At 43.2% G+C, this 72,089-nt stretch overlaps 2 protein-coding genes across 2 annotated transcripts; both read left to right on the top strand.

Annotated features, from left to right (window-relative positions):
* Window positions 1–27,039: 27,039 nt before the first annotated feature.
* On the top strand, window positions 27,040–28,882 carry LOC123151635 (aspartyl protease family protein At5g10770). The gene is made up of 2 exons (XM_044571315.1): window positions 27,040–27,246; window positions 27,354–28,882. The coding sequence occupies exons 1-2, from the start codon at window positions 27,111–27,113 to the stop codon at window positions 28,637–28,639; spliced, it is 1,422 nt and encodes a 473-aa protein (XP_044427250.1). The 5' UTR covers window positions 27,040–27,110; the 3' UTR covers window positions 28,640–28,882.
* An 11,345-nt stretch (window positions 28,883–40,227) lies between these two features.
* On the top strand, window positions 40,228–41,825 carry LOC123147543 (flavonol synthase/flavanone 3-hydroxylase-like). Its single transcript, XM_044566813.1, has 4 exons — window positions 40,228–40,461; window positions 40,557–40,816; window positions 40,916–41,246; window positions 41,583–41,825. The coding sequence occupies exons 1-4, from the start codon at window positions 40,228–40,230 to the stop codon at window positions 41,823–41,825; spliced, it is 1,068 nt and encodes a 355-aa protein (XP_044422748.1).
* Window positions 41,826–72,089: the final 30,264 nt, after the last annotated feature.

Here is a 72,089-nt window from a genome sequence, read left to right on the forward strand (position 1 = left end):
ACAGAAGAGAGTCATCGGGCCCGACGCATTGGGTATGACTCCTAGGTCGGTAATGAACTCCTTCACCCAGACTGCTTCTTGTGCTGCCTCCGAGGCTGCCATGTACTCCGCTTCACATGTAGATCCCGCCACAACGCTTTGCTTGCAACTGCACCAGCTTACTGCCCCACCATTCAAAATATACACGTATCCGGTTTGTGACTTAGAGTCATCCAGATCTGTGTTGAAGCTAGCATCGACGTAACCCTTTACGACGAGCTCTTCATCACCTCCATAAACGAGAAACATATCCTTAGTCCTTTTCCGGTATTTCAGGATATTCTTGACCGCTGTCCAGTGTTCCATCCCGGGATTACTTTGGTACCTTCCTACCAAACTTACGGCAAGGTTTACATCAGGTCTGGTACACAATAGCATACATGATAGACCCTATGGCCGAGGCATAGGGGACGACACTCATCTTTTCTCTATCTTCTGCCGTGGTCGGGCATTGAGCCGTGCTCAATCTCGTACTTGCAATACAGGCAAGAACCCCTTCTTTGACTGATCCATTTTGAACTTCTTCAATATCTTGTCAAGGTACATACTCTGTGAAAGACCAATGAGGCGTCTCGATCTATCTCTATAGATCTTGATGCCTAATATATAAGCAGCTTCTCCAAGGTCCTTCATTGAAAAACACTTGTTCAAGTAGGCCTTTATGCTTTCCAAGAATTCTATATCATTTCCCATCAACAGTATGTCATCCACATACAATATGAGAAATGCTATAGAGCTCCCACTCACTTTCTTGTAAATGCAGGCTTCTCCATAAGTCTGCATAAACCCAAATGCTTTGATCATCTCATCAAAACGAATGTTCCAACTCTGAGATGCTTGCACCAGCCCATAAATCGAGCGTTGGAGCTTGCACACCTTGTCAGCATTCTTAGGATCGACAAAACCTTCCGGCTGCATCATATACAATTCTTCCTTAAGGAAACCATTAAGGAATGCCGTTTTGGCGTCCATTTGCCATATCTCATAGTCATAGAATGCGGCAATTGCTAACATGATTCGGACGGACTTCAGCTTCGCTACGGGTGAGAAAGTCTCATCGTAGTCAACCCCTTGAACTTGTCGATAACCCTTAGCGACAAGCCGAGCTTTATAGATGGTTACGTTACCATCCGCGTCTGTCTTCTTCTTAAAGATCCATTTATTTTCTATGGCTCTCCGATCAACGGGCAAGTTAGTCAAAGTCCATACTTCGTTTTCATACATGGATCCTATCTCGGATTTCATGGCTTCCAGCCATTTGTCGGAATCCGGGCCCGCCATCGCTTCTTCATAGTTCGAAGGTTCACCATTGTCTAACAACATGATTTCCAAGACAGGGTTGCCGTACCACTCTGGTGCGGAACGTGTCCTTGTGGACCTACGAAGTTCAGTAGCAACTTGATCTGAAGTTTCATGATCATCATCATTAACTTCCTCTCTAGTCGGTGCAGGCACCTCAGGAACATTTTCTTGAGCTGCGCTACCTACCGGTTCAAGACGTAATACTTCATCAAGTTCTACTTTCCTCCCACTTATTTCTTTCGAGAGAAACTCTTTCTCTAGAAAGGACCCATTCTTGGCAACAAAGAACTTGCCTTCAGATCTAAGGTAGAAGGTATACCCAATAGTTTCTTTAGGGTATCCTATGAAGACACATTTTTCCGATTTGGGTTCGAGCTTTTCAGGTTGAAGTTTCTTGACATAAGCATCGCATCCCCAAACTTTTAGAAACGACGGCTTAGGTTTCTTCCCAAACCATAATTCATACGGTGTCGTCTCAACGGATTTCGACGGAGCCCTATTTAAAGTGAATACGGCAGTCTCTAAAGCATAGCCCCAAAATGACAGCGGTAAATCGGTAAGAGACATCATAGATCGTACCATATCCAATAGAGTGCGATTACGATGTTCGGACACACCATTACGCTGAGGTGTTCTAGGCGGCGTGAGTTGTGAAACTATTCCACATTTTCTTAAGTGTGTGCCAAATTCGTGACTCAAGTATTCTCCCCCACGATCTGATCGCAAGAACTTGATTTTCCTGTCATGTTGATTCTCAACCTCACTCTGAAATTCCTTGAACTTTTCAAAGGTCTCAGACTTATGTTTCATTAAGTAGACATACCCATATCTACTCAAGTCATCAGCGAGGGTGAGAACATAACGATAGCCACCGCGAGCCTCAACACTCATTGGACCGCACACATCAGTATGTATGATTTCCAATAAGTTGGTTGCTCGCTCCATTGTTCCTGAGAACGCAGTCTTGGTCATTTTACCCATGAGGCATGGTTTGCACGTGTCAAATGATTCGTAATCAAGAGACTCCAAAAGCCCATCTGCATGGAGCTTCTTCATGCGTTTGACACCTATGTGACCAAGGCGGCAGTGCCACAAGTATGTGGGACTGTCATTATCAACCTTACATCTTTTGTGTTGGGGAACGTAGCAGAAATTCAAAATTTTCTACGCATCACCAAGATCAATCTATGGAGTAATCTAGCAACGAGGGGAAGGAGAGTGCATCTACATACCCTTGTAGATCGCTAAGCGGAAGCGTTCAAGTGAACGGGGTTGATGGAGTCGTACTCATCGTGATCCAAATCACCGATGATCCTAGTGCCGAACGGACGGCACCTCTGTGTTCAACACACGTACAGCCCGGTGACGTCTCCTACGCCTTGATCCAGCAAGGGGAGAAGGAGAGGTTGGGGAAGACTCCATCCAGCAGCAGCACGACGGCGTGGTGGTGGTGGAGGAGCGCGGGAGTCCAGCAGGGCTTCGCCATGCACTATGAGAGACGAGGAGGGAGAGGGGTAGGGCTGCGCCAACAGGGAGAGCAAGTCACGTGTGTTGGGCAGCCCCCATACCTCAAGTATATATAGGGGGAGGGGAGGGGCTGCGCCCCCACCTAGGGTTCCCTCCCTAGGGGTGGCGGCAGCCCCTAGATCCCATCTAGGAGGCGGCCACAAGGGGTAGAGGGGGAGGCGCACCTGGGGTGGGCCTTAGGGCCCATCTGCCCTAGGGTTTGCCCCCTTCCCCTCTTGGAGGCGCCTTGGGCCTTGGTGGGAGGCGCCCCAGCCCACCTAGGGGCTGGTCCCTTCCCACTATTGGCCCATGTAGGCCTCCGGGGCTGGTGGCCCCACCTGGTGGACCCCATGACCCCTCCGGTGGTCCCGGTACACTACCGGTGATGCCCGGAACACTTCCAGTGGCCAAAACCATACTTCCTATATATTAATCTTTACCTCCGGACCATTACGGAACTCCTCGTGACGTCCGGGATCTCATCCAGGACTCCGAACAACATTCGGTAACTGTGTACATACTTTCCCTATAACCCTAGCGTCATCGAACCTTAAGTGTGTAGACCCTACGGGTTCGGAAGTCATGCAGACATGGCCGAGACAACTCTCCGGTCAATAACCAACAGCGGGATATGGATACCCATGTTGGATCCCACATGCTCCACGATGATCTCATCGGATGAACCACGATGTCAAGGACTTAATCAATCCCGTATACAATTCCCTTTGTCTAGCGGTACGATACTTGCCCGAGATTCGATCGTCGGTATCCCGATACCTTGTTCAATCTCGTTACCGGCAAGTCTCTTTACTCATTCCGTAACACATCATCCCATGATCAACTCCTTGATCACATTGTGCACATTATGATGATGTCCTACCGAGTGGGTCCAAAGATACCTCTCCGTTTACACGGAGTGACAAATCCCAGTCTCGATTCGTGCCAACCCAACAGACACTTTTGGAGATACCTGTAGTGTACCTTTATAGCCACCCAGTTACGTTGTGACGTTTGGCACACCCAAAGCACTCCTACGGTATCCGGGAGTTGCACAATCTCATGGTCTAAGGAAATGATACTTGACATTAGAAAAGCTTTAGCATACGAACTACATGATCTTGTGCTAGGCTTAGGATTGGGTCTTGTCCATCACATCATTCTCCTAATGATGTGATCCCGTTATCAACGACATCCAATGTCCATGGTCAGGAAACCGTAACCATCTATTGATCAACGAGCTAGTCAACTAGAGGCTTACTAGGGACATGGTGTTGTCTATGTATCCACACATGTATCTGAGTTTCCTATCAATACAATTCTAGCATGGATAATAAACGATTATCATGAACAAGGAAATATAATAATAACCAATTTATCATTGCCTCTAGGGCATATTTCCAACAGTCTCCCACTTGCACTAGAGTCAATAATCCAGTTCACATCGATATGTGATTAACACTCAAGGTCACATCCTCATGTGACTAACACCCAAAGAGTTCTGGGTTTGATCATGTTATGCTTGTGAGAGAGGTTTCAGTCAACGGGTCTCCAACATTCTGATCCGTATGTACTTCGCAAATTTCTATGTCATCTTGTAGATGCAACTACTACGCTACATTTGGAGCCATTTCAAATAACTGTTCTACTTGGAGCTATTCTAAATTGTTGCTCCATTATACGTATCCGGTATCTCTACTCAGAGCTATCCGGATAGGTGTTAAGCTTGCATCGACGTAACTCTTTACGTCGAACTCTTTATCACCTCCATAACCGAGAAACATATCCTTATTCCTCTAAGGATAATTTAAACCACTATCTGGTGATGTACTCCTAGATTACCTTTGTACCCTCTTGCCAGATATGTGGCAAGGCACACATCAGGTGCGGTACTCAGCATGGCATACCGTATAGAGCCTATGACAAAAGCATAGGGGACGACCTTCGTCCTTCCTCTTTCTTCTGCCGTGGTCGAGCTTTAAGTCTTAACTTCATACCTTACAACTCAGGCAAGAACTCCTTCTTTGACTGATCCATCTTGAACACCTTCAAGATCATGTCAAGGTATGTGCTCATTTGAAAGTACCATTAAGCGTTTTGATCTATCCTTATAGATCTTGATGCTCAATGTTCAAGTAGCTTAATCCAGGCTTTCCATTGAAAAACACTTTCCAAATAACCCTATATGCTTTCCAGAAATTCTACGTCATTTCTGATCAACAATATGTCAACAACATATATTCATCAGAAATTCTATAGTGCTCCCACTCACTTCTTTGGAAATACAAGTTTCTCATAAACTTTGTATACACCCAAAATCTTTGATCATCTCATCAAAGCATACATTCCAACTCCGAGATGCTTACTCCAGTCCTTAGAAGGATTGCTGGAGCTTTGCATACTTATTAGCATCTTTCAGGATTGACAAAACCTTCCGGTTGTATCACATACAACCTTTCCTCAAGAAAATCGTCGAGGAAACAATGTTTTGACATCCTATCTGCAAGATTTCATAAATAATGCAGTAATCGCTAATATAATTCCAACAGACTCTTAGCATCGCTACGAGTGAGAAAGTCTCATCGTAGTCAACTCCTTGAACTTGTCGGAAAACATCTTAACGACAAGTCGAGCTTTCTTAATGGTGATACTTACCATCATTGTCCGTCTTCCTTTTAAAATCCATATGTACCTAACAGCCTTACGACCATCAAGTAGTTCTTCCAAAGTCTACACTTTGTTTTCATATATGGATCCTCTCTCGGATTATATGGCCTCGAGCCATTTTGGAATCCAGGCCCACCATCGCTTCTCCATAGCTCGTAGGTTCATTGTTGTCTAGCAACATGACTTCCAAGACAGGATTACGTACCACTCTGAAGTAGTACGCATCCTTGTCATCCCACGAGGTTTGGTAGTGACTTGATCTGAAGTTTCATGATCACTATCATAAGCTTCCACTTCAATTGGTGTAGGTGCCACAGGAACAACTCCCTGTGCCCTGCCACACACTAGTTGAAGAGACGGTTCAATAACCTCATCAAGTCTCCACCATCCTCCCACTCAATTCTTTCGAGAGAAACTTTTCCTCGAGAAAGGACCCGATTCTAGAAACAATCCCTTATTGCTTTCGGATCTGAGACAGGAGGTATACCCAACTGTTTTGGGTGTCCTATGAAGATGCATTTATCCGCTTTGGGTTCGAGCTTATCAGCCTGAAACTTTTTCACATAAGCGTCGCAGCCCCAAACTTTTAAGAAATGACAGCTTAGGTTTCTCTAAACCATAGTTCATACGGTGTCATCTCATCGGAATTACGTGGTGCCCTATTTAAAGTGAATGTGGTTGTCTCTAATGCCTAACCCATAAACTATCGTGGTAATTCGATAAGAGACATCATGGTATGCATCATATCCAATAGGGTGCAGTTATGATGTTCGGACACACCATCACACTATGGTGTTCCAGGCTGTATTAGTTGTGAAACAATTTCCACAATGTCTTAATTCTGTGCCAAACTCGTAATTCAGATATTCATCTCTATGATCATATCATAGATATTTTATCCTCTTGTCACGACGATCTTTCAACTTCACCCTGAAATTACTTGAACCTTTCAATAATTCAGACTCGTGATTCATCAAGTAAATGTACTCAACATCTACTCAAATCATCTGTGAAGTAAGAACATAACGATATCCACTACACGCCTCAGCACTCATTGGACTGCACACATCAAAATGTATTACTTCCAACAAGTTGCTTTCTAGTTCCATTTTACTGAAAACGAGGCTTTCAGTCATCTTGCCCATGTGGTATGATTTGCATGTCTCAAGTGATTCAAAATCAAGTGAGTCCAAACGGTCCATTTGCATGGAGTTTCTTCATGCATATACACCAATAGACATGGTTCGCATGTCTCAAATTTTCAAAAACGAGTGAGCCCAAAGATCCATCAACATGGAGCTTCTTCATGCGTTTTATACCGATATGACTTACGTGGCAGTGCCACAAGTAGGTGGTACTATCATTACTATCTTATATCTTTTGGCATGAACATGTGTATCACTACGATCGAGATTCAATAAACCATTCATTTTAGGTGCAAGACCATTGAAGGTATTATTCAAATAAACAGAGTAACCATTATTCTCCTTAAATGAATAACCGTATTGCGATAGACATAATCCAATCATGTCTATGCTCAACGCAAACACCAATCTCGATGGTAGAGGGAGCGTGCGATGCTTGATCACATCAAGCTTGGAAAAACTTCCAACACATATTGCCAGCTCACCTTTAGCTAGTCTCCGTTTACTCCGCAGCCTTTTATTTCGAGTTTACTAACATTTAGCAACCGAACCGGTATCTAATACCATGGTGCTACTAGGAGTACTAGTAAAGTACACATTAACACAATGTATATCCAATATACTTCTATCGACCTTGCCAGCCTTCTCATCTACCAAGTATCTAGGGTAATTCTGCTCCAGTGGCTGTTCCCCTTATTACAGAAGCACTTAGTCTCGGGTTTGGGTTCAACCTTGGGTTTCTTCACTAGAGCAGCAGCTGATTTGCCGTTTCATGAAGTATCCCTTTTGCCCTTGCCCTTCTTGAAACTAGTGGTTTCACCAACCATCAACAATTGATGCTCCTTCTTGATTTCTACTTTTGTGGTGTCAAACATCGCGAATATCTCAAGGATCATCATATATGTCCCTGATATATTATAGTTCATCACGAAGCTCTAGCAGCTTGGTGGTAATGACTTCGGAGAAACATCACTATCTCATCTGGAAGATCAACTCCCACTCGATTCAAATGATTGTTGTACTCAGACAATCTGAGCACAAGCTCAACAATTGAGCTTTTCTCCCTTAGTTTGCAGGCTAAGAAAATTGTCGGAGGTCTTATACCTCTTGACGTGGGCACGAGCCTGAAATCCCAATTTCAGCCCTCGAAACATCTCATATGTTTCGCGACGTTTCAAAACGTCTTCGGTACCTCAACTCTAAACCGTTTAACTGAACTATCACGTAGTTATCAAAATGTGTATGTCAGATGTTCGCAACATCCACAGACGACATTCGAGGCTCAGCACACTGAGCGGTGCATTAAGGACATAAGCCTTCTATGAAGCAATGAGGACAATCCTCAGTTTACGGACCTAGTCCGCATAATTGCTACTATCAACTTTCAACTAAATTTTCTCTAGGAACATATCTAAACAGTAGAACTAAAGCGCGAGCCACTGACATAATTTGCGAAGACCTTTTGACTATGTTCAGGATAATTAAGTTCATCTTATGAACTCCCACTCAGATAGACATCCTCTAGTCATCTAAGTGATTACATGATCCGAGTCAACTAGGTCGTGTCCGATCATCACATGAGACAGACTAGTCATCATCGATGAACATCTTCATGTTGATCGTATCTACCATACGACTCATGCTCGACCTTTCGGTCCTCCGTGTTCCGAGGCCATGTCTGTACATGCTAGGCTCGTCAAGTCAACCTAAGTGTTCCGCATGTGTCCCGAGGCCATGTCTGTACATGCTAGGCTCGTCAACACCCGTTGTATTCGAACGTTAGAATCTATCACACCCGATCATCACGTGGTGCTTCGAAACAACGAACCTTTGCAATGGTGCACAGTTAGGGGGAACACTTTCTTGAAATTTTAATGAGGGATCATCTTATTTACTACCGTCGTTCTAAGCAAATAAGATGCAAAAACATGATAAACATCACATGCAATCAAAAAGTGACATGATATGGCCAATATCATTTTGCTCCTTTTGATCTCCATCTTCGGGGCTCCATGATCATCATTGTCACCGGCATGACACCATGATCTCCACCATCATGATCTCCATCATTGTGTCTTCATGAAGTTGTCTCGCCAACTATTACTTCTACTATTACAGCTAACGGTTAGCAATAAAGTAAAGTAATTACATGGCGTTTATATTGACATGCATGTCATAAATAAATTAAGACAACTCCTATGGCTCCTGCCGGTTGTCATACTCATCGACATGCAAGTCGTGATTCCTATTACAAGAACATGATCATCTCATACATCACATATATCATTCATCACATCCTTTGGCCATATCACATCACAAAACACTTGCTGCAAAAACAAGTTAGACATCCTCTAATTGTTGTTGCAAGTTTTTACGTGGCTGCTATAGGTTTCTAGCAAGAACGTTTCTTACCTACGCCAAAACCACAACGTGAATTGCCAATTTCTATTTACCCTTCATAAGGACCCTGTTCATCGAATCCTATCCGACTAAAGTGGGAGAGACAGACACCCGCCAGCCACCTTATGCAACTAGTGCATGTCAGTCGGTGGAACCGGTCTCACGTAAGCGTACGTGTAAGGTTGGTCCGGGCCGCTTCATCCCACGATGCCGCCGAATCAAGATAAGACTAGTAATGGCAAGATAATTGACAATATCGACGCCCACAACTACTTTGTGTTCTACTCGTGCATAGTAACTACGCATAAACCTGGCTCATGATGCCACTGTTGGGGAACGTAGCAGAAATTCAAAATTTTCTACGCATCACCAAGATCAATCTATGGAGTAATCTAGCAATGAGGGGAAGGAGGGTGCATCTACATACCCTTGTAGATCGCTAAGCGGAAGCGTTCAAGTGAACAGGGTTGATGGAGTCGTACTCGTCGTGATCCAAATCACCGATGATCCTAGTACCGAACGGACGGCACCTCCGTGTTCAACACACGTACAGCCCGGTGACGTCTCCTACGCCTTGATCCAGCAAGGGGAGAAGGAGAGGTTGGAGAAGACTCCATCCAGCAGCAGCACGACGGCGTGGTGGTGGTGGAGGAGCGTGGGAGTCCAGCAGGGCTTCGCCATGCACTACGAGAGACGAGGAGGGAGAGGGGTAGGGCTGCGCCAACAGGGAGAGCAAATCACGTATGTTGGGCAGCCCCCATACCTCAAGTATATATAGGGGGAGGGGAGGGGCTGCGCCCCCACCTAGGGTTCCCTCCCTAGGGGTGGCGGCAGCCCCTAGATCCCATCTGGGAGGCGGCCACAAGGGGAGAGGGGGAGGCGCACCTGGGATGGGCCTTAGGGCCCATCTGCCCTAGGGTTTGCCCCCTTCCCCTCTTGGAGGCGCCTTGGGCCTTGGTGGGAGGCGCCCCAGCCCACCTAGGGGCTGGTCCCTTCCCACTATTGGCCCTTGTAGGCCTCCGGGGCTGGTGGCCCCACCTGGTGGACCCCCGGACCCCTCCGGTGGTCCCGGTACACTACCAGTGATGCCCGGAACACTTCCGGTGGCCAAAACCATACTTCCTATATATCAATCTTTACCTCCGGACCATTCCGGAACTCCTCGTGACATCAGGGATCTCATCCGGGACTCCGAACAACATTTGGTAACCACGTACATACTTTCCCTATAACCCTAGCGTCATCGAACCTTAAGTGTGTAGACCCTACGGGTTCGGAAGTCATGCAGACATGGCCGAGACAACTCTCCGGTCAATAACCAACAGCGGGATCTGGATACCCATGTTGGCTCCCACATGCTCCATGATGATCTCATCGGATGAACCACGATGTCAAGGACTTAATCAATCCCGTATACAATTCCCTTTGTCTATCGGTACGATACTTGCCCGAGATTTGATCGTCGGTATCCCGATACCTTGTTCAATCTCGTTACCAGCAAGTCTCTTTACTCATTCCGTAAGACATCATCCCGTGATCAACTCCTTGATCACATTGTGCACATTATGATGATGTCCTACCGAGTGGGCCCAGAGATACCTCTCCGTTTACACGGAGTGACAAATCCCAGTCTTGATTCGTGCCAACCCAACAGACACTTTCGGAGATACCTGTAGGGTACCTTTATAGCCACCCAGTTACGTTGTGACGTTTGGCACACCCAAAGCACTCCTACGGTATCCGGGAGTTGCACAATCTCATGGTCTAAGGAAATGATATTTGACATTAGAAAAGCTTTAGCATACGAACTACATGATCTTGTGCTAGGCTTAGGATTGGGTCTTGTCCATCACATCATTCTCCTAATGATGTCCATGGTCAGGAAACCGTAACCATCTATTGATCAACGAGCTAGTCAACTAGAGGCTTACTAGGGACATGGTGTTGTCTATGTATCCACACATGTATCTGAGTTTCCTATCAATACAATTCTAGCATGGATAATAAACGATTATCATGAACGGGGAAATATAATAATAACCAATTTATTATTGCCTCTAGGGCATATTTCCAACATTTTGGTATTCACACTATGAATATGTGTAGCATTACACTCGAGATTCATTAAGAATAAACCACTCACCATCGGAGCATGGGCATAAAACATATCTCTCATATAAATAGAACAACCATTATTCTCGGATTTAAATGAGTAGCCATCTCGAATTAAATGAGATCCTGATACAATGTTCATGCTCAAAGCTGGCACTAAATAACAATTAGTAAGGTTTAAAACTAATCCCGTAGGTAAATGTAGAGGTAGCGTGCCGACGGCGATCACATCGACCTTGGAACCATTCCCGACGCGCATCGTCACCTCGTCCTTCGCCAGTCTCCGCTTATTCCGCAGCTCCTGCTTTGAGTTACAAGTGTGAGCAACCGCATCGGTATCAAATACCCAGGAGCTACTACGAGTACTGGTAAGGTACACATCAATTACATGTATATCACATATACCTTTCGTGTTGCCGTCCTTCTTATCCGCTAAGTATTTGGGGCAGTTCCGCTTCCAGTGACCACTTCACTTGTAATAAAAACACTCAGTCTCGGGCTTGGGTCCATTCTTTGGCTTCTTCCCGGCAGCTTGCTTACCGGGCGCGGCAACTCCCTTGCCGTCCTTCTCGAAGTTCTTCTTACCCTTGCCTTTCTTGAACTTAGTGGTTTTATTCACCATCAACACTTGATGTTACTTTTTGATTTCCACCTCTGCTGATTTCAGCATTGAATATACCTCAGGAATGGTCTTTTCCATCCCCTGCATATTGAAGTTCATCACAAAGCTATTGTAGCTCGGTGGAAGCGACTGAAGGATTCTGTCGATGACCGCGTCATCCGGGAGATTAACTCTTAGCTGAGTCAAGTGGTTATGCAACCCAAACATTTTGAGTATGTGCTTACTGAAAGAACTATTTTCCTCCATCTTACAACTGAAGAACTTGTCGGAGACTTCATATCTCTCGACCCGGGCATGAGCTTGGAAAACCATTTTCAGCTCTTCGAACATCTCATATGCTCCGTGTCTCTCAAAACGCATTTGGAGCCCCGGTTCTAAGCTGTAAAGCATGCTGCACTGAACGAGGGAGTAATCATCAGCACGTGACTGCCAAGCGTTCATAACGTCTTGGTTCTCTGGGATAGGTGCGTTACCTAGCGGTGCTTCTAGGACATAATCTTTCTTGGCAGCTATGAGGACGATCCTCAGGTTCCGGACCCAGTCCGTATAGTTGCTGCCATCATCTTTCAGCTTCGTTTTCTCTAGGAACGCATTGAAGTTGAGGACAACGTGGGCCATTTGATCTACAAGACATATTGTAAAGATTTTTGACTAAGTTCATGATAATTAAGTTCATCTAATCAAATTACTCAATGAACTCCCACTCAGATAGACATCCCTCCAGTCATCTAAGTGAAACATGATCTGAGTTAACTAGGCCGTGTCCGATCATCACGTGAGACGGACTAGCCAACATCGGTGAACATCTACATGTTGATCGTATCTTCTATACGACTCATGCTCGACCTTTTGGTCTTCCGTGTTCCGAGGCCATGTCTGTACATGCTAGGCTCGTCAAGTCAACCTAAGTGTATTGCATGTGTAAATCTGGCTTACACCCGTTGTATTCGAACGTTAGAATCTATCACACCCGATTATCACGTGGTGCTTCGAAACAACGAACCTTCGCAATGGTGCACAATTAGGGGGAACACTTTCTTGAAATTATTACGAGGGATCATCTTATTTAAGCTACCGTCGTTCTAAGCAAATAAGATGTAAAACATGATAAACATCACATGCAATCAAATAGTGACATGATATGGCCAATATCATTTGCTCCTTTTGATCTCCATCTTCGGGGCTCCATGATCATCGTTGTCACCGGCATGACACCATGATCTCCATCATTGTGTCTTCTTGAAGTTGTCTCGTCATCTATTACTTCTACTACTATGGCTAACGGTTTAGCAATAAAGTAAAGTAATTATATGACGTTATATGTTGACACGCAGGTCACAAATAAATTAAGACAACTCCTATGGCTCCTGCCGGTTGTCATACTCATCGACATGCAAGTCGTGATTCCTATTACAAGAACATGATCATCTCATACATCACATATATCATTCATCACATCCTTTGGCCATATCACATCACAAAACACTTGCTGCAAAAACAAGTTAGACGTCCTCTAATTGTTGTTGCAAGTTTTTACGTGGCTGCTATAGGATTCTAGCAAGAACGTTTCTTACCTACGCCAAAACCATAACGTGAATTGCCAATTTCTATTTACCCTTCATAAGGATCCTGTTCATCGAATCCGATCCGATTAAAGTGGGAGAGACAGACACCCGCCAGCCACCTTATGCAACTAGTGCATGTCAGTCGTTGGAACCAGTCTCACGTAAGCGTACGTGTAAGGTTGGTCCGGGCCGCTTCATCCCACAATGCCGCCGAATCAAGATAAGACTAGTAACGGCAAGATAATTGACAATATCGACGCCCACAACTACTTTGTGTTCTACTCGTGCATAGAAACTACGCATAGACCTAGCTCATGATGCCACTGTTGGGGAACGTAGCAGAATTTTAAAATTTTCTACGCATCACCAAGATCAATCTTTGGAGTCATCTAGCAACGAGGGAGAGAGGAGTGCATCTACCCCTTGTAGATCGCGTGCGGAAGCATTCAAGAGAACGGGGTTGATGGAGTCGTACTCGACGTGATCCAAATCACCAATGACCTTGTGCCGAACGGACGGCACCTCCGCGTTCAACACACGTACGGTTGGGAAGACGTCTCCTCCTTCTTGATCCAGCAAGGGGGGAGGAGAGGTTGATGAAGATCCAGCAGCACGATGGCGTGGTGGTGGATGCAGCAGGATCCCGGCAGGGCTTCGCCAAGCGCAAGCGGGGAGGAGAGGTGTTACGGAGGGAGAGGGAGGCGCCAAGAGCAAGGGGGTGCGGCTGCTCTCCCTCCCCCCTCTTTATATAGGGGCCTTGGGGGGGCACGGCCCTAGGAGATGGATCTCCAAGGGGGCGGCGGCCAAGGGGTGGCTTCCCCCCCAAGCCAAGTGGGGGACGCCCCCACCTCTAGGGTTTCCCAACCCTAGGCGCAGGGGAGGCCCAAGGGGGGCGCACCAGCCCACTAGGGGCTGGTTCCCCTCCCAATTCATCCCATGGGGCCCTCCGGGATAGGTGGCCCCACCCGGTGGACCCCCGGGACCCTTCCGGTGGTCCCGGTACAATACCGGCGACCCCCGAAACCTTCCCGATGGCCGAAACTGGACTTCTTATATATAAATCTTTACCTCCGGACCATTCCGGAACTCCTTGTGACGTCCGGGATCTCATCCGGGACTCCTAACAACTTTCCGGTTACTGCATACTAATATCTCTACAACCCTAGCGTCACCGAACCTTAAGTGTGTAGACCCTACGGGTTCGGGAGACATGCAGACATGACCGAGATGCCTCTCCGGTCAATAACCAACAGCGGGATCTGGATACCCATGTTGGCTCCCACATGCTCCACGATGATCTATCGGATGAACCACGATGTCGAGGATTCAATCAATCCGTATACAATTCCCTTTGTCAATTGGTACGTTACTTGCCCGAGACTCAATTGTCGGTATCCCAATACCTCGTTCAATCTCGTTACCGGCAAGTCACTTTACTCGTGTCGTAATGCATGATCCCGTGATCAACCACTTGGTCACATTGAGCTCATTATGATGATGCATTACCGAGTGGGCCCAGAGATACCTCTCCGTCACACGGAGTGACAAATCCCAGTCTCGATTCGTGCCAGCCCAACAGACACTTTCGGAGATACCTGTAGTGTGCCTTTATAGTCACCCAGTTACGTTGTGACGTTTGGCACACCCAAGGCACTCCTACGGTATCCGGGAGTTGCACAATCTCATGGTCTAAGGAAATGATACTTGACATTCGGAAAAGCTACAACAAATGAACTACACGATCTTTGAGCTATGCTTAGGATTGGGTCTTGTCCATCACAGCATTCTCCTAATGATGTGATCCCGTTATCAATGACATCCAATGTCCATAGTCAGGAAACCATGACTATCTTTTGGTCAACGAGCTAGTCAACTAGAGGCTCACTAGGGACGTGTTGTGGTCTATGTATTCACACATGTATTACGATTTCCGGATAACACAATTATAGCATGAACAATAGACAATTATCATGAACAAAGAAATATAATAATAACCATTTTATTATTGCCTCTAGGGCATATTTCCAACAAGATATTCATATAAACCAGATGAAATTCATTACAATTTTATATAAACCGAACATGCCGGATTCGTGATTGTGACCGCGGGGCCCGACCATGGCAGAGCTGGCGATGTCCTCCTCATCATCGCTCTTGCCCCTCACCTCACCTACCGCCTCGTCGAACTCCGTGTAGGCGGCCACCAATTCCGCCTGATACTGCCGGTGACGCCAGCGGTCACGGTGGATGTTGCCGGTGGAGTGGTAGGAGTCGAGCAGCGTCTCCTGCTCCGCCACATCGTTGTCCGACAGGATGTACGTGCCGGCGATGAGTTGCTCCTCCGCACGCGGGTGCTCCTCGAGGAGGCTGCGGTTGTAGGCCTGGTCGGCCTACACCTATCTGAACTGAGCCTGCTGCTTCTCCTGCAGCATGTCTGTGTAGTGCACACGGGCCTCGCCAGAGCCGATGGGCATGCCGCCGGCTCCGTCTGCCTGCCGACAACATTGGCGGTTATCTCCTTCTTCTACTCAGATGAGAGGTTGTCCCAAAGGGCTTTGGAGCGCGAGGAGGCCATGGAGGGCGTGGTGCGGAGAGGAGAAATGGACCTAAGGATGACTACAGCTATGGACAAGGCTGGAATTTATATAGTGGGGCAGATGGCAATGCGCCACGACGATGTGGTTAATGGAGGGCGGCAGACTGGCAGGCGACTAGCGTTGAAGTAGGTTCCTCGACAATTGCATATCATTAATGCAGGAGACTGACCGCCATGGTGTTATTTGAACATGGAGCAGTCGCGTGCACTGGTAAGCGCGGCGAGCGACGCTCTCACGGCTGGCGACAGTGAGAGGTCGCATCTGCTCTAGCCGAGCGTGGATGCGGCACTGACACTTCGGAGCGGCGCTGACCATTTAGGGCGGGAAGCAAGTGCTGGTGAGGGAGGGGAGTTTGGGTGGGCCAGGGCAGTCAGACGCAAGCGTGGCAGCGGTCTGGACGCCCGCAAAGGTCCCCTAGTTTGTCTCCGGATTACGGGAGAAAGTACGTCTGGACCGCCAGTCCAGACCGCATTTGGACACCGTCGTCGCTCATTGGTTCTTAGCCACACGAGATAAGCCATCCCATGGCATCTACCGTGCAAATACCATGATAGGTATGATGCATTTTAGGCTTATGGTTTTGCTTGAATATGTGTGGTATGCCTAACATTGTTGTTGGTAACAAGATCTAGCGTTATGGTTAGGGATTATACTAGGGTTAGAGTTTAGGTTTACTTCTCAAATTGTAGGATGGCACCAGTTATCTTCTTTGGGTCATCTATTAAGGCCCCGATTTCACCGCAGAAGAGCAAGAACTAGGGTTTGCAAATACGTGAGCAATGCAACCGAAATGGATGATTCCAACCAACCAAAAGGAGAGGGTGAGAGAGGTACCTTGAGTGATGAAAATGCTCCAAATTTACCGGACAAATCTCAAGCAATGGAGAGAGATCTAGAAGGTGCTTGGGTGGGGGAGAGAGAGAGGAGAGGAGCTGAGCTCGGGGAAGGGAAGAAGAGCGTGGGGGGTGAATGGATGGGTGGGGGCTGGGGGCCACACCGCCATTGGCCCCCGCGGTAGCAGAACACAACCTACCGCCATCGCCTTCGGCGTTAGGCGACTCATCCACGTCAGCATCATTGATGGACCGTTAGCCGTCTGTTGTTACCCTACTGTCGGAGGCGATGGCGGTAGACTGTGTTCTGCTGCCGCTGAGCCCAATTGTGGTAGGAAAATGGTCAGATAACGATTTTTTTCAAAGGGGTGTCAGATCGTGCTGAAGTTTCAAAAAAGGGTCAAGACAGTGAATTCGGCCACACCCGGAGACCTTGATGGCCAAATAAAATCCTTTGGTCAGTTTCTCCTTTGTTGATTTATATTGTGTTATTAATGATCTCTATTTGGTTGTATCAATTTGTTTAATTCAACAGAATTAATTGTGGCAGCAATTTCTTGTTTTATACTCACAAGTTTCTATTAGAATTTATGGATGGTGAACTAATTATATCATGTTGATTTGATTTTCATGATTTTACTTGTATTAGTGTAGCCAAATTTTAAATAATACAAATGTACTACCTAATAAGTGTCGCTGTTTTGAACCGTTGTTGAAAAAATAGTTCAAAACCGCGACACTTATTTTGGATAGGAGGAAGTAACATTTTTAATGGCATTGACCAGTTACTGTCTCAACCATCAAAATCATTAAATATATTTGCTTTTTTGTTTCTCCCTCTCTTCTCAGTTCACATGGCTATCCCTTTTTTTTCTTCATCTTCTTTGTTCGTCCATCTGCTTCGTATATCAAGCACGACAATAATTTTGGAACAGACGGAGTAGCTTTATATGTTTTATTTCTTTTCTTGCTCAAAACAATTCCACCATATGCTCAGCTCCATTCCACAACTAACTTTCTTCTCCATTAACAACCCGTGTGTTTCTTAAGTGCACCGGAAGACCAGCATTATAACATTCGACTAAACCACAGTATTATGTACCCGGTGTCTCTTCATTACCCCGGCAGGCCAACCAACTAGAGAATCGACCTACCAACCAGCTTTGATGTCGCAGTAAACAGAAGCAGAGTACCTGCAAACAGAGGACGTACAGGCGTGCAGAGTACCTGCAAACAGTGGCCAATGTATCTCTGCTCTCGTAAGTACCCTGCGTCCCCGGCCTGCTACCAGCTCCATCACGTCGTCTCGTCTCGTCTCGCCCTCGTCTCATAAACTTGTTTCTCGACGTACTAACAAAGCTGGTACAGTAGTAAATGGCGCCGCAAATTAAAGAATCGATTGGCAATGGTAGGTCAACATATATCCATATAAGGAAGACGCAGGCCCAGGCAGGTCACCTCGCTGCACTGCAGCTATCTAGCTAGTGCTCGTCACGGATCGACATGACTGCGCATGCATTGCATTGCATGCACTCCACTGCTTGCAATGCAACCAAGCTGCATTCAATCGATGTAGGACAAGTGGATCCGCGTAGCTACTCCATGACAGCCCTAGCCACCCCGTGAGAGACTCGGTGGGCATCTCGCACTGCTGCACTGCGCTCCTACACAGTTGATTTTCATTCAATATGGAAGTACGGTATGTACTTTCTGCAATTAACTCATACTGGCACTTGGCAGGCCATGAAGCCAAGGATGGATCGTCATCCATGCACGTATTATAGCCGGCAGACATACATGAGGAGAGTGTCTGGTTCCCACGGTGTCGCTCACAAATCTATAACGCACGAAGAACGTCTCTGACCATCTCTAATCTTTTGAGCCCGTCTCTAACATAAATACAGCCAATTGTTGAGTACATCTGTACAAGAGTTTACTTTGTGTTTCCTTGTCAATTACAAAGATCGATCCAGCCGGCCTGATTTGTGTTATGAACGGTTTTGGTCAATCTAAATCATCGAGTAAGATTTTAATATTCTATGTATGGATGGATAGCCTGATCCATCCAATTTCTGCTCGTGCTGCTATTTATTTTTGTCAGACAACGCATCTACCAGGCTGGTGCTCGTGTCTCCAAGGGAAGGAAGGTGGGGCGCTTCATCAATCGACAGACCATACTACAGTGTTATCACACCTGCAGCCATAACTTGAAGCGTAGTACTGGCTGACCCTAGCGAGAGAGCAACGTGCGTGTAGTAAATGATCGCGGAAGGAAGGAGGACGAGCCAGTCTCGACGTGATTATACATGGATTGCATTGTAGTATTGCATGCTCAATCAGTTCTGCAGGTTCCACATGACACTTGTTGCGATCAATTCTTCATCACATTCAATCGGTGTAGGACAAGTGGATGCGCGTACGTAGCTAGATACATATAGAGCCGTGACCATGCTTTGTGAAACAACAACATCACGGCATCCTTTCAAAAAAAAACATCAGCATCGTCTCTTCTTTTAAATGTAAACAGCTACACAACATGATGATTGGTTCGAAGGTGAAAAAAGCAGCCCGGCCGCATTGTATAACTATGCAGTGAATTTTTAGGCAAAGCACTTGGCGAGGGGCAGGTCTGGTGCCTTTGCTTCCATTGGCAGGCAAGTGGACTGTCTCCATTGACAGGCATGCGAGCTTCCATTGCTGCATAGCTACCGAGCTGAACGGAGCACTTGATTAGCCCTAGCCCTAGCCTGTGTGTGGCAGCGGAGCTATTACTCTCTAGCCAGCTTAGCGTGTGATCGCGCAAGACTCGGCGTGCAGCTCGTGTTGCTGCACTGCACGTATACACAATTGATTCAACGACAGTAAGGTATACGTTCCTCTGTACAATTAACTCATACTGGCACTCTGCCAGGCAGGCAGGCAGGCAAGCGGGCATGCGTATAACCAGCCGTGCGTGGCTGGACGGATCCTCATCCATTCAGCCGGCCGGCCTCCAATCAATACAGCATCGGTATATTAAGCGTCTCTAATCGTCTTTGAAGATTTTATTAGTCGACGAACAACCAATAGGATCTTAATGATTTCATGCTCTAACGGTCTAATTGACAGCTCCGTCATAAAGGTGAGTGGGCGCGACGGTGCTGGTTGCAGACGTCCGACAATGTCTCTGTAGCGGCCGGAGAAGTACAACAACGGCGGCGGGGGTGGATGGTGCGGATGAAAAGCAATGGGGAGAAGAGGCGAAATGGAAGAAAATGGGACCGGGAGGGGGATTGGGTGGGCCGGGGGTGTCGGAGTCCTACGTGTCTGCTGTTCGGACTCCCGCAAGTCTTCCCCCACTTTGTCTCAATTTGAGAAGAAACGGACCCATTTTATTTGTTTGTGTCTGTCTTTGGCTGCAGGGCCAAACAAAAACTGCCCAACACAAGGACTTATTTTCATTTTTTGTCCGTTTAATGCCCATTTGGACACAGTTCAGTTTCAAATTTGGGACAGATTTACGTCGGAGACGGACACAAAACAAATGATTCCTGTGTCCTCTTCGTCCGCCTCTGTTCGGCACATGTCCCGTCAGGCCCACCTGCCATCCACGTCGCGCGCGGCAGGAGGATGTGGTGCGTCTTTACTTACATCGTCGTATGGACACGCTGCGATCGATGTGAATGCACGACACTGTATATGTACCACGTTCGGGCGGGGTGCCAGTAGCAGGCTGCGGTGCACTGCAGCAGCGGCGCGACCTGCCGAGTCTTCCGCAACCATTTACTACACGCACGTTACTCTCTAGGTAGTAGTAGTACATGTGACAACAGTGTATAGAAGTTAAGAGAGCCAAGATGGCAGAGCGCATTGAGTTGTACAGTATGTGGATTGAAGAAGCCCCTCACTTTCCTGCACTTGGAGACACAAGCACCTGCCTGGTAGATAAATATTCAGTTGAGTGCTACTATGATACGAGTTGGAAATTTTTTAACATTAGATGTGTCAAAAAAATTGAATTTTTTTTATGAATGTTCATCACAGATGTGTCTACAAGCTCTAAAATATTCAGATCAAAATCCGAAATACAAAAGGAGAATCAAAAAAGAGAAATGCAACATGAATATTGTTAATAAAGACAAAAGGATGAAGTGTCAAAAACGACACTAGTCATATCTGGATTTCTCTTTTTTGTTTCTCTTTGTGTATTCAGGATTTTGATCTGATTTTTTTAGAGGGTGTAGACACATATGCGACGAACATTCACAATTATTTTCGAATTTTTTCAACATATCAAAAAATAAAAAATAAAAAATGGTATCATGATAGCACTTAAGTGATGGTATCACCTGATATTCTCCTATTCTTCCCTTGGCAGGCACGCAGCAGCCACGAATGTATGGATCCTCATCCATTTAGCCGGCCGGCCGGCCGGCCTCCAATCAATCCAACATAGGTATATAATATAGCTTTCAAAAAAAACATAGGTATATAATATTGATCGTATGTCTCTAATCTTGTTTAAAGATTCTAGAATCCAAGGGTTTCTCATGGTTCAGCACATGAGAAGAGAGCATGCTCTCCCACGGTGTCGCTCACAAATAATGCATGGAGATGGTGTTTAATCGTCTCTCTAATAATCATCTCGCGAGAAAAATCATCTCTAATAATCGGCAAAAGATAAATGAGTAGAGTTCCGGTACACTCTCTCTTGAAAAGTTAGGGTCTGTTTGGTTGGATACTAGTGTGACCAAGCCAAAGTGTGGCTAGCCACACAAATATGGCAAGCCACACAAGTGTGGCTGTGAAATTGGACGCCAAACTTTGGCAAAAGTTGGCAAAAAAATTGTCTCCATGACAAATGGGCCATATGGGCAATAAAGTGTGGCAAGCCAAAGTGTGGCAAAAATCACACCCATGCCAACTAAACTGTGGCTGCTAATTTTTGGCTTGGCAAACTGTGGCTGGGAACTAAACAGCCCCTTAATACGTGCACCTGACGACACTAGAGTGCAGCCGACCAGGCCACTTTGCGAGAGGCAGCTCAGGTCCCTGTGCCTCGAATGGAAGACAAGTAAATGGGCTGCCCCTCCCCTGACACCAGCCAAGTGGGCTTCCACTATTATTAGACCCAGACCTAGGGACGCAGCTTCCGTGCCTTAAAGACACCTGCCTTTGGGTTTGTCTCAAAAAAAAACCCTGCCTTGCGGTCACCGGCATGTGGGCCAGCCATCTGTTGAGCCCACATGTTATAGACACAAAGGTATGTGCCTTAAGGCACCGAAGCATCGTGCCAGACCTAGCTACCTTATGCATTTGCCTCAAAAAAAAAAGGTACCTTATGCATGGCAACCGAGCTGGAGCAGCCAGCTAGTAGGAGTAGGCCTTGGGCGTGGTAAATAGAGAAGGCACCGGGAAAGACTCGGAAGTCAGGTTGCGGCGCGGCTGCACTGCATCCACGTCACAGCCCGACGTCCAACTGTCTGACGTCATGGCACTGGCGTATGCTCATTGTTGCATATTTAAAGTTGAGCAAAAATATACTCTTAATTAACAGTTTTAGTACGTACTTTTTTATCACAATGGAGAATCTTTTTTTTTTGCAAAGTGTCACAATGGAGAATTAATTAACTAAAGTTTTTTTTACTTTTTAATGACAAATCTATGCAGTATATTTCGGTAAAGTATGAATGCTTACTAATCGAGGAGTTATGGCCAACAAAACTTGCAAGGTGTAGGTTCAAATATTAGTACCAGGCAGTAAGCCTTGTAAATATTACTCCCTCCAATCCTAATAAGGGTTTACACTACTACTGCTACTGCTACTACTTCTACCTAACACATAGACACACATGATAATGTAAATAAACACAATGAGGTTTTATTTGACACGAATACAAAGTAACTCAATGGTTTTGTAATATTCAAGAATTTGCTCGAGCTCTCGCCAGTACTATTTATCTTGTCACATTTGCTAATATAGAGTCACCCAAAAAATAGGGTCATTTCAGTCAATTCCCTCATGAGGGCAAAGTGACATAGAGGTGTAGATGGGGGCGACGCGGCCGGAACTGTGTTGTCGACGAGGCCTCGCCAGGACCGAGTTGGAGAGGTTATGTTGTGGTTACCCATGACATCGTCGGTGGAAGTGTGGTAACAGGTTGATTGCTGCGGGTATAGGGCCTTGTAGTTTTGACCGCTGCTCGAGGGATGTCACGGCCAGCGACGCATCTCCAAAGAAGGTAAGGTTTGGAGAGGAAAGAAGAAGGGTTGCACTTCATTAGATGCAGACCGAACGATGGAGGAGAGTTGGTGGTAGGTAGATCACCTAGGATTAGAGTTTGTCACTTAAGTTTACGGTTGGTCGTCCAGGGTTAGCGTCTGCCGTTGAGGGTTTGGACTTGTCTATCAAGGCTAGAGTTTTCCATTTAAGTTTAGGGTTTGTCATTTTAGTGTAGGTTCTTTTATGTAGGTTTAGAGTTTGTAATTGAGGGTTTACAGTATTGCACACACACTTCACACATACAAAACACACAATTTGAATTCATCCAAAAGTACAATATAATGCAAAAACACACAATGAGATTTGTTCGTTGATACGAATATTAGTTAGTGCGTACTATTAAAATACCTTGTTATGATTCGTTGCATTGAGCAATCTTCTCAATAATACTAGTGTTTTTCTTGAAGCTGGTATATCTCAATCCGTGGACGTGACAATGAATTAAAAAACTTCCAAAATGGTCTTTTTATTTTAATTCTATTATTGAGCATTGGGGCTTAAAAGAATTAGATTCGTCAGGGAGGAGCTATACTTGGTCGAATAATCAGGAGGATCCGCTTTTTGCTAAGTTGGACAGAATTTTAGTGAGCTCTCTTTGGGAGCAGCAATTTCCTTTAGTAACTGTCAGAACCTTGGTGAGAGGGGTTTCTGACCATGCAGCGCTTCTATTACATACAGGGATTAAGTCTACTATTAATCGCAAGCCTTTTAAATTTGAGCTATGCTGGCTATCTAGAGAAGAGCTCCCTGATATTGTTAATAAAGTCTGGAGTTCCACTGTTCGTAGAGGTAGTAGTCTTGATTGGTGGCAGGATTTCATGCGGAAATTAAGGAGAACCCTTAAAGGGTGGAACCTTAATGTAGAGGGTAGATATAGGAGAGATAGAGATGAGATTGCCAATAAGCTTGACTTTTTGGATAAGAAAAGTGAGCTCTCTGGAGTTTCAGAAGCTGACTATGTTTTGAGAAATAAGTTGCAGAATGATTTGAATAAGATCCTTAGGGAAGAGGAGATTAAGTGGTACCAGAAGTCTAAAGAAAAAGATATTAAGGAGGGTGATGGTAATACGAAATACTTCATGATTAAGGCTAGCGGTAGGAAGCGTAGGAGTAAAATTTTCAGATTCATACAGGATGAGGGGATCATCCAAGGGGATGAGCAGCTCCTTAAATATGCGACTGATTTTTATAAGAAGCTCTTTGGGCCTGTTGAATTACTTCCCGTCTCCTTAAACATTCCTCTAACTGATATGCTTTCCGATGTGGACAAAAGTAAGTTGGCTAGTAAATTTACTTTGGATGAGATAAAAACGGCTGTTTTTTCTATGAGGCATAATAGAGCAGCCGGTCCCGATGGTATGCATATTGAATTCTTCCAAACCTTTTGGCACCTCATTTGCAATGATTTGTTGAGTCTCTTTCAAGATTTTTATGATGATATGATTGATATTTCTAGGCTAAACTATGGGGTAGTTACATTGTTAGCTAAGGGTCAAGGGGCGGATAGGATTCAGATGTATAGACCTATATGCATGCTCAATGTCCCGTTTAAAATCTTTACCAAAGTCTTAAACAATAGAGCTATGACTACTGCTCACAAGACGATTTCTAAGGTACAATCTGCGTTTATCAAAGGGCGTTATATTTTAGATAATGTCGTTGTTCTCCATGAGACGCTTCACTCACTACATAAGTCTAAATGCGCTGCTGTTATTTTTAAGGTTGATTTTGAGAAAGCTTATGATAAAATTAACTGGGACTTTATGCTTAGTACGCTGAAAATGAAGGGGTTTCCTGATAAATTTATTCATTGGACAAAAGCAGTTATTCATAATGGTAAAGTAGCTATTACTTTAAATGACTTGATTGGCCCCTATTTTGTTACTAGGAAAGGATTGAGGCAGGGGACCCGTTCTCCCCCCTATTGTTTAACCTTGCTGCTGATGTTCTTGCTACCCTGGTTCAAAGGGCGCAAGAACAAGGATTTATTAAAGGAGTTCTGCCTAGATTGTACGAGGGTGGTCTTACTGTCTTACAATACGCTGATGATACGATTTTCTGCTTTGAAGATGACTTAGAAGGGGCTAGAAACCTTAAAGTCATTCTATGCGTGTTTGAGCACTTGACGGGTTTGAAAATCAATTTCTTAAAAAGTGAAATCCACTGCTTTGGTGCCGCTTTATTGAAACAAGAAGAATATGCTCAGATTTTCACTTGTGCGGTCGGGGACTTCCCCTTTACTTATTTAGGCCTTCCTTTACATCTTAAAAAGTTGCATAATGCGCATTGGAAACCAGCTGAAGAGAAAATTGAGAAGAAGGCAGCAACCTGGCAAGGGGGTTTGCTTTCAATGGGTGATAGGATTACCCTCGCTGAGACTTGTATGAGTAATGTTCCTAGCCATTTGCTTTCTTTTTTTAAACTACCTAAAGGTGTAGGCAAGAGAATGGACTTTGTTCGTGCTCGTATGGTTTGGCAAGAAAGGGATGGAGTGAGAAAGTATCACTTAGTCAAGTGGGAGGACGTATGCCAACCTAGAGACCAGGGGGGGTCCGGGGATTACTAATTTGGAGATTAAAAACATCAGCCTCTTATGTAAGTGGTTATGGAGATTAGAGAATGAGGAAGGGGATTGGCAGGAAATGATTAGAGCCAAATATTTGAGTAGGAAAATTCTGGTTCAATGTGAAGCATCTCGGGGTAATTCCCATTTTTGGAATGGGTTGTTGAGTATAAAGGATATCTTCTATTCTTGCTGTCAAAGGGTGGTGGGTGATGGTTGTAAGACGAGATTTTAGGAGGACACATGGCTGGGGAGAAAGCCACTTTTTCAACTTTTCCCCCGCTTGTATAATTTAACTTTCTGTCAACATGTTACTGTTGCTAAAGTCTTTAACCAGGATTTTGATTGTATTAGATTTAGGAGATGTCTTTATGGAGAAACTCTTACAATGTGGAATGAATTACTTGATATGTGTAGTCAGGTTACTCTATCGGAGGAGCCTGACAGAGTTAAATGGCTTTTAACTAAATCTAGATCCTTCTCGGTTAAGTCACTTTATCATTACCTTATAGCTAGAGTTGTTGCTTTTCCTTTTCAACTTCTTTGGAGGTTGAGAATACCTCTAAAAGTAAAAGCGTTTATATGGTTAGTGATCAAAGGGAGGATCCTAACCAAGGATAACTTATCTAGACGAGGATGGAAAGGACCAAATTTCTGCGAGTTTTGTGGCGTTTCTGAGAGCATTGATCATCTATTCTTTTCGTGTTCTTGTGCTAGGTTTTTATGGAATGTGATATGCGGTACACTAGGTAACCCGAAATTACGTTTATCTTTCTTTGATCTTTGTCAAAACTGGATACCATCCTATTCTGGAAAGGATAGGGCTATTGTTTCTATTGGTGCTGCTGCTTTGATATGGACAATTTGGAAAACAAGGAACAAATCCTGTTTTCAACGTGTTTTCCTTTAAAATCCTATCAATGTAATATTTACCCTGTGTTCTTTGTTGGATTCATGGATGATTCTACAGAGAAAAGGTGTGCAAAAAATGCTTAGGGAGGTTTCCAAGAGGCTATCTCGGGTAGAAAATGAAGTCTACAGAAGAACATATGGGTAGAATCCTTCTGCTCTAAGACTGGGTTTTGTGTCTACCTGAAATTGGGTGATTCTGTAGTATGTTAGGCCTATTGTTTTGGCTGATGTGCAAATTGTAAAAGATGTTTAAAAGTCTGTTCTCTCTCCGGTAGTGGGTGATTTGGCATCCTATAGATATGGTTATATGTCTAGGATGTAGGTTGCTTATCAGTTGATGAGGTGATGCATCAAGTCTGATGGAAAAAAGTGGTGTGATGGTTGTATCTAGACTTCTATTTTCTTAATGAAAATGGGGGCCATGTGGCCCTTTTATCGAGAAAAAAAGCTAGTCGTCCTCGCTCACGCGATGTGGTATGCAACACACTCTCCCCTTACATGTTGAGAGCACCAATCATCTATATATAGAGCCAAATCGGAACAACATTTTCAACGTAGTGTTCTGGAGCTAGCTACCAAGAAGCCATAATGTGCTCCCTCGTCGTCATCCTCCTCTTGTCCATTAGTACCTCGGTTGCCCATGGCGCCGGAGCAGGTCGCCAGCGCTACCATGTGGTGGCGAGCAGCCACTTGGAGCCCAAATCCTTCTGCTCCGGCCTCAAGGGTTCGTAACGTACACGCATTCATGCATGCAAATCGATCAATGTCCATGCAGTGGCTCCATAGGTTTCATGGCTAACCCATGCGTGTTTGTTTTTTCTTTGCATGCAGTGGCTCCATCGGCCGAGGGTACGTGGGTGCCGCTGCACCGTCCGTTCGGCCCCTGCTCGCCGTCCGCCGGCAGGGTACCGGTGCCGTCCTTGCTGGAGATGCTCCGGTGGGACCAGGTTCGCACAGAGTATGTCCGGAGGAAGGCCAGCGGCGGGGCGGAGGACGTGCTCAACCCAGCCAAGCCGCACGTGGAGATGTATCAGACGGACTTCAGTCTCCGTTCGCCCTTCGAGGTGGGCTCCGGCTCCGGCAGCTCGGCGCGGATCGACGCCGACGGCGACCCCACGGTCGCGTCCCAGCAGACCATGGCCATCGACACGACCGTGGACGTGCCGTGGATCCAGTGCGCCCCCTGCCCCATCCCCCAGTGCTACCCGCAGCGGGACCCCTTGTTCGACCCCAGCACGTCGAGCACCGCCGCGGCCGTCCGCTGCAGCTCGCCCGCCTGCCGCTCCCTCGGCCCCTACGGCAACGGCTGCTCCAACACGTCCGCCAACGCCGAGTGCCGGTACCTCATCGAGTACAGCGACGACCGCGCCACCGCCGGGACGTACATGACCGACACGCTCACCATCAGCGGCAGCACCACCGTCCGCAACTTCCGGTTCGGGTGCAGCCACGCCGTGCGCGGCAAGTTCAGCGACCTCACCGCCGGGACCATGTCCCTCGGTGGCGGCGCCCAGTCGCTCCTCGCCCAGACGGCCCGCTCCCTGGGCAATGCCTTCTCCTACTGCGTCCCGCCGGCCAGCGCCTCCGGCTTCCTCTCCATCGGCGGGCCAGTGACGACCAACTCCACGACCGTGTTCGCCACCACGCCACTTGTCAGGAGCGCCATCAACCCGAGCCTGTACCTTGTGCGGCTCCAGGGCATCGTCGTGGCGGGGCGCCGGCTCAGGATCCAGCCGGTGGTCTTCTCCGCCGGGGCGGTCATGGACTCGAGCGCCGTCATCACGCAGCTGCCCCCCACCGCATACCGCGCGCTGCGCCGGGCCTTCAGGAGCGCCATGAGGGCGTACCCGAGGAGCGGGGCCACGGGGACCCTGGACACCTGCTACGACTTCCTGGGGCTGACCAACGTGAGGGTGCCCGCCGTGTCCCTGGTGTTCGGCGGCGGCGCCGTGGTGGTGCTCGACCCGCCGGCCGTGATGCTCGGGGGATGCCTCGCCTTCACGGCCACCTCCTCGGACCTGGCTCTCGGCTTCATCGGCAACGTGCAGCAGCAGACGCACGAGGTGCTCTACGACGTCGCCGCTGGGGGTGTCGGCTTCCGCCGTGGCGGCTGTTAGTGTTCGACGGCATAATCCCGTTGCCGTACGTTTGCTTTAGTTGTCTTGCTAGTGAATTAAAGAGCCATGCATCGTGTGCTTGGCCGCTGTATCTCGTTCTCGTAGCGTAGTAGAGGTAGGGTAGCTACCAGGATGAGTTCGTGGGATGGCACGAGCTCCAGGCTTTTATGCATGTGTTGTAACCTGTCATTGAAGGAGACCCATAAATCAGAGAAAATGCTGTAAGCTTTACACAGCGCCAAACCATGTCTCTTGTGAACTCTGGTGCAGCTTGTGGTGCATGAATTTGTGAACATGTGAGCCTCTGGCTTAGACTTACCGTATTCTTACCAGGTTTATGGTATGTGAGGAACAAATTTCGTTGGCCGAGACAAATTTCAGCTTGATTATGGATCGGATTTATTACGAAATCCGAAGTATTTTAGTTGTTTTTTCAGGGCAATGTATTTTAGTTGTTGTGTAACGTGAAAACGGCCTTCATAATTTGCAAGTTCTATATATATTGCCCACTACGAGTTCGAACTCTTGCTTGCCTTGATGCGTTTTCTACTCGGCCTCAGCCCAAAACGGTTTTCCTTTCCTAGGTACCCTAAAGTAAACGGTTTTTTTTTTGGCCGGTACGCTTGACTCGAGTGGAGTTTGCTGGGTTTTTTCCCTCTTGCATGACTCCCTTCTACTAGAGTGCTAGACTTCCTTCTACTAGAGTGCTAGTGGTATCAGGTAATTTTCTCTTTTTCCTTATTTGATTTCTTTTCTCTTTTTGTTGCTATTCCTGTTTCATAGACTTATTGTATTCATGAACATTTGTGATTTTGTTTACCTGGTTTGTGGTATGTGATAAACGTAATTGGTTGGTCGGGGCATATTTCAGCAGTATTATGGAACCAATTTATTACAAAATCAGTGTATTTTAGTTAAACGTGAAAATGGCCTCCCTAATTTGCAAATGCTATGCATCACCTACTGCAAGGTCTAACTCGCGCTTGCTTTATGCGCTCATTAGTGTGCCGGAGCGCACATCAGTTTTATTTCCTTAGTTACCCTAGTGTCACGGTTTTTTTCTAGTACTCTTGCCTTAGGTGGAATTTGCTCGGTTTTTCTCTTGCATGACTTGCTTCTACAATACCTAGTACTTTAAAGTTATTTTCTATATTTGTTTCACTTTTCAGTTTTTACCATTCCTTTTCCCTTCATTTCTTCCTTTTTTTGTTTCATTTCCTTTTTCTTGTGGTTCTTTTTATGTTCATAGTGTCATTCAAAGATGTTCATAGGGTATTTCTAGAGATTCATCATGTACTTGAATTTTTTAAACATTCTTCGTAAAATTTATGCCTTACTTTAAAGAAGTTTTCCGCAAAAAATACTTTAAAGAAGTTCATTGATTGTTTACAAAATATTCAGCGCCTATAAAATTTATTCACCATGTATACAAATTCATTCTTATGGTTTTGTTTTTCCTCTTTTATTTTCCTGTTATCTTACTATTGTTTATATGTAAACTAAATTTCAAATATATATAGTTGTTATAAATAAATTAATATTTTGTTTCAAATGCGTGAACACATTTTGAATTACATGAATATTCTTTTTTAAATGCCTGATTTTTTTCCAAAATAGATTCAACGTGTATTAGAGAAATTCTCATTACGCATTAAATCATTATTACTCATATGAATAAAAAACAATTCATGTTTTTTATAAAGTTACATCTTGTATTAAGAAGTTCTTAGTGTGTTAAAAAATTGTTCGTGAAGCATTTACATTAGGTACCTCATGTATTAAAAAAATTCTTAGTGTGTTAAGAAAATGCTTGTACTATGTTAAAACAAATCTTCAGCGTGTATTAAAAATCCGATCATCGTGTTATTATAAAAGAATACTCATGTCTAAAAAAAATGTTCATCACATAGAATAAAATGATTGTGGTGTGATAAGAAAAAATTCGTCATGTTTTCCAATATGTTCATCGTTTATAAAAATATCATTTAATAATTTATTTCCATCAAGTTCTTAGAAATGTTCCTCATGCATTACCAAAATGTTCATCACATACAATTTTTTAAATGGTAAAAATATCTTTTAGAAATTGCTTGAACTTATTTTTTAAAGTGTCATGAACATTCCACAAAAATGTTGGGAACATTTTTTAGTAGACAAATTTCTTTTATTTTAAGTACATTATTGAATTTTTTGATAAATACAGTAATAATTGGTTAAATACATGATAAAAATAACTAATCACATAATGAAACATTTTTATACATATGATGAATAATTGAAAACTAATTTTTTTATATATTATATAATAACTCTTCTAACACGTTCCATATTTTTTTATTACATTTAAAATGGAAATATAAAGAAGAAGAAGAAGAAGAAGAAGAAGAAGAAGAAGAAGAAGAAGGAGAAGAAGAAGAAGAAGAAGAAGAAGAAGAAGAAGAAGAAGAAGAAGAAGAAGAAGAAGAAGAAGTTAGAAGCAGGTAGGAAATAAAAATAGATTTTTTTGAGGGCAAGGAAATAAAAATAGATAGCCTATGGTATTATAGGCTGGTCCATTTTGTGGCGCTCGAGGCAACACAACGTTCAGTCTTGCAATTGGCGAGATATAGGAGGTCCTATCATCCAAGCATAGACTAGACTTAATTCATGTTGCTGCATGCTATGTATTGCATGTTGCAATCAATAATGTGTCGTGGAGAATAGCTCGCTTCATGAATTCCAATGTTGTCAGACCCATTAACGTATGTGCTTTTTATTTTAATATGATCATTCATTTTTTCCTTCTTATAAGGAAAACGTAAATATTTTTGACAACACTATCATGTGATTACAAAATGATTAATATTAAAAAAATTGGTTCTATAAAATAGTGTTAAGAATTATTTGAACAACTTTGATTCTCTATGTTTAAAAATGTTCACCATGTATTCAAATAATGCTCAGCTTTTATTGAAAACCACTTGCCTATTATTTAACCATTGTTCAAAAATGTGTCGTTAATTTGGGTCGTTAATTTTTTAAAGATGTATATGGAAAATGTTCAGTAAAGTTCAGCTTTGATTTTTAAAATGGTCATGGAGTGTTTTTGAAATATTAATCTTTTTGTAAAATATAGTTCAACTTGTATTAAAAAGTCTTCATCTTGTACGAAAAAATTATGTAACACACATTTTGAAATAGTGTGTATTGAAATAATGTCTAGCTTGTATGTAAAAAATATCCATCTTGTATACGGGACTGTGGGAGTATAAAATATCATATATATTTTTCTAAAAAATTGAAAGATGAAGAAGTACAAGTAAAAAAATAGAAAGAAAATCATAGAAAAAAAAGATTTCCAGAAAAACACCATCTGAAGCACAGGAATGGAAACCCCACGTCAGGCTAGGACGAAAAACATCCAGAACGAATAGGCTCCACTGGAAATGAAATTACCACAGAAATAACCTTCTAGCGCCACACGCTAATGGTCCTAGGCCCATGCTGGAAATCATGCTGGCTGTCACTCGCTACGTATCGCAGTAAGCAATAGCAATTGTGCCTTCATGTTACACCCCATCCACCTTGAGAGGGAGTCACCAAGGGCCAAATTAAGTAGGTCATCCACTTGCATAGTCCATTAACATATGTGTTTTTATAAAATATATATTATAATTGTTAAAAAGAAAAGATACTTTCCCAAATCAGTTTAACAAGAGCATGCATGTAAAACCACTTTTAAGAGTTATGAAAATATATTAATATGGTTAGTAAATTTGTTTTTCTAGAGTAATTAAATGTTTATTTTTTCCGTGCAAAAAATGAAATGTTTATTTTACTAGCGGAAAATATCCCATAGGATCACAAAATACTTAGTGCCATACATATGTTTCCTATTAATATGCAAATGTGCATGTGTTTCCAACAAGTGTTAGTGTCTATCAAGGAAACAGTTCGTATAATTCCATAGAGATGTTAATGATTTGAAATAAATGTCATGTGCCACAGAAAAATATTAATTTCACTAAAAAATTAAATATAAAATAAACAATGAAAACGTAAATAAAAGGAACAATTAATATAAAGAAATAGAATAAGGAGAAGAAAAGAGAAGAGGGGATAGAGGAAAATAACTTTAAAGAAACCGAAAACAAAAACAAGAATAGAAGAAAGAATGAATAAAACACAAATTGGCTCGTGAAATAGGAAAATGCTATCCAGGCCAAGTGTTGGTCAGGTTTATAAACTCCCGGTCATGCTCTCCCGAATTTGTTGCACTGTGCAGGCACGCCATGCCAGGTCCTCGGTCGTACATGACTAAGACCCTCATTGCCTCTCAACAACTACTGGCCTTCAGGGATGCTGAGAGCAATGGACAGTGTAGGAAACGGTTGATGTTGCAATCTGTTGTGGTACCCTTGTATGCTTTTTTTTGCAGAAAATCCGAAGACCATAAATTAAATCAAAATAGCCTTTACAAAATTTTTTGTGCAATAATAAGAAATCATCGGCATGTCCAGGAAGAAATAAATGGCAACTTCCTTCTGCATCCGGCAACGGTGCGCCGTGAGCATAGCTCGTTGCCGCCTCTGGGCCTTCGTCTTACCGGAGCGACCTTGGATATCTAGGAGTTTGTAGGAGCAACATCTAGAAACTTCTGGATGTAACTGAAGAAAACGACGACAGCAATATGTGAAGACCGCTGTTTTGGAGAAGCTATCACCCAGGAAGGCCAGGCGATAATCTAAACTCTGGCAAAATGGAGGAGGGATACAAAAACATCCAAAGTTCCCTAAAGGAGGCATATCTGGCTCAGCTTCATCATATGAAGGCGTAGTTGGGAAACAAAAACACGCCCAACACCGTCCTCCCCAGGACACTGCCACTAGTAGAAAAAGGGTCAAACGTGAAGCACATTAGTGCCGGTTTGATTTTGGCCCGGTACTAATGGTACCATTAGTGCCGGTTCGAACGGATTTGCATTAATGCCGGTTCGTGTTGAACCTTTAGTACCGGTTCGTGCCACGAACCGGTACTAAAGGGGTGGTGGCAGGCTGGCGTCAGGCCGGGGCCCCACGATCACCTTTAGTACCGGTTCGTGGCATGAACCGGTACTAAAGGTCTAACCTTTGTACCGGTTCGTGCCATGAACCAGTACTAAAGGGGTCTGACATATAGTACCGGTTTGTGACACAAACCGACACTATAGGGTAATTTTCAAACTCTAACCCCCCCCCCCCCCCCCCGGTGTGTCGCCATTTCAGTTCTGAAAAAATCAAAAGAAAATGATAAAAATTTCAAAAAATAAAATCCTTCGAGAGGTAGTTATATTACTACATCTACTAGTTAGGAAAATTTGAAAACTACAATTTGGACATGTTTTGCAAAAAGTGTAGGCAAAATGTAAAACGACTATAACTTTTTTAAAAAATTCAGCACGAAAATCCGCACCCGATGGAAACGGCCTACGGCCTGTTTGGAATTTTTTAGAATCCTCAAATTCCAAAAGGAAAAAAAGATATGGTCAAATTTTAGTTTTTTTAAAAAATTTTGGTTAAATCTGGTCAAACTACTTATTCAAGAAGTATTAATGTTACTACATAATTATTCAAGAATATTAGTGTTACTAAATAATTATTTCAATTTTTTGAATTTTGGTCAAATCTGGTCAAACTATGGTCAAACTGTGTTCAAACTATGGTCAAATTTATTCAAGAAATATTAGCGTTACTAAATAATTACCGTTTTTTAGAATAATAGTTTCAAACTCAAACGGTGAAATGTGTGACTTCATGCTCAAGCTAAACTCCTGAGGGTTAATAGGATTGACATCTTACTATTGTCAGGAAAACAACAAGTGCAGACTCGGAAACGAAGGAGAATAGAACCCGAAAGTTAAGCGTGCTCGGGCTAGAGTAGTGAGAGGGATGGGTGACCGGTTGGGAAGTTAGATGATTTGGAATGAGTGATCCACACTTGAGCAGTTAAGAGAGGTGATTAGAGACTAAATCATCAAATAATTCAAAAAAATTAAAAATAAAAAAATCAATTTTTTTTTCAAAAATTTCAAAAAAAATGGGCGCGAGCTCGCCGGTTCGTGCCGAACCGGTACTAAAGGGGGGGGGGGGCTTTAGTGCCCACCCTTTAGTGCCGGTTATGGAACCGGCGCTAAAGGCCCTTACGAACCGGCGCTAAAACTCCGTTTTCTACTAGTGTGCAGTCGTGTGCAAATGCTAATCATACTATACCTAATGCATGGCGATTGACACTGTCCTCTTACTCCTCCACACCCCTCCATGGAAGCACATCGACATGTGGAAAGCAAAGAAAATATATTCCCAACGCCGCTGCTTGTCCCAACTTCACCAACAACGAACCGGGCACACAAATTTGGAAAAATAGATTGTGCCAAGTTTAATTGTAATCAGTTGGAAGAATAAAGAAGAATTACTGCATTTAATAACTGTTTTTTTCTTTCTCTTTTTGCTTCTAGTCATTGCTATTTGACTCAGACATTTTCTTAAAAGGTCTTAGGCGGCTCGAGAGCTGAAGAAGCCGTCACCTCCTGGTCACCATTAGCTAGCAAGACCTAAAAACGATCTGTTACTAAGCCGTGTATGAACGTGAACTCTCATTTGCATGCATGGAGATCGGCCGGGCATGCAGGTTGTGGTTTATACGAACGATGTTAGGGCGTTCTAATAAATTAAAAAAATTCCAATCAATATTACAAGATACATCATGAAATATAATCTTATATGTATTTTTCCCTAGTAATGTAGAGGTTGATTTTTGTATAATCAATTTGGTCACGTTTTATCAGATTTGACGTGAGACAGAATCTATATACACTGGTCAGTATATTGACGCGAAATAGAAAGCATAGTACTATTGTATAGTAATGATCAGGTGCGAAAACGATAAAGGCACCAAAAACAGCACGTTCGGAAGCTACCGTCGAACAGCGTAGTTAGTTGATGAGCAGAAGATGATAGGGACATTATAGTTGAAAAATCTAAGCTCTGATTTGACACGCAACTCTTCCAGCAGTCGGCGGCTCTTGTAAGCTCTAATTTGACACGTAACTCTTCCGCTAGTTACCTTGAACGCGACTATACATGAGACGACGGCCTGGCTGCTTACCCCGCACGAGGAATGTGTTTCTCGTTCAGAATCAATTAATCATACATGCAATGCAAACTAAATGGTAGAGTTCAGGATTAACAGGAAACTACAATGTCAACACCACTATAGAGGTCATACTGTTGACAGATACAATATTGCACATAATTATTCAAGAGATTTAGTCTGTTAAGGAAAGCGTACGACCAGTTAATTTTAGTTAGTTTGGCTAGAAGAATACCCATTCCCTCTGTTCTAAGTAAGCAAAAAGTCTCACCTCCCACTCTTCTCATTGGGAATTGTGCACGAACACGTTGGTGTGATACCTTCTAACAGGCTTAGGATTTGTGAACGAGCCATGTAATCTTTTTATCGGACGGTTGTTCTTGGAACCTTTTTTCCTGTGAAACTTTTACTCCCTGGAGGGAGTACAACATTTGCTACAGTATTTTTCTAAAGATGGTTGTTTGCACTGACTAATGGAGAGGACTGACCTCCTTTAAGAAAAGAAAACGTACGTCGGCACAATATCTTTGTGTCGTGTCACATTGGATTTGTGCTTTCAAGAAGAGGAGCGAAATTACGCCTTGTTTGTGAGGAACTTGTGATAAACAGGGATATTAGGAACAAGACTCAACAACTAACCATTAGAACACCGTATTGCTTTTTGAAGTGGTGTACATTATCTGATGGTTTTTACTGTGATGAATAAAAAAAGTGGTGCCCTTCCCTAATTAACGGCAAGTCCAGTACATGTATGTGTTTCATACCTGATTTGGCTCTAAACAACTTCATCCTGGCTGGCACTGAGCGTAGCTCTGAGGTCATGTTTCTTATGCCAGTCCATCCGAGTTCAAGTTATAGACTTGGCACATGTGCTTAGCTTTTTCAAATTTATGCCAGGCATTCTAGCGATGTTAATTCCATGCGAGACAATGTTTCCATCGACTACGAGGCACCTGTGATGAATATGTCAATCTCAACATCTACACTCATTCTCGTGGATGTGCTCGTAGGGCTATGATGTTCGTTCAGGTGTTCATAGAAAGGGTGTACGCGGTTGTTTCTGAGCGGTTGTGTTGGTACTAGAAAATTAAGGACCAGCGACGACCTCATGTCTCTAAAGCAAGTTTTGGGATCAAGGGTACATACAAATGTGCCTTTAACAACAAGCTAACCTGGCTGACTACCTATTATAAATTACAAAAGTCTTTATCTTAGCACTAGGACAATAAAATGTGCATGACATTTAATTAACCAATAAGGCATGGCATATTACTAACAATTGTATACAGAGAACTCCTATTGACAACACAAATCCTATATACCTAATTAAGAGAGCGATTCCAACTACTTACTTATTTATCTCAATATGCACGCATGCCACATCATCATACAATTATGAATGGGATAAGACCACTTCAACATGCAACCATGCATGGAAGGAAATCCACCACTGCATGCAACCATGCATGGAAAACATTTATCATCCTATAATTCTACTTATATTCAATAAATATTTTAGAACTATACATAATCAACTATAATAAGTCATATGTATTATGAATTTTGGTGCATGCATTATTAATCTAAATATTTATATTCCACACAATCAAATCATATTGAAATATATTACAATTGATTTCGGTAGTGACACACAAGGTATCATCGACTAGTATACATATGGTGGGGTCTCTTTTTGGTGGTCAACGATTGTTGACAACACAAATCCTATATGTGACCCCATTTAAATGTAGATGCAAGAAATCTACATCATTAAACGCGTGCAACCAATCCACTTTTCACTTTCTACCATCCATGACATGCAACCCCTCCACGTCATCAAGCGCACATGCAATCGTTCCACTTTCCACTTTCAATTTTTAGAACATGCAAGATATACATATCATTAACCACATGCAAGCCCTCCACATAATTGTTTTTCCAATAATAAATTACTAAACTTGAATCTCACAAGAGAAAGATGACACGCATCAACTGTCGATTTACCTATAGGTTTTCTACCGCCGCATGGTAAGAATATGGTGTGGTATTATTATCATATGTTCTGAATTTATTTATCATAATTTCATTGCTATAAAACATCGAGCGCGCATGAAATCATTTCACTTTTTATTTTCCAATTTCCACAATACATGCAAGCGATACACATCATTAAGCACATGCAAGCCCTCCACATAATTATTTTTATTTTATTTTTCAGCAACAAATAAGTGAACTTGAATGTCACAAGGCAATATAGCATATGCATGCGCCCTCCATTTACGTATAGGTTTTCCACCGTCGTATATGGTGCAGTTATATTATCATACATTCTAGTTTTATTTGTGATAATTTCAATGCTATATATTTCCATAGCAATGCTCCGGTTGTTATCTAGTAGCATATAGATAGCGAGATCTCTTCTTGGTGGCCGGCGGCTAGTTGTTGACAAATAGTACATACATAGTATACGGCTAGCGAAATCTCATCTTTGGGGTCAACCATGTGCAACGTCAAAGTGTCGAACTGACTAGGAAAGTCATCCAAGGCAGCAGTACACACATAGTTTTGGGATCTACCTCTCCATTATCCTCTCAACCATCCATGGCCCCAACAAAAATAAGAGGGTGTATATTGTCGGCCCTAAGTTGCAACGATCGAAACATATGTGACATAATATGAGTAGCATGTCCATTGCCAACCAGTACTCCCTGCTCTCCGCTGTGCAGAAGACTTTGATGTTGACTAGCGTGTCGACAGATTTAGAGCTTAGCAGTGGTCAGAGAGATTAGGGATGGATGTCATACATGGTGGAAAATAAAAATGGCGGTGCGGAAGGGTCGATACAGAGATAGACGGTCATCGTAGGTGAGAAGGTGGCCGTGAGGCATATTGGTTTTTTAATTTTTAAAATTTAAACGAAGTCAAAATTTGGCATGGTTTCATTATATGATCTCTAGAGGATGTAGTCAAAATTTGAGAAAGTTTAGAAAAGGTTATGGCATACACTACTTAGAAACCAGACCATCTTCAAGGAAGAATCTTGGTTTTGAGATGGAACGAGTCAGGTTTGAACGCGAAGGGACTACTGCTTTCGTCGATTAACCTTAATTTTTTATGCACTTAAAATGTACCATTACATGTTCCATGTCATAGTTTGGTATTTTTCAAATTTAAAAAACCAGTAAGATCCATGTTTGGGGGTCGAGTCTCTTCACACCATGATGTTTGGAGTTACACTTTCTTTTCTTGTATAAGGCCTGAGCATAGGCTCAAGAACACCAATATAATTTTTCAAGCCAATTTGCCCAACTTCTTCATCCACTTGGAGTCCACATTTTAATTACGTGAGTTAAATGCCTAGAAATGCACTAAATGTCTTAAATATAACATTTTTTTAGTAAAACATCCCTAGTTTCTCCCACATTGAACATGTTACATTGTGTTACTAATACCAAATTTTGGCATTTGTTTTGAACCATTTTCTCATTTTAAGTCATGAATTGCATTTCTAGCTATTTACCAAATAATACCCAATTTCGAACTACATGTTTACAAAAACTGAACTGTAAATTCAAATAAAATCCATATTTAGTTACTTATATATATTTCTATCTCCCTCCAAAAAAAGAACTTATAACTAAAAAGTTTTCTATTGAAAATCCAAATGCATACATGCATTTTATTTCTTTTTAATTGTTTGCCGAGTGTCTTATAAAAAACACTCTAGCCTACTGCCGATAGTTTTTGTTTGATGAGTATAACACTCAACAATGCACCTGTTTGCCTAGTTTCATTTTCTACAAGTATTTTGTCTGGGACACTCGTTTGCCGAGGTGTTCAAGCAAACGATGCGACACTTGGCAAACAAGGTTTTTCCAGTAGTGATTGGCCCCAAACCTGCTACCCTGCATGTTGTTGTTTTCACCATTGGTCTCTTTTTCTCCATAGTGCGTTCCCTGATTTTGTTAAATGCTTAACATGTGTTGACTAGTATTGCTCCAATAGTCTATATAAGCGAAGTTGTGTCTTGTGGCATTTCCACGCTGAGGCTGCATACTAGTTGTAGAGCAGCAAGTTGTGACCGCAGCAGTTGATCGAAGCTCCATCTCTGGTATCTCCAATTGATTAAAGGTAACTTTGTTTCACAGTTCATCATCCATGATCTCCAATATTTTCTCAGTTGTTCCATGCATCAGTTGTAGATGAGAAAATCCATGAACTTTAATGTTGCCTCGCAAACTGTGTGCAAATCATACCTAGATCCTAGGTCCTAGGCTAAGCACCTGATTTCTAACCGGCTCCGCTTGCAACCTAGTACGTGATTGTGGCCTTATTAGTTAACAAAGACATAGCTTTTTGTTTATATAGCACAAAAGGTTTTCATCTCATTATATATCGGCAAAGAAGGGACCCAGGGTTATTGAGTCTTTTATAAATGTACAACATTCCAGATTCTTCTGTTTGCTAGTGCAAGTGCTACTATGGGAAGCACAGGGGCAGCTAGAACCATGCCAGTGCAGGAGCTTGCTGGAGCCCTTGGCACACCCGACGTGCCAGCACCGTACATCGTGCGCACGCACAAGGACCAACAACTCTCCTCGGCGGTTGTAGCGCCGGTCCCTGTCATCGACCACGGCCGCCTTCTACAGAAGGACGACAGCGCCGACGAAGCTGCGAAGCTCCGGTCAGCGATCGAGTCCTGGGGCCTCTTCATGGTAAGTAATATTCCAATGAGTCGGTAGTGCACCACCATTTCGGAACAAGATCAAAGCATGCATGTCTACCTCGCTTCACATGTATGTTCCTCCAGGTCAGTAACCACGGCGTAGACGCCGCGGTGATAGAGAGCATGAGAGCCGTGTCGAGGGAGTTTTTCCGGCAGCCGCTCGAAGAGAAGCAAAGATACAGTAACCTGATCTGCGGCGAGCAGTTCCAGTCAGAGGGGTACGGGAACGACTGGGTGAGCTCGCCGGACCAGACCCGGGACTGGACCGACCGCCTCTACCTCAAGGTGGAGCCCGAAGACGAGCGGCGCATTGCCCTCTGGCCAGAGCATCCTGAAAACTTCAGGTGACCGATCTCATAGAGTGATGTCGACTTACACAAATTTTCCTATTGGAAGGAAGGTTTGTTGAAGGATCATTAAAACATGTATTGTTTTGTTTGCAGGGATGCTCTGCACGAGTTCACCAAGAAATGTGGGAAATTGAAGGACGAACTGCTCCGGGCAATGGGGAAGCTGTTGGAGCTTGACGATGATGACTACTTCGTGGACCAGCTTGGGGAGAAGGCTCTTACTAACGCCAGATGCAGCTACTACCCAGAGTGTCCAAGGCCAGAGCTCGTGTTCGGCCTCAAGCCCCACTCCGATGGAACCGTTGTTACTGTCCTAATGGTCGACGACAGCGTCGGTGGCCTGCAAGTTCTCAAAGATGGAGTTTGGTGGGATGTACCTGTGGTACCTCAGACACTGTTGATCCTTATAGGAGATCAAATAGAGGTACGCTTATAGAAATATAATTTCTAGCTTGAAATAGTTATTGTTAGTAATATTTATTTATTTGAACCTTATGGATGTACATAGTTTTCCATTTCTCAGTGGTCAAAATTGTGATGTTCAATACGTTTAATGATGATACATATTTACGCCATGTATAAATTACATCTTAGCCTGATCGTAGCATATCAAATATTCAAGTCTATTCTACCGTGTCCAAAATATAACAGTCAAAAGTTACATGTCCGGGATCTCAAAGTACCAAATCGTCAACATTGTGTGCTTTTGCCAGAAGATTCTAAGCTCTTGGACTGATGTAGTTACAAATTTGTGACACAGATAATGAGCAATGGGATATTTAAGAGCCCTGTGCATAGGGTAATCACAAATGCAAAGAAAGAGAGGCTATCAGTGGCTCTAGACTACTCTGTTGATCCTGAGAGAGAAATCGAGCCATCGCCTCAATTGGTCAATGAGAAGAGACCTGCGTTGTACAGAAAAGTGAAGGTCAAGGACTACATTGCCACTTATTACAATCATTTTTTTCAAGGGGAAATGGTGATCGATACGATTAAGATATAACTAAGTATGGCATGATGGGTTTCTTGAAAAAGAATGTGGCCAAAACAAATGATTGTATCATGTATCTTTATATGTCAAGTGTATTTACTCTCTTTGTTCAACAACACATGTTGTGTCAGCTTTGTGTATGGTCTACATGCTAATAAACTATGAATGTTGTGATATTGTTCATGGATTTATATAAAATTATGGGATGATAGTATTTTTAATACGCCAATTTTCACTCTGTTTTTATTGGTTTTATTTGTTGTTCTTAATTTTGGTGGTATTTTAGTTTGGATTTCTTTTGGGTTCAACAAAATTTGGTAACCGGGTGTCGTTAAGGCTACACACATCCCGTCTCCAACCCATGACACCACACATGGCCCAAAATCAAGATCATATCCGTCCAGGAAATTAAGTATTTTTCCTATTAAAGGGCATTTTTTTAGAGACACCGATTACAACATTGTTGCACACATGCACACACTAACACCACCACACAAGGCACTTACACAACTTTTACTGAAGACCGGGTCGAAGTAGCAGAGCTTGAAGATTGATGAAGTAACCACTGACGACTCGCTATTGACGGGAAGGTTGCCTCCCACTAAATTAATAACCCGCAGTAATGAGACACCAAAGCGTCAAATCTGGGGTTTGATCTTTCACCATTACAAACAAAACCATCTATATCCTAGATGAAAATTTTCAAGAAAATTCATGGAGCTCCCTGCACCCATACAAAACCAAGATATGCAGACTCCATACTTCAACCATTCCTTTGGAAAATTAACTTTCTCTTATTAATCCCAAAAATTATCAACACCATATTTCTACTCCTCCACTCCAGACGAGTCCTGGGAAATTTAATCGAAGGCTCTAGGGGTGCCTAGAGCTGGATGCTCTGGCCAGGATCGACCAACTCTTTTTCCATTTCTACACAACAAAACATTTCGACCTACATTCACATGTGCCAATTGTTGCATCGGCCCATAGATCATTGTCTCCCTAACATTTCCCATTCCCGAAAGGCAAATCCATGTTGTCACAGATGGCTCGACTAATTGTTAGATCGCCTTGCTTGGTACATTCGTATTAAACCCATTTTAGTCGTACACATTACCTTAACTCGTTTGTTTCCCCTGACAGAATCCCTTCCTCTTCTATTGTTCCTATCTCTAATCATGAGACATTCTCGTCTGCTTGGGTTTTTTAAGTAGCTATCTCATCATCCAATCTTCCATGTCAATGTTTCATGTGATTTGCAGAAGCAGGAATTCATATCGTCGAACGAGGGTGTATTTTGAGATAGGAAGACGGGATGACCAGCCAACCTCAATAAAAAAATAGCTAGAGGAGGCACGAATTACAATGGTCATTGGTGTAATTGATTGAAGTAAAGTACATGATGTCAAGTTCTCCATAGGGATTGAAGTATAGTTGTTATACAAATTCTTAAAGCCAAGCGATACTAGGACAGAGTGATTGATCGACAGTAATTAACAACAAAGGTAAAAGAAAATTATCCAGAAAGGTAACAACAAAGGAAATAGTCAACATCACAGAGTAATGAAGAAGTGCAAGCTATTTGTTTATAAAGGTTAATTATTCACTCATAATGTAGCGTCAAGCAGATACAGAGCATGACTAGATATCAGTAAGTTTTATGGGACCAAAGCTATCCCTATATTGAGAGAAGTAAAATAGCAACATGTAAAGGTTTAGAGAAGCTCATACAAGAGCAAATTAAAAGAAATATTAATCATTATTTTTATTATTCTTTTCAACTATAACGACACGAATAAATAGGCCAAACAACTAGGAGCCGGAATTACTCAGTACCAGGGAATAAACTGTAGCTAAACTTCAAAGTTCAAACTAAATAGAAATAATTTGTACCAAAATTTTGAGTGGTACTCGACATTACTAAGAACTGAAACAGACAGGAGAAGCAAGAGTTAAGGATATGCAGATAGTGAAGCAAAGCTCGGGAACTTCAAATAGAGAAGCAAAGATTACATGATTCCAAAGTTGGAAATCAGTCACCTAGCTAGTTGACAGGGAGGTACATAATCAATCGAAGCTGAAGCAGGGACAAGAAGGAGAAGTGTATCTGCTGCCGGCAGGTCACTTCCATGGATCATGAACTGGGTCTCCGCTCCGCTCTTGACTTCCCAACAGCCATCGTCTCCACTCTCTTTTCTCTCCCCATCCAACAACCCCCTCTCGATCCTTCCCCTTCCCGCCTCACGCCAACGTCATGATCATGTTTTCTTACTTAATTCATCGACTTATCACTGGCCTGCTGCGCTTACTTTGGTAGTGCTTTGAGCTTTACGCCTAGAGTCCATATTCTGTCTACTTGATCAATATTTGGATTTGGGCCGAAGATTTTTTGGGGGGACAAGGCGATTGTGCCCTTCCTGTCTAGTGAGACCCCCTCTGTGATCCCAAGAGCTATGTTTCGCATTAAGCGAGATGGTAGCAGCTCTTGTTGAAAGATTTTCTCGTCTCCTGTTGCAACAGGGCCGGCCCATTTTTCTTTTCGATCGCTGCCAGGCGAAGTTCGCTTGCGAGCGGTCGATCGTTTCGCTTGTTCAACTCTATCTTACTATTCTCCTTTGCTTTTTTGTTTCTTCTCCGGTTTTCTCCGCATTTTAGTTTTTTGCCTTTGTTTTTCTAGTTTTCTCCGTTTCTTTTCTTTTTTTTGGTTTCTTTTGTTTCTTTACTTTTTTCTTCTCCTGTTTTTTGTTTTCTTTTCATTCCTTTTACATCTGTTTCTTCGGTTTTATTTTTATTTTTATTTTTACTTTGATTTATTTTGTTTCTTTTTTGTTTTCTGTATTTCTTTTCGTTTTCATTCTACATTTCTGGTATATGTCAACAACATTTTTATAATGCACGTTTAATATTTTTCTAGTATAAACCATTTTTTCTATACACATTTTAATCATTTTGAAATACTTGATTAACATTTTTTCAAATACAAGATTTACATTTTCTGAATACACAGTGAACATTTTTCTATATGTTCTAAAGAGTTTTTAAATGTTTGATTAATTGTCTCCAAATAAAGCAATTTAAAATTTTGAATTCATGGTGAACATTTTGTCTGTACACATTTAACATTTTCCAAATGCTTCATTAACAGTTTTCAAACACTTGTTCAACATTCTATCAAATGCTTGATTAAAAGTTTTATATGCATCATCATTTTTATTTACCATTTTTTAATACATGGGCAACATTTTACCGGAGTACCGGGAGGTTACCGGACCCCCCCCCCCCCCCGGGACTTAATGGGCCTTAGTGGGCCTTGGTGGAAGAGAGGAGAGGCGGCCAGGGCAAGGGCCGCGGCCCCTCCCCCCTAGTTCGAATAGGACAAGGAGAAGGGGGCGGCGCCCCCCCCCCTTCCTTCTTCTCATCCACCTCTTTCCCCTCTCTCTCCTAGTCAAACAAGGAAAAGGGGGGAGTCCTACTCCCGGTAGGAGTAGGACTCCTCCTGGCGCGCCCCTCTCTAGGCCGGCCGCACCCTCCCCCCTTGCTCCTTTATATACGGGGGCAGGGGCACCCCAGAGACACAACAATTGATTTGTTTGATCTTTTAGCCGTGTGCAGTGCCCCCTCCACCATAGTCCACCTTGATAATACTGTAGTGGTGCTTAGGCGAAGCCCTGCGTCGGTAGAACATCATCATCATCACCACGCCGTCGTGCTGACGAAACTCTCCCTCAACACTCGGCTGGATCGGAGTTCGAGGGACATCATCGGGCTGAACGTGTGCTGAACTCGGAGGTGCCATGCGTTCGGTACTTGATCGGTCGGATCGTGAAGACGTACGACTACATCAACCGCGTTGTGCTAACGCTTCCGCTTTCGGTCTACGAGGGTACGTGGACAACACTCTCCCCTCTCGTTGCTATGCATCACTATGATCTTGCGTGTGCGTAGGGAAAATTTTGAAATTACTACGTTACCCAATAGTGGTATCAGAGCCTGGTTTTATGCGTAGATATCATATGCACGAGTAGAACACAAGTGAGTTATGGGCAATATAAGTCATACTGCTTACCAGCATGTCATACTTTGGTTCGGCGGTATTGTTGGATGAAGCGGCCCGAACCGACATTACGCGTACACTTACGCGAGACTGGTTCTACCGACGTGCTTTGCACATAGGTGGCTGGCGGGTGTCAGTTTCTCCAACTTTAGTTGAACCGAGTCCTTGCGAAGGTTAAAACAACATCAACTTGACAAACTATCATTGTGGTTTTGATGCGTAGGTAAGAATGGTTCTTGCTAAGTCCATAGCAGCCACGTAAAACTTGCAAACAAAGTAGAGGGCGTCTAACTTGTTTTTGCAGGGCATGTTGTGATGTGATATGGTCAAGACATGATGCTAAATTTTATTGTATGAGATGATCATGTTTTGTAACCGAGTTATCGGCAACTGGCAGGAGCCATATGGTTGTCGCTTTATTGTATGCAATGCAATTGCCCTGTAATGCTTTACTTTATTACTAAGCGGTAGCGATAGTCGTAGAAGCATAAGATTGGCGAGACAACAATGATGCTACGATGGAGATCAATGTGTCGCGCCGGTGACGATGGTGATCATGACGGTGCTTCGAAGATGGAGATCACAAGCACAAGATGATGATGGCCATATCATATCACTTATATTCATTGCATGCGATGTTTATCTTTTATGCATCTTATCTTGCTTTGATTGACGGTAGCATTATAAGATGATCTCTCACTAAATTTCAAGATAAAAGTGTTCTCCCTGAGTATGCACCGTTGCCAAAGTTCGTCGTGCCCAGACACCACGTGATGATCGGGTGTGATAAGCTCTACGTCCATCTACAACGGGTGCAAGCCAGTTTTGCACACGCAGAATACTCAGGTTAAACTTGACGAGCCTAGGATATGCAGATATGGCCTCGGAACACTGAGACTGAAAGGTCGAGCGTGAATCATATAGTAGATATGATCAACATAGTGATGTTCACCATTGAAAACTACTGCATTTTACGTGATGATCGGTTATGGTTTAGTTGATTTGGATCACGTGATCACTTAGAAGATTAGAGGGATGTCTTTCTAAGTGGGAGTTCTTAGGTAATATGATTAATTGAACTTAAATTTATCATGAACTTAGTACCTGATAGTATCTTGCTTGTCTATGTTGATTGTAGATAGATGGCCCGTGCTGTTGTTTCGTTAAATTTTAATGCGTTCCTTGAGAAAGCAAAGTTGAAAGATGATGGTAGCAATTACACGGACTGGGTCCGTAACTTGAGGATTATCCTCATTGCTGCACAGAATAGTTACGTCCTGGAAGCACCGCTAGGTGTACCACCTGCGCCAGCAACTGCAGACATTGTGAATGCCTGGCAGTCACGTGTTGATGACTACTCGATAGTTCAGTGTGCCATGCTTTACGGCTTAGAACCGGGACTTTAACGACGTTTTGAATGTCATGGAGCATATGAGATGTTCCAGGAGTTGAAGTTAATATTCCAAAAGAATGCCCGGATTGTGAGATATGAAGTCTCCAATAAGTTCTATAGCTGCAAGATGGAGGAGAATAGTTCTGTCAGTGAGCATATACTCAAGATGTCTGGATACTGCAATCACTTGATTCAACTGGGAGTTAATCTTCTGGATGATAGCATCACTGACAGAATTCTCCAATCACTGCCACCAAGCTACAAGAGCTTCATGATGAACTATAATATGCAAGGGATGGATAAGACGATTCCCGAGCTCTTCACAATGATAAAGGCAGCGGAGGTAGAAATCAAGAAGGAGCATCAAGTGTTGATGGTCAATAAGACCACCAGTTTCAAGAAAAAGGGCAAAGGGAAGAAGAAGGGCAACTTCAAGAAGAACAACAAGCAAGTTGCTTCTCAGGAGAAGAAACCCAAGTCTGGACCTAAGCCTGAGACTGAGTGCTTCTACTGAAAGCATACTGGTTACTGGAAGCGGAACTGCCCCAAGTATTTGTCGGATAAGAAGGATGGCAAGGTGAACAAAGGTATATGTGATATACATGTTATTGATGTGTACCTTACTAGAGCTCACAATAGCACTTGGGTATTTGATACTGGTTCTGTTGCTAATATTTGCAACTCGAAACAGGGACTATGGATTAAGCAAACACTGGCCAAGGACGAGGTGACGATGCGCGTGGGAAATGGTTCCAAAGTCGATGTGATCGCGGTCAGCACGCTACCTCTACATCTACCTTCGAGATTAGTTTTAGACCTAAATAATTGTTATTTGGTGCCAGCGTTGAGCATGAACATTATATCTGGATCTTCTTTGATGCGAGACTGTTATTCATCTAAATCAGAGAATAATGGTTGTTCTATTTATATGAGTAATATCTTTTATGGTCATGCACCCTTGAAGAGTGGTCTATTTTTGATGAATCTCGATAGTAGTGATGCACATATTCATAATGTTGAAGCCAAAAGATGCAGAGTTGATAATGATAGTGCAACTTATTTGTGGCACTGCCATTTAGGTCATATCGGTGTAAAGCGCATGAAGAAACTCCATACTGATGGACTTTTGGAACCACTTGATTATAAATCACTTGGTACTTGCGAACCGTGCCTCATGGGCAAGATGACTAAAACGCCGTTCTCCGGAACTATGGAGACAGCAACAGATTTGTTGGAAATCATACATACAGATGTATGTGGTCCGATGAATGTTGAGGCTCGTGGCGGATATCGTTATTTTCTCACCTTCACAGATGATTTAAGCAGATATGGGTATATCTACTTAATGAAGCATAAGTCTGAAACGTTTGAAAAGTTCAAAAAAATTCAGAGTGAAGTTGAAAATCATCGTAACAAGAAAATAAAGTTTTTATGATCTGATCGTGGAGGAGAATATTTGAGTTACGAGTTTGGTCTATATTTGAAACAATGCGGAATAGTTTAGCAACTCACACCATCCGGAACACCACAGCGTAATGGTGTGTCCGAACGTCGTAATCATACTTTACAAGATATGGTGAGAACTATGATGTCTCTTACTGATTTACCGCTATCGTTTTGGAGTTATGCTTTAGAGACGGCCGCATTCACGTTAAATAGGGAACCATCAAAATCTGTTGAGATGACGCCTTATGAACTGTGGTTTGGCAAGAAACCAAAGTTGTCATTTCTTAAAGTTTGGGCTGTGATGCTTATGTGAAAAGCTTCAACCTGACAAGCTCGAACCCAAATCGGAAAAATGTGTCTTCATAGGATACCCAAAGGAGACTGTTGGTTATACCTTCTATCACAGATCCAAAGGCAAGACATTCGTTGCTAAGAATGGATCCTTTCTAGAGAAGGAGTTTCTCTCGAAAGAAGTAAGTGGGAGGAAAGTAGAACTTGATGAGGTAACTATACCTGCTCCCCTATTGGAAAGTAGTCCATCACAAAAAATGGTTTCTGTGACACCTACACCAATTAGTGAGGAACTTAATGATGATGATCATGGAACTTCAGATCAAGTTGTTACTGAACCTCATAGATCAACCAGAGTAAGATCCGCACCAGAGTGGTACGGTAATCCTGTTCTAGAAGTCATGTTACTAGATCATGATGAACCTACGAACTATGAAGAAGCGATGATGAGCCCAGATTCCGCAAAATGGCTTGAGGCCATGAAATCTGAGATGGGATCCATGTATGAGAACAAAGTATGGACTTTGGTTGACTTGCCCAATGATCGGCAAGCAATTGAGAATAAATGGATCTTCAAGAAGAAGACCGACGCTGACGGTAATGTTACTGTTTACAAAGCTCGACTTGTTGCGAAAGGTTTTCGACAAGTTCAAGGGATTGACTATGATAAGACCTTCTCACCCGTAGCGATGCTTAAGTCTGTCTGAATCATGTTAGCAATTGCCGCATTTTATGATTATGAAATTTGGCAAACGGATGTCAAAACCGCATTCCTGAATGGATTTCTGGAAGAAGAGTTGTATATAATGCAACCAGAAGGTTTTGTCGATCCAAAGGGAGCTAACAAAGTGTGCAAGCTCCAGCGATCCATTTATGGACTGGTGCAAGCCTCTCGGAGTTGGAATAAATGCTTTGATAGTGTGATCAAAGCATTTGGTTTTGTATAGACTTTTGGAGAAGCCTGTATTTACAAGAAAGTGAGTGGGAGCTCTGTAGCATTTCTGATATTATATGTGGATGACATATTACTGATTGGAAATGATATAGAATTTCTGGATAGCATAAAGGGATACTTGAATAAGAGTTTTTCAATGAAAGACCTCGGTGAAGCTGCTTACATATTGGGCATTAAGATCTATAGAGATAGATCAAGACGCTTAATTGGACTTTCAAAAAGCACATACCTTGACAAAGTTTTGAAGAAGTTCAAAATGGATCAAGCAAAGAAAGGGTTCTTGCCTGTGTTACAAGGTGTGAAGTTGAGTAAGACTCAATGCCCGACCACTGCAGAAGATAGAGAGAAAATGAAAGATGTTACCTATGCTTCAGCCATAGGCTCTATCATGTATGCAATGCTGTGTACCAGACCTGATGTGTGCCTTGCTATAAGTCTAGCAGGGAGGTACCAAAGTAATCCAGGAGTGGATCACTGGACAGCGGTCAAGAACATCCTGAAATACCTGAAAAGGACTAAGGATATGTTTCTCGTTTATGTAGGCGACAAAGAGCTCATCGTAAATGGCTATGTTGATGCAAGCTTTGACAGTGATCCGGACGATTCTAAATCGCAAACCGGATACGTGTTTACATTGAACGGTGGAGCTGTCAGTTGGTGCAGTTCTAAATAAAGCGTCGTGGCGGGATCTACGTGTGAAGCGGAGTACATAGCTGCTTGGGAAGCAGCAAATGAAGGAGTCTGGATGAAGGAGTTCATATCTGATCTAGGTGTCATACCTAGTGCATCGGGTCCAATGAAAATCTTTTGTGACAATACTGGTGCAATTGCCTTGGCGAAGGAATCCAGATTTCACAAGAGAACCAAGCACATCAAGAGACGCTTCAATTCCATCCGGGATCTAGTCCAGGTGGGAGACATAGAAATTTGCAAGATACATACAGATCTGAATGTTGCAGACCCGTTGACTAAGCCTCTTCCACGAGCAAAACATGATCAGCACCAAGGCTCCATGGGTGTTAGAATCATTACTGTGTAATCTAGATTATTGACTCTAGTGCAAGTGGGAGACTGAAGGAAATATGCCCTAGAGGCAATAATAAAGTTATTATTTAGTTCCTTATATCATGATAAATGTTTATTATTCATGCTAGAATTGTATTAACCGGAAACATAATACATGTGTGAATACATAGACAAACAGAGTGTCACTAGTATGCCTCTACTTGACTAGCTCGTTGATCAAAGATGGTTAAGTTTCCTAGCCATTGACATGGGTTGTCATTTGATTAACGGGATCACATCATTAGGAGAATGATGTGATTGGCATGACCCATTCCGTTAGCTTAGCACACGATCATTTAGTATGTTGCTATTGCTTTCTTCATGACTTATACATGTTCCTATGACTATGAGATTATGCAACTCCCGTTTACCGGAGGAACACTTTTTGTGCTACCAAACGTCACAACATAACTCGGTGATTATAAAGGTGCTCTACAGGTGTCTCCAAAGGTACTTGTTGGGTTGGCATATTTCGAGATTAGGATTTGTCACTCCAATTGTCGAAGAGGTATCTCTGGGCCCTCTCGGCAATGCACATCACTTAAGCCTTGCAAGCATTGCTACTAATGAGTTATTTGCGGGATGATGTATTACGGAATGAGTAAAGAGACTTGCCGGTAACGAGATTGAACTAGGTATTGAGATACCGACGATCGAATCTCAGGCAAGTAACATACCGATGATAAAGGGAACAACGTATGCTGTTATGCGGTCTGACCGATAAAGATCTTCGTAGAATATGTGGGAGCCAATATGAGCATCCAGGTTCCGCTATTGGTTATTGACCGGAGACGTGTCTCGGTCATGTCGACATAGTTCTCGAACCCGTAGGGTCCGCACACTTAACGTTTCGATGACAGTTATATTATGAGTTTATATGTTTTGATGCACCGAAGGTTTTTCAGAGTCCCGGATGTGATCACGGACATGACGAGGAGTCTCGAAATGGTCGAAACATGAAGATTGATATATTGGAAGCCTATGTTTGGATATCGGAAGTGTTCCGGGTGAAATCGGGATTTTACCGGAGTACCGGGAGGTTACCGGAACCCCCCCCCCCCCCGGGGACTTAATGGGCCTTAGTGGGCCTTGGTGGAAGAGAGGAGAGGCGGCTAGGGCAAGGGCTGCGCCCCCCTAGTCCGAATAGGACAAGGAGAAGGGGGCGGCGCCCCCCTTCCTTCTTGTCCTCCACCTCTTTCCCCTCTCTCTCGTAGTCAAACAAGGAAAAAGGGGAGGGGGTCCTACTCCCGGTAGGAGTAGGACTCCTCCTGGCGCGCCCCTCTCTAGGCCGGCCGCACCCCCCTTGCTCCTTTATATACGGGGGCAGGGGGCACCCCAGAGACACAACAATTGATCTGTTTGATCTTTCAGCCGTGTGCGGTGCCCCCTCCACCATAGTCCACCTCGACAATAATGTAGCGGTGCTTAGGCGAAGCCCTGCGTTGGTAGAACATCATCATCGTCACCATGCCGTCGTGTTGACGAAACTCTCCCTCAACACTCGGCTGGATCGGAGTTCGAGGGACGTCATCGGGCTGAACGTGTGCTGAACTCGGAGGTGTCGTGCGTTCGGCACTTGATCGGTCGGATCATGAAGACGTACGACTACATCAACCGCTTTGTGCTAACGCTTCCGCTTTCGGTCTACGAGGGTACATGGACAACACTCTCCCCTCTCGTTGCTATGCATCACCATGATCTTGCGTGTGCATAGGAATTTTTTTGAAATTACTACGTTACCCAACATTTTCCTCATACGCTTCCATCTTTTTAATATCTTTCGTGAGTATGATGGAAAGGAAACTTGTGCCAAACTACTAGAAGAAGAAGTCTATAAAATTTTTGGCACTAAATCTTTGAATGATGAGCAAGATTGCAATGTTGTTAGTATGAACTCCTTGAATATCCATAGTACTAATGCTGATTGCACTAGTTATGATGAAAATGTCTCCTATAAACTTGTCAATTTTTGTGGAGTGCATTGGGTTTGCAAGTACACACCAAATAGGGAAGATAGATATTGCAAGAGGCATAAGCATTTAGAAACTAAATTGTTGCAAGAAAGGCTAGATGTTTGTGCGGAAAGATTCAATATTTATTGCCATCCTTGTGAACTTTGCAATCAACATGGTCATTTAAAGCTCCAATGCTATTTGTTTCATGATCAAGTCATTTCCAAAAATTGTGATAACTTGATTACCGTTGAGCATCATAAAGAGTTTACTCTTCTTTTGGGTTATGAGGAAATGAAATGGATAACTGAGGGTATTCCAAAATTTAATCTCGATAAATTTCTTGATTTTGATCTAGTGGAAATTTACATGTATTGTGCTGTGAATTGTATTGAAAATCCTTATATTGCCAATTACATAAAGAAAACAAAACAAATAGAAGATGAAGAGAATACTAATGAAAGGGAAGAGACTTCCGAATATCCTCCTATTATTTCTTATGATGAATCAGGTAACGAGGAGGAGCCTTCTATTCAACCAATCTCATCAATAAGGAGCTCCAAAAAGAGGATTGAACCCACACATGATGTGAAGAAGAAAAAAAGAAAAAGGAAGAGAGGTAAAAATATATCTCCCCCGAATAATGTTGCTCCTATTATTATTGTGCCTCATGAAAATGAATCAAAAATAATTGTGGAAGATGATGCACTTGATGATGATCTCGTTATGCCTATTGCTTGTTCTGATGATTATGATTGGGAAGATAATGATACTTCTTATGATCTTGAAAATCTTTTTGGCACTTTCTTGGAAGAATATGATGATAATTGCTATACTAATGGTGCTATCCATACTATTAATGATGAGAGTGATTATGCTTATGATATGAAAAGGCCCAAGCTTGGGGATGCTACGTTTAATGAAGATGATATTTTTTGTCCACCAAGTTTTGATGAGCAAATTTATTATGATGAAAGCATGCTTCCTATTTATGATGATTATATTGATGAAAGTGGATTCGGAGATGTCATGACTTTACTTAGTGATGATTCCACAATCTTGGAAGAGGTTTCAATCGATTATGATGAGAACAAAGTTGCTACTTATGATAATTATTGTGATGATACATATGCTATAAAAAGTAGTGATGATTATAATTATAAAACTTGTCATGATTATGATTACCCTTTTTCTGAACATTACTCTTTTAATGTGTAAACAATTTATAGTATTCGAGTCTCTTATGATACTCCCACTATTCCGAAAGAGAAGAATCTTGCTTATGTGGAGAGTAGTAAATTTTCTATGCTTGTAGATCATGAAAATAATGCTTTAGGTGCTGGTTATATTGTTGAATTCATTCATGATGCTACTGAAAATTATTATGAGGGAGGAACATATGCTTGTAGGAATTGCAATAATATCAAGTTTCCTCTCTATGTGCTTAAAATTTTGAAGTTATGCTTGTTTTGCCTTCCTATGCTAGTTGATTATTGTTCCCACAAGTTGTTTGCTCACAAAATCCCTATGCATAGGAAGTGGGTTAGACTTCAATGTGCTAGTCATATTCTTCATGAAGCTCTCTTTATGTTTCAATTCTTATTCTTTATGTGAGCATCATTGAAATCATCATGCCTAGCTAGGGGCGTTAAACGATAGCGCTTGTTGGGATGCAACCCAATTTTATTTTTGTATCTTGCTTTTTTATACTGTTTAGTAATAAATAATTCATCTAGCCTGTTTTTAAATGTTTTTTATGTTTTAATGAGTGTTTGTGCCAAGTAGAACCGTTGGGAAGACTTGGGGAAGGTCTTGTTGATCTTACTGTAAAAAACAGAAACTTTAGCGCTCACGAGAATTGCTGCCATTTTTTATTGGAGAGCGATATTTAGTTAATTATTTTTGCAGATGATTAATAGATAAATTCCTCACGTCCAGAAATTTATTTTAGAAATTTTGGGGTTCCATAAGTTTGCGTTAGTTACAGATTACTACAGACTGTTCTGTTTTTGACAGGTTCTGTTTTTCATGTGTTGTTTACTTATTTTGATGAGTCTATGGCTAGTAAAAGAGTTTATAAGCCATAGAGAAGTTGGAATACAGTAGGTTTAACCCCAATATAAATAAATAATGAGTTCATTACAGTACATTGAAGTGGTGTTTTGCTTTCTTCCGCTAACGGAGCTCACGAGTTTTCTGTTAAGTTTTGTGTTGTGAAGTTTTCAAGTTTTGGGTAAACATTCGATGGACCATGGAATAAGGAGTGGCAAGAGCCTAAGCTTGGGGATGCCCAAGGCACCCCAAGGTAATATTAAAGGACAACCAAGAGCCTAAGCTTGGGGATTCCCCGGAAGGCATCCCCTCTTTCGTCTTCGTTAATCGGTAACTTTACTTGGAGCTATATTTTTTATTTGCCACATGATATGTGTTTTGCTTGGAGGGTCATCTTATTTTATTTTGTTTTTCTTGCTGTTTGAATAAAATACCAAGATCTAAAATTATTAATGTTAGAGAGTCTTCATATAGTTGCATAATTATTCGACTACTCATTGATCTTCACTTATATCTTTCGGAGTAGTTTGTTGTTGCTCTAGTGCTTCACTTATATCTTTTTAGAGCACGGCGGTGATTTTATTTTGAAGAAATAGATGATCTCTCATGCTTAACTTATATTATTTTGAGAGTCTTTTAGAACAGCATGGTAATGTGCTTTGGTTATGAATTTAGTCCTAATATGATGGGCATCCAAGAGGGATATAATAAAAACTATCATATAAAGTGCATTGAATACTATGAGAAGTTTGATGCTTGATAATTGTTTTGAGATATGGAGATGATGATATTAGAGTCATGCTAGTTGAGTAGTTGTGAATTTGAGAAATACTTGTGTTGAAGTTTGTGATTCCCGTAGCATGCACGTATGGTGAATCGTTATGTGACGAAGTCGGAGCATGATTTATTTATTGATTGTCTTCCTTATGATTGGCGGTCGGGGACGAGCGATGGTCTTTTCCTACTAATCTATCCCCCTAGGAGCATGCGCGTAGTACTTTGTTTCAATAACTAATAGATTTTTGCAATAAGTATGTGAGTTCTTTATGACTAAGGTTGAGTCCATGGATTATACACACTCTCACCCTTCAAACATTGCTAGCCTCTCTAATACCGCGCACCTTTCACCGGTATCATACACCCACCATATACCTTCCTCAAAACAGCCACCATACCTACCTATTATGGGATTTGCATAGCCATTCCGAGATATATTGCCATGCAACTTTCCACCGTTCTGTTTACTATGACACGCTCCATCATTGTCATATTGCTTTGCATGATCATGTAGTTGACATCGTATTTGTGGCAAAGCCACCGTTCATAATTATTTCATACATGTCACTCATGAGTCATTGCACATCCCGGTACACCACCGGAGGCATTCATATAGAGTCATATCTTGTTCTAGTATCGAGTTGTAATCTTTGAGTTGTAAATAAATAGAAGTGTGATGATCATCATTCATAGAGTATTGTCCCAAAAAATGCAAAAAAGGAGAAAGGCCAAATAAAAAATAAAAATAAAAGGGACAATGCTACTATCCTTTTTTCCACACTTGTGCTTCAAAGTAGCACCATGATCTTCATGATAGAGAGTCTCTTGTTTTGTCACTTTCATATACTAGTGGGAAATTTCCATTATAGAACTTGGCTTGTATATTCCAACAATGGGCCTCCTCAAGTGCCCTAGGTCTTCGTGAGCAAATAAGTTGGATGCACACTCACTTAGTTTCTTTTGTTGAGCTTTCATACATTTATAGCTCTAGTGCATCCGTTGCATGGCAATCCCTACTCACTCACATTGATATCTATTAATGGGCATATCCATACCCCATTGATACGCCTAGATGATGTGAGACTATCTTATCCCTTTTTGTCTTCTCCACAACCACCATTCTATTCCACCTATAGTGCTATGTCCATGGCTCACGCTCATGTATTGCGTGAAGATTGAAAAAGTTTGAGAACATCAAAAGTATGAAACAATTGCTTGGCTTGTCATCGGGGTTGTGCATGATTTAAATACTTTGTGTGGTGAAGATGGAGCATAGCCAAACTATATGATTTTGTAGGGATAGCTTTCTTTGGCCATGTTATTTTGAGAAGACATGATTGCTTTGTTAGTATGCTTGAAGTATTACAATTTTTATGTCAATATTAAACTTTTGTCTTGAATCTTATGGATATGAACATTCATGCCACAATAAAGAGAATTACATGGATAAATATTTTAGGTAGCATTCCACATCAAAAATTCTATTTTTATCATTTACCTACTCGAGGACGAGCAGGAATTAAGCTTGGGGATGCTGATACGTCTCCAACATATCTATAATTTTTGATTGTTCCATGCTATTATATTATCAACATTGGATGTTTTATATGCATTTATATGCTATTTTATATGATTTTTGGGACTAACCTATTAACCCAGAGCCCAGTGCCAGTTTCTGTTTTTTCCTTGTTTTAGAGTATCGCAGAAAAGGAAAATCAAACGGAGTCCAATTGACCTGAAACTTCACGGAACTTATTTTTGGACCAGAAGAAGCCCACGGAGTATCGGAGTTGGACCAGGAGAGTCCCGGGCTGCCCACGAGGGTGGGGGGCGCGCCCCCTGCCTCGTGGACAGCCCGGAGGTCCACCGACGTACTTCTTCTTCCCATATATACCCATCTACCGTAAAAACTTCGGGGAGCACAATAGGTCGGGAGTTCCGCCGCCAGAAGCCTCCGTAGCCACCGAAAACCAATCTAGACCCGTTCCGGCACCCTACCGGAGGGGGCAATCCCTCTCCGGTGGCCATCTTCATCATCCCGGTGCTCTCCATGACAAGGAGGGAGTAGTTCTCCCTCGGGGCTGAGGGTATGTACCAGTAGCTATGTGTTTGATCTCTCTCTCTCTCTCTCTCGTGTTCTTGAGGTGATACGATCTTGATGTATCGCGAGCTTTGCTACTACAGTTGGATCTTGTGATCTTTCTCCCCCCTCTACTCTCTTGTAATGGATTGAGTTTTCTCTTTGAAGTTATCTTATCGGATTGAGTCTTTAATGATTTGAGAACACTTGATGCATGTCTTGCGTGGGATAACCGTGGTGACAATGGGTTATTCTATTGATTCACTTGATGTATGTTTTGGTGATCAACTTGCGGGTTCCGCCCATGAACCTATGCATAGGGGTTGGCACACGTTTTCGTCTTGACTCTCCGGTAGAATCTTTGGGGCACTCTTTGAAGTTCTTTGTGTTGGTTTGAATAGATGAATATGAGATTGTGTGATGCATATCGTATAATCATACCCACGGATACTTGAGGTGACATTGGAGTATCTAGGTGACATTAGGGTTTTGGTTGATTTGTGTCTTAAGGTGTTATTCTAGTACGAACTCTAGGGCTGTTTGTGACACTTATAGGAATAGCCCAACGGATTGATTGGAAAGAATAACTTTGAGGTGGTTTCGTACCCTACCATAATCTCTTCGTTTGTTCTCCGCTCTTAGTGACTTTGGAGTGACTCTTTGTTGCATGTTGAGGGATAGTTATGTGATCCAATTATGTTATTATTGTTGAGAGAACTTGCACTAGTGAAAGTATGAACCCTAGGCCTTGTTTCAACGTATTGCAATACCGTTTGTGCTCACTTTTATCATTAGTTACCTTGCTGTTTTTATATTTTCAGATTACAAAAACTATTATCTACTATCCATATTGCACTTGTATCACCATCTCTTCGCCGAACTAGTGCACCTATACAATTTACCATTGTATTGGGTGTGTTGGGGACACAAGAGACTCTTTGTTATTTGGTTGCAGGGTTGTTTGAGAGAGACCATCTTCATCCTACGCCTCCTACGGATTGATAAATCTTAGGTCATCCACTTGAGGGAAATTTGCTACTGTCCTATTAACCTCTGCACTTGGAGGCCCAACAACATCTACAAGAAGAAGGTTGTGTAGTAGACATCACCCCATGCCATCAAGATCCGACACCATCAATGTGTGTGATGAAGCACCGCTCCTCCTCTTGTCACCTCCAGCCATCACTTGCTCCAAAACGATGCCCCCATGAGGGAAAGTGCTACTAAGAACGCCATCATCGTCTGATCCAGAAGACCCAGATCTAGGGTTTCCCCCGGAGCATCCTGAGCCTGATGACGCCAACTGCAACAACGATGCCTCGACAAGGAAACGACATCAAAGATGCCTAAATGTTTGCTGAGGCAGCGTGTTGTGCTGTGCTCCGTGGGCTGTAGTGGGATATGCTTGTCACACTGGTTTCGTTGGTTGGCAATGGAACCGTGGCCGTGTGCCCTTTTTCTCTAAAAGAAAGTTATCAATATGACAACAGGAGTCTGAGACCAAGTTGGCAAGACCAAACGACCAAACTATACTCCAAGGTTAGTATTGTTGTAAGAAGAATAACATAAATTTATCAAAGTGCAAGATTGAGGACCAAGGGAAATTTGTCTAGAGATTTACCTCTGATGTTCCTTCGGAACGCCCTAGGTTTTTTTGGAATAAAGGCTCAAGAAGGGCCCGGCTTTGAATTAACAAAGCCATCAACCGGCTAGGATTACAACTCGGAACCAGCACAAGAAAGAAAAGAAAACGGCAAGATACAAAGGTGCTGGAAAGTAGCTCACAAGCCTCCTACACATCAAGCTAAAAAGATCAACAGGGAGGAGCACTGCTCGGCGATGAAGAGGTCCTCAACACGATCAGAACGCCATGGAAGAAATGAAATGCTCACACTGGATGAACACGTCCAATGACAAAGCAGGGCACGCTATCGCCTAATCGCCAGAAGCCCTGACCCAACACATCCGACCAGCTCCAATGTCAAAGAAGGCCCCTGCCTCCTCGCCTGGCTCGAAAGGAAACTGGTTGGAGTTTACAAAGAAGCACATCCTGAACTAGAAGGCGATTTTTGTCCCACGACCTAAAAAGAGAAGACAACGATGGCAAACCAAACCAAAGAAGCATCTCTTGTTCACCGTGTTTTCATGGAGAAAAAGAGGCACATTGACGAAAGAGAAAACGAATGAAATGGCCATCATTTTAGTACTAGCCTAGATTCTGAAAGACAGAGTTGGAGAAGATACAACCAACACCCGGCAATCAACAAACAAACAGCTTCGGAGAGGGTATAGCTTGTAGAAGCAATCTAGAAATGCCAGCACAACTATCACTAGAGGGTATAGCTTGCATCTACCTCCATGGGTACGGTGCTCGCCATCATAGGCGCGCGTGATGGAGGACGCTGAATAGGCTAGGGAAGGAGAGAAGAAGATGGAAGGTAAAAGAGATGTGGATGGCAGTCCTCGAAGGTGAAGATAAGGTAGCAAGGGTGAAGCGGTGTGTGGGATGAGTGGGACACGCGTCGTATGTAGGAGGCGATGGATGCACTGGGAAAATTAGCCGGTTGATGGGAATCTTTTCCCTCAAAAAAGTTTTTTGCAAAAAGGAAAACGAAAGGAGAAGTCCTGGCTAGCTGTGGGTCCTTGGACCGGATATGATTTCGAGTTCGTGCGGCAAACGGACCGATGTATCGGCTCGTACGTCCGCTTTATATAGTACTAGCACATATGCCCGTGCGTTGCAACGGGAGATAAATAGTATGCATTTAAAGTCAGTGACAATTATATGTGCAAGAAAAATCTTATGTGCACACGAAAAAAAGAACGTTTAGCTTTCTCAGTTTCGCCACGTATGAAAGAATCAATCCGCTATTTTACCATTCATAATCAAGGGCATTTAAGAGTTTTGTTACGTAACCGCACGTCAGATAAGGCCCATGAGATATTCAATCTACTTTTCCTTTCAATCCTTTCGATCGATGGGATTTTAAGGTATGAAATTTCTAAATATTCTAGGAAACATGAACAATTTTTAAATACGGAACAGTTTTATTTAATTATGTACACTTCAAAAAAACACGAAAAAAATATATGAAAGTGAACATCTTTTTAAATTCACAAACATTTTCTGAAAATACCAACGTTTTTTATAAAAATATTAACATTATTTGACCTTGTGATTTTTTTTTAAGACGGGAACATGTGTTGAAAATTCATAAGATTTTTAGAAAATGTGTATCTTCTATACATAGCATTATTTTTAATTGTGCAAATTTCACTAAAAAGAAATATTTTTCAAATTTGGGGCATTTTTTAAATGCCATTTTCATTTAAGACATCTCGAACAATTTTTAAAAACAATAAATGGTTTTTTTAAGGTTTCGCATATATTTCAAAATAGCAAAAAAAATTCAGAATTCTTAACATTAAAAAAAAAATTCTTCAGTGTGAATTTTTTGAGAGTTTTTAATTTAAGAAATAAATTCTAAATGGAAAATAAACTTGGAAGGGAAGAAAGAGATAGGGAAAGGAGAATAAAATAGAAATAAAAGACAGAAACATAGCAAATGAGCCAGCCCACTATTGGTTGTCCTGTGCGAAACTCCGACAAAAAAACATGAACATTATTTGAATTTTTGAACATTTTTAAAATTGGAACATGTGTTTCATAAGATTTTTAGAAAATGTGTATCTTTTATACACGAAGATCATTTTTAGTTGTGGCAATTTAACTGAAACAATAATATTTTCTTAATTTGATGCATTTTTTGAAATGCCAGTTTCTTTTTAGACATCTCGAACAATTTTGAAAAATATGATTTTTTTGCAAAAATGGGAAACTTTTTGCTTGTTCTGAATATTTTACAAAATTGCAAGAAAATTTTGGAATTCTGAACATTTTCAAAATTTTGTTTTTTAATTCGGAATGTTTTTTGAGAATTTTTAATTTATGAAATAAATGATAAAACGAAAGTAAAATTGGATGGGAAAACGAGATAGAAAAAAATAAAAGAAATAAAACACAGAGACAAAGAAAAATGGGCTAGCCCAATATTGGCTGTCCTGTGCGAAACTCGACTATTTGTCGCCTTGTGCGGGAAATAGTATTTTGCAAGCTACATGGGCAGACAAATAAGTGGGCTGACTTTGCAGGGCCAGAGCACGCGGCCCACGTACGGAAATTCTTTTTTGGCAAACAAAGGCATAAAAAATTAGTACCACCTCGGATAGAAAAAAAAAGTTTTTTTGGTGGTGAACGGATGAAAAAATTGGCGAAACGCACCTTGCTTTATTAGTAGGTATAGATATAGATATAGATATAGATATAGATGTAGACGTAGCAGTACATCGAGACGAGATTGGTGTGTCAATCCAGTCAAAACTTGTCACGTAGCCTTTGCTTTCGTGATCGACGACGAGAGGTAGAAGGGGAAAGGAGGCACCTTGACGGCGCCTACAGGTAGGAGACGGCGCCCTCAGGCATCGCCGTCGTCGTGGCCAGCATGGCCAGCCGAGGATTTCTCCAGGTCCCCCATCTCCCCACCCCTACCACAGACGCGGCGCCGGCGACCAGGGCCAGTCGGAAGCCAGATCTGACAGAGGCCGAACGGATTGGGGGCGAAGGCGTCAGATCCGGGGCGGGCGCCCCCGCGGCCACCGCGCCCCACAGCCACCACCCGCCGCCTTGCCACCCGCGTGGCCAAGGGGGCGGCCAGCACCAGCGACGCCGCGGGCTAAAGACGACGATGCACCACCACCCGAGGCCGCCGCCCCGGCTCCAGATCCCCTGTGCGAAACAGGTGGACAGATCCTCGCCACCACCCTCCCCGGCGGACGCGCGACTTTCCGGTGTTGGGGAACGTAGCATAAATTCAAAATTTTCCTACGTGTCACCAAGATCTATCTATGGAGTCATCTAGCAACGAGGGAGGAGTGGATCTACATACCCTTGTAGATCGCGCGCGGAAGCGTTCAAGAGAACGGGGTTGATGGAGTCGTACTCGTCGTGATCCAAATCACCGATGATCCTAGCGCCGAACGGACGGCACCTCCGCGTTCAACACACGTACAGAGCAGCGACGTCTCCTCCTTCTTGATCCAGCAAGGGGGAAGGAGAGGTTAATGGAGATCCAGCAGCACAACGGCGTGGTGGTGGAAGTAGCGGGATTCCAACAGGGCTTCGCCAAGCGCTGCGGGAGGAGGGAGATGTGTCACGGGAGGGAGAGGGAGGCGCCAGGCCTTAGGTATGGTTGCCCTCCCTTCCCCCCATTATATATAGGGCCAAGGGAGAGTGGGAGGGCGCAGCCTTGCCCCTTCCTCCAAGGAAGGGTGCGGCCAAGGGGGGAGGAGTCCATCCTCCCCAAGGCACCTCGGAGGTGCCTTCCCCCTTTAGGACTCTTCCTTTCCCCTCTTCTCTTGGCGCATGGGCCTCTTGGGGCTGGTGCCCTTGGCCCATATAGGCCAAGGCGCACCCCCTACAGCCCATGTAGCCCCCCGGGGCAGGTGGCCCCACCCGGTGGACCCCCGGGACCCTTCCGGTGGTCCCGGTACAATACCGGTGACCCTGAAACTTGTCCCGATGGCCGAAATAGCACTTCCTATATATAATTCTTTACCTCCGGACCATTCCGGAACTCCTCGTGACGTCCGGGATCTCATCCGGGACTCCGAACAACTTTCGGGTTACCGCATACTAATATCTCTATAACCCTAGCGTCACCGAACCTTAAGTGTGTAGACCCTACGGGTTCGGGAGACATGCAGACATGACCGAGATGACTCTCCGGTCAATAACCAACAGCGGGATCTGGATACCCATGTTGGCTCCCACATGTTCCACGATGATCTCATTGGATGAACCACGATGTCAAGGACTTAATCAATCCCGTATACAATTCTCTTTGTCTAGCGGTACGATACTTGCCCGAGATTCGATCGTCGGTATCCCAATACCTTGTTCAATCTCGTTACCGGCAAGTCTCTTTACTCGTTCCGTAACACATCATCCCGTGATCAACTCCTTGATCACATTGTGCACATATTATGATGATGTCCTACCGAGTGGGCCCAGAGATACCTCTCCGTTTACACGGAGTGACAAATCCCAGTCTCGATTCATGCCAACCCAACAGACACTTTCGGAGATACCTGTAGTGTACCTTTATAGCCACCCAGTTACGTTGTGACGTTTGGCACACCCAAAGCACTCCTACGGTATCCGGGAGTTGCACAATCTCATGGTCTAAGGAAATGATACTTGACATTAGAAAAGCTTTAGCGAACGAACTACACGATCTTTGTGCTAGGCTTAGGATTGGGTCTTGTCCATCACATCATTCTCCTAATGATGTGATCCCGTTATCAACGACATCCAATGTCCATGATCAGGAAACCGTAACCATCTATTGATCAACGAGCTAGTCAACTAGAGGCTTACTAGGGACATGGTGTTGTCTATGTATCCACACATGTATCTGAGTTTCCTATCAATACAATTCTAGCATGGATAATAAACGATTATCATGAACAAGAAAATATAATAATAACTAATTTATTATTGCCTCTAGGGCATATTTCCAACAGTCTCCCACTTGCACTAGAGTCAATAATCTAGTTCACATCGTCATGTGATTAACACTCACAGGTCACATCGCCATGTGACCAACATCCAAAGAGTTTACTAGTGTCACTAAACTAGTTCACATCATCATGTGATTAAGACTCAATGAGTTCTGGGTTTGATCATGTTTTGCTTGTGAGAGAGGTTTTAGTCAACGGGTCTGCCACATTCAGATTCGTATGTACTTCGCAAATTTCTATGTCATCTTGTAGATGCAACTCTACATTTGGAGCTATTCCAAACAACTGTTCTACTATACGAATCCAGTTTACTATTCAGAATAATCTGGATTAGTGTCAAAGTTTGCATCGGCGTAACCCTTTACGACGAACTCTTTTACCACCTCCATAATCGAGAAAATTCCTTAGTCCACTAGTTACTAAGGATAACTTTGGACGCTGTCTTGTGATCCATTCTTGGATCACTCTTGTACCCCTTGACTGACTCATGGCAAGGCACACTTCAGGTGCGGTACACAGCATAGCATACTGTAGAGAGCCTATAACAAAAGCATAGGGGACGACCTTCGTCATTTCTCTCTATTCTGCCGTGGTCGAGCTTTAAGTCTTAACTTCATACCTTACAACTCAGGCAAGAACTCCTTCTTTGACTGATCCATCTTGAACACCTTCAAGATCATGTCAAGGTATGTGCTCATTTGAAAGTACTATTAAGCATTTTGATCTATCCTCATAGATCCTAATGCTCAATACTCAAGCAGCCTAATCCAGGTTTTCCATTGAAAAATACTTTCCAAATAACCCTATATGCTTTCCAGAAATTCTACGTCATTTCCGATCAACAATATGTCAACAACATATATTCATCAGAAATTCTATAGTGCTCCCATCACTTCTTTGGAAATACAAGTTTCTCATAAACTTTGTATACACCCAAAATCTTTGATCATCTCATCAAAGCATACATTCCAACTCCGAGATGCCTACTCCAGTCCTTAGAAGGATTGCTGGAGCTTTGCATACTTATTAGCATCTCTCAGGATTGACAAAACCTTCTGGTTGTATCACATACAATCTTTCCTCAAGAAAATCGTCGAGGAAACAATGTTTTGACATCCTATCTGCAAGATTTCCTAAATAATGCAGTAATCGCTAATATAATTCCAACAGACTCTTAGCATCGCTACGAGTGAGAAAGTCTCATCGTAGTTAACTCCTTGAACTTGTCGGAAAACTTCTTAACAACAAATCGAGCTTTCTTAATGGTGACATTTACCAACATTGTCCGTCTTCCTTTTAAAATCCATCTGTACTCAATAGCCTCACGACCATTGAGCTGTTCTGTCAAAGTCTACACTTTGTTTCCATACATGGATCCTCTCTCGGATTTTATGGCCTCGAGCCATTTATCGGAATTCGGGCCCACCATCGCTTCTCCATAGCTCGTAGGTTCATTGTTGTCTAGCAACATGACTTCCAAGATAGAATTACGTACCACTCTGAAGTAGTACGCATCCTTGTCATCCTACGAGGTTTGGTAGTGACTTGATCTGAAGTTTCATGATCACTATCATAAGCTTCCACTTCAATTGGTGTAGGTGCCACAGGAACAACTTCCTGTGCCCTGCCACACACTAGTTGAAGAGATGGTTCACCATCCTCCCACTCAATTCTTTCGAGAGAAACTTTTCCTCGAGAAAGGACCCGATTCTAGAAACAATCCCTTATTGCTTTCGAATCTGAGACAGGAGGTATACCCAACTGTTTTGGGTGTCCTATGAAGATGCATTTATCCGCTTTGGGTTCGAACTTATCAGCCTGAAACTTTTCACATAAGCGTCGCAACCCCAAACTTTAAGAAATGATGGCTTAGGTTTCTCTAAACCATACGGTGTCATCTCATCGGAATTACGTGGTGCCCCTTTTAAAGTGAATGTGGTTGTCTCTAATGCCTAACCCATAAACTATCGTGGTAATTTGATAAGAGACATCATGGTATGCATCATATCCAATAGGGTGCAGTTATGATGTTCGGACACACCATCACACTATGGTGTTCCAGGCTGTATTAGTTGTGAAACAATTTCCACAATGTCTTAATTCTATGCCAAACTCGTAATTCAGATATTCATCTCTATGATCATATCATAGATCTTTTATCCTCTTGTCACGATGATCTTTCAACTTCACCCTGAAAATACTTGAACCTTTCAATAATTAAGACTCATGATTCATCAAGTAAATATACTCAATATCTACTCAAATCGTCTGTGAAGTAAGAACATAACGATATCCACTACACGCCTCAGCACTCATTGGACTGCACACATCAAAATGTATTACTTCCAACAAGTTGCTTTCTAGTTCCATTTTACTGAAACCGAGGCTTTCAGTCATCTTGCCCATGTGGTATGATTTGCATGTCTCAAGTGATTCAAAATCAAGTGAGTCCAAACGGTCCATTTGCATGGAGTTTCTTCATGCATATACACCAATAGACATGGTTCGCATGTCTCAAATCTTTCAAAAATGAGTGAGCCCAAAGATCCATCAACATGGAGCTTCTTCATGCGTTTTATACCGATATGACTTAAGTGGCAGTGCCACAAGTAGGTGGTACTATCATTACTATCTTTTGGCATGAACATGTGTATCACTACGATCGAGATTCAATAAGCCATTCATTTCAGGTGTAAGACCATTTTAAGGTATTATTCAAATAAACAGAGTAACCATTATTCTCTTTAAATGAATAAGCGTATTGCAATAGACATAATCCAATCATGTCTATGCTCAACGCAAACACCAAACTCGATGGTAGAGGGAGCGTGCGATGCTTGATCATATCAACATTGGAAACACTTCCAACACATATCGTCAGCTCACCTTTAGCTAGTCTCTGTTTATTCCGTAGCTTTTATTTCGAGTTACTAACACTTAGCAACCGAACCGGTATCTAATACCCTGGTGCTACTAGGAGTACTAGTAAAGTACACATTAACATAATGTATATCCAATATACTTCTATCGACCTTGCCAGCCTTCTCATCTACCAAGTATCTAGGGTAATTCTGCTCCAGTGGTTGTTCCCCTTATTACAGAAGCACTTAGTCTCGGGTTTGGGTTCAACCTTGGGTTTCTTCACTAGAGCAGCAGCTGAATTGCCGTTTCATGAAGTATCCCTTCTTGCCCTTGCCCTTCTTGAAACTAGTGGTTTCACCAACCATCAACAATTGATGCTCCTTCTTGATTTCTACTTTTGTGGTGTCAAACATCGCGAAAATCTCAAGGATCATCATATATGTCCTTGATATATTATAGTTCATCACGAAGCTCTAGCAGCTTGGTGGTAATGACTTTGGAGAAACATCACTATCTTATCTGGAAGATCAACTCCCACTTGATTCAAATGATTGTTGTACTCAGACAATCTGAGCACTAGCTCAACAATTGAGCTTTTCTCTTTAGTTTGCAGGCTGAGAAAATCGTCGGAGGTTTTATACCTCTTGACGTGGGCACGAGCCTGAAATCCCAATTTCAGCCCTCAAAACATCTCATATGTTTTGCGACGTTTCAAAACGTCTTCGGTGCCTCAACTCTAAACCGTTCAACTGAACTATCACGTAGTTATCAAAACGTGTATGTCAGATGTTCGCAACATCCACAGACGACGTTCGAGGTTCAGCACACTGAGCGGTGCATTAAGGACATAAGCCTTCTCAGAAGCAATGAGGACAATCCTCAGTTTACGGACCTAGTCCGCATAATTGCTACTATCAACTTTCAACTAAATTTCTCCAGGAACATATCTAAACAGTAGAACTAAAGCGCGAGCTATGACATAATTTGCGAAGACCTTTTGACTATGTTCAGGATAATTAAGCTCATCTTATGAACTCCCACTCAGATAGACATCCCTCTAGGCATCTAAGTGATTACATGATCCGAGTCAACTAGGCCGTGTCCGATCATCACGTGAGACGGACTAGTCAACATCGGTGAACATCTTCATGCTGATCGTATCTACCATACGACTCATGCTCGACCTTTCGGTCTTCTGTGTTCCGAGGCCATGTCTGTACACATGCTAGGCTCGTCAAGTCAACCTAAGTGTTTCGCGTGTGTAAATCTGTCTTACACCCATTGTATGTGAACATTAGAATCTATCACACCCGATCATCACGTGGTGCTTCAAAACAACGAACTGTCGCAACGGTGCACAGTTAGGGGGAACACTTTCTTGAAATTTTATGAGGGATCATCTTATTTACTACCGTCGTTCTAAGTAAACAAGATGCAAAAACATGATAAACATCACATGTAATCAAATAGTGACATGATATGGCCAATATCATATTGCTCCTTTAGATCTCCATCTTCGGGGCTCCATGATCATCAACGTCACCGGCATGACACCATGATCTCCATCATCGTGTCTTCTTGAAGTTGTCTCGTCATCTATTACTTCTACTACTACAACTAACGGTTAGCAATAAAGTAAAGTAATTACATGATGTTTATGTTGACACGCAGGTCATAAATAAATTAAGACAACTCCTATGGCTCCTGCCGGTTGTCATACTCATCGACATGCAAGTCGTGATTCCTATTACAAGAACATGATCAATCTCATACATCACATATATCATTCATCACATCCTTTGGCTATATCACATCACATAGCATACCCTGCAAAAACAAGTTAGACGTCCTCTAATTGTTGTTTGCATGTTTTACGTGGCTGCTATGAGTTTCTAGCAAGAACGTTTCTTACCTACGCAAAAACCACAACGTGATATGCCAATTGCTATTTACCCTTCATAAGGACCCTTTTCATCGAATCCGATCCGACTAAAGTGGGAGAGACAGACACCCGCCAGCCACCTAATGCAACTAGTACATGTCAGTCGGTGGAACCGGTCTCACGTAAGCGTACGTGTAAGGTTGGTCCGGGCCGCTTCATCCCACGATGCCGCCCAATCAAGATAAGACTAGTAACGTCAAGTAAATTGACAAAATCAACGCCCACAACTACTTTGTGTTCTACTCTTCCATAGAAGCTACGCATAGACCTAGCTCATGATGCCACTGTTGGGGAACGTAGCATAAATTCAAAATTTTCCTACGTGTCACCAAGATCTATCTATGGAGTCATCTAGCAACGAGGGAGGAGTGGATCTACATACCCTTGTAGATCACGTGCGGAAGCGTTCAAGAGAACGGGGTTGATGGAGTCGTACTCGTCGTGATCCAAATCACCGATGATCCTAGCGCCGAACGGACGGCACCTCCGCGTTCAACACACGTACGGAGCAGCGACGTCTCCTCCTTCTTGATCCAGCAAGGGAGAAGGAGAGGTTAATGGAGATCCAGCAGCACAACGGCGTGGTGGTGGAAGTAGCGGGATTCCAACAGGGCTTCGCCAAGCGCTGCGGGGGGAGGGAGATGTGTCACGGGAGGGAGAGGGAGGCGCCAGGCCTTAGGTATGGTTGCCCTCCCTTCCCCCCACTATATATAGGGCCAAGGGAGAGGGGGACGGTGCAGCCTTGCCCCTTCCTCCAAGGAAGGGTGCGGCCAAGGGGGGGAGCAGTCCATCCTCCCCAAGGCACCTCGGAGGTGCCTTCCCCCTTTAGGACTCTTCCTTTCCCCTCTTCTCTTGGCGCATGGGCTTCTTGGGGCTGGTGCCCTTGGCCCATATAGGCCAAGGCGCACCCCCTACAGCCCATGTGGCCCCCCGAGGCAGGTGGCCCCACCCAGTGGACCCCCGGAACCCTTCCGGTGGTCCCGGTACAATACCGGTGACCCCGAAACTTGTCCTGATGGCCGAAATAGCACTTTCTATATATAATTCTTTACATCCGGACCATTCCGGAACTCCTCGTGACGTCCGGGATCTCATCCGGGACTCCGAACAACTTTCGGGTTACCGCATACTAATATCTCTATAACCCTAGCGTCACCAAACCTTAAGTGTGTAGACCCTACGGGTTCGGGAGACATGCAGACATGACCGAGATAACTCTCCGGTCAATAACCAACAGCGGGATCTGGATACCCATGTTGGCTCCCACATGTTCCACGATGATCTCATCGGATGAACCACGATGTCAAGGACTTAATCAATCCCGTATACAATTCCCTTTGTCTAGTGGTACGATACTTGCCCGAGATTCGATCGTCGGTATCCCGATACCTTGTTCAATCTCGTTACCGGCAAGTCTCTTTACTCGTTCCGTAACACATCATCCCGTGATCAACTCCTTGATCACATTGTGCACATATTATGATGATGTCCTACCAAGTGGGCCCAGAGATACCTCTCCGTTTACACGGAGTGACAAATCCCAATCTCGATTCGTGCCAACCGAACAGACACTTTCGGAGATACCTGTAGTGTACCTTTATAGCCATCTAGTTACATTGTGACATTTGGCACACCCAAAGCACTCCTACGGTATCCGAGAGTTGCACAATCTCATGGTCTAAGGAAATGATACTTGACATTAGAAAAGCTTTAGCGAACGAACTACACGATCTTTGTGCTAGGCTTAGGATTGGGTCTTGTCCATCACATCATTCTCCTAATGATGTGATCCCGTTATCAACGACATCCAATGTCCATGGTCAGGAAACCGTAACCATCTATTGATCAACGAGCTAGTCAACTAGAGGCTTACTAGGGACATGGTGTTGTCTATGTATCCACACATGTATCTGAGTTTCCTATCAATACAATTCTAGCATGGATAATAAACGATTATCATGAACAAGGAAATATAATAATAACTAATTTATTATTGCCTCTAGGGCATATTTCCAACATCCGGCGACTCCCTCCGGTGGTGGCGAGGGAGAGGAGAAGGGGGGAGGGGCCGGCGCGGCGGCTAGGGTTAGCGCCGCCCGAGTCGCCCCTGCGGGAGCGACGCGGGGGCCAAGGGGGAACCAGCCTCGGTCCCCTGCTCGTGCACCGAGGTGAAAACCCAAATCCCCCTGGATTGGGCGGCAACGACGCTCGCGGCATCGCCACCTTCATGGAGGTGCCGCCTTCGGTTGAGCATGGGGAGGTGGCATATTTGATCTGGTTGGTGGGCGTCGGTGGTGACATGGTTGGCGTTGGCGGGGTCTTGGTGGTTCTTCTCCAAGTCAGTGGCTTCCCAACATTTTCTGCTCTGTCACCAGCAGCCTCACCATGCATTTTGCTTCTCCTTGAGTGTTGGTTCCCCCTGCTTCATGTTTGCCTTTGTGGAGCTCGGCGACGCGAGTTAGTGGTGCCCTGGTCAGGCTCTCCGGGCGGCAACGACGTCGGTTGTACATCTTTGCTCTAGGGAGAGCGTTTGCATCGTCCGACGGATCGGCGCCTCGTGCCAGGCGAGGGGCTAGGGAACCCCTTCGGAGTTGCAGGATGTTGTCAACGGTGCGGTCGGAGTCAATGGAGCTGTCAGCGTTCCCTTGCATGCTAGTTGGATCTCCGCTAGGCTTGCCGGTGTACGGGATGGATTGAACTCGGTGGAGGGCTTCTCTGTCTCCAAGCTGGTCTTGTTCTTTAGTTTCTTCATCTTCGCTTGTAGATGGTAGGAAGCCTATTAGCTGCTTGCACAGCACTATGTATCCTTTTAGCTGTTTCTTTGTTCT

Source organism: Triticum aestivum, chromosome 7A (genome assembly GCF_018294505.1).
Source record: "Triticum aestivum cultivar Chinese Spring chromosome 7A, IWGSC CS RefSeq v2.1, whole genome shotgun sequence".
NCBI classification, from domain to species: Eukaryota; Viridiplantae; Streptophyta; class Magnoliopsida; order Poales; family Poaceae; genus Triticum; species Triticum aestivum.

Excerpts from the sequence above, each read along its gene's own strand:
- LOC123151635 (XM_044571315.1), top strand. The coding sequence starts at position 27,111 with ATGTGCTCCCTCGTCGTCATCCTCCTCTTGTCCATTAGTACCTCGGTT. Across the intron at positions 27,247-27,353 it reads CTTCTGCTCCGGCCTCAAGG|TGGCTCCATCGGCCGAGGGT; the intron begins GTTCGTAACGTA and ends CTTTGCATGCAG.
- LOC123147543 (XM_044566813.1), top strand. The coding sequence starts at position 40,228 with ATGGGAAGCACAGGGGCAGCTAGAACCATGCCAGTGCAGGAGCTTGCT. Across the intron at positions 40,462-40,556 it reads AGTCCTGGGGCCTCTTCATG|GTCAGTAACCACGGCGTAGA; the intron begins GTAAGTAATATT and ends ATGTTCCTCCAG. Across the intron at positions 40,817-40,915 it reads GAGCATCCTGAAAACTTCAG|GGATGCTCTGCACGAGTTCA; the intron begins GTGACCGATCTC and ends TTTTGTTTGCAG.